The following is a 72089-nucleotide window of genomic DNA, read 5'->3' as shown; positions in this document are numbered from 1 at the left end:
CCAAACACTTTGGATCTACATGCAAAACGTGAGCTTTTGCTTATGACGTATACGTGCAGATGCAAACATCCACATGCAAGCGGCAAAAAAGTTCCTGTGTGAGTCACAGTAAACTCTGACAGATAAACATGTTGGAACGAGTTTATTTGACATTTGTGTTGGTCTCCTTCACGTTGTGGTGTCTCTCTTGGCCCATCTTTAAGCGTGACCTCCTGTTGTATTTGTTTTAGAGGTGGGACTCTGTAAAGCTGTTCAAAGAAACACAGACATGGATGGACACACAGTATGGATTCGCACAATCACACACACACACACACAGTACATGCACAAACAAAAACATTGGTTTAACAGCCTAAACTCTAGGGTCACCTGCTGTTTGACTTTATGGATAGTAATAAATTCTGTCTCGACTTGTTTAGCTTCAGATTAAGATCGGAGAGACAAGCACGTCTTTCGACACTGGGAAGTAAACAATCATAGGTAAACAAGTATACCATCGGTTCTTGCCTTTAATACTAAAAGTACATTGTGTCCATCATGAAATCCTGAAATGTAATAACAAGAAATTATAAAAACAAGCAAAACCGACAGCTGGCACACGCATCTCTGACTTTCAGGGTAAAATATCTAAGTTCTGGTCATTTATAAGAGCTAAGCCCAATATCACAGATCTGCACAGGTCTGGTTCAGATCTTATTATGGCTGCTGCTTAACAGATTCAGAGGCATAAAAAGATCTACACTGTTTTAAGAACTGTCTGTTGGTTAGAGAGAGATACCTAAACAGAACACTGAAAACATGCCATATGTTCAAACTGAGAAAATGGACCATTATAAGCATTAGTCATAAGCATAAGTCATTTTGAATTTGATGGCAGGGACACGTCTACAGAAGGTTTGGGCAGGGCCATGTTTGCCTCTGTGTAGCATCCTCTCTTTTTTAAGCAACAGTCTGTAAACCTGTGGGGACTAACTAGACCAGCCGCTGGACCTTTGGAGAGGAATGGCGTTTAATTCTTGTTGGATACACGATTCTAGCTGTTCAACAGTCCTGGGTCTTCATTGGTGTATTTTTCATTTTTATGATGCAGGACCCTTCTACTATGAAGCCATGCTGTGGTAATGAATGCAGGATCTGGTTTAGCATTGCCTTGCAGAAATATTCAAGACCTGGATGGGAGCCCATATAAAACCTGTTTATACCTTTAAGTTTTTTAAGATGCTTTTCCAGATGTGCAAGATACCAACTCCATATGCATCAACACACCCCCATACTCTGATAACTAGCTGGATGGTCCTTGTTGTTCTCACCACAGAACAGTTTTCCACTTTGCTTCAGTCCATTTTAAATGAGCTTTGGCCGAGAGGATCCTGTTCATGACTGGGGCCTTTTATTAAATGTTAGAGCTTTAACATGCCTTTATGGACTGCATGATGATTTCTGGATGTTTTACTAAGCGTATGCACTGATTCCCATGACAGAACCATGCCTGTTTTTAACAGAGTGCTGCCGGAGGGCACAAAAATCACAGGTATCCAATTTTGATATTCAGCCTTATCCCTTGCGATTTCTCCACATTCTCTGAATCTTTTGCTGATGTTACGTACTGTAGATGATGAGATATTCTATAAGTCTTCACAATATTATGTTGAGCAACATTATTGTGAAATTGTTCCCTAATTTTAAGATGTGAAGATGCAGGTTTTGCAGTTTGGTGACCAATCTTTACTTCTGAGAAACTCTGCCTCTCTTTTATAAGTACTCATGTTACTGACCTGATGCCAGTTAACCTAATTAACTCCAAAATGTTCCTCCATCTTTTTATTTTAGTATCACTTAATTGTCCAGCCTATTTTTTGCCATCCAATTCAAAAGGAGTTTTACTTAAACTGGTCACACACTCCCAGTTTAAACATCTGATAGGTTTTCTGTATTAATTGTGAATAAAATTGAGGTCAATTAGATTTGAAAAGCACTGCATTCTATTTTCATCTTTTTCTAATTACAACTAGTTGCATTTGAAATAACCTGCGATACACTAATACAAGGATTTTATGCCTCCAGCTGCTAATTGGTTGCAAAGCGAGCAGTGATGTACTGATGATGGATGACTTTGGGGAAAGATGGATAGACTGCTCTGTAAATAAGAAAAGGGTTTATTTTATTGAGTAAAGTACATGAAAGAAAATAGAGAAACAGATGAATACAGATTGAATTTAAAAGTCAGTATTTTCTATTACTACCATCACGAAGTCATTAGTTAAGATTTGATGATGATGCACGTTCCTGGGTCTTTCATCCCATACTGCACTGATAGCAAACATACCTCTGTTGACTACATGCTAATCAGGGAACACCCACACATCAGTGCGCACACACACACTGAACACACTCATACTCCCAGCCTGATTCATGCACATGCAGGCTAATGTGTGAGAGGTAACATATCAAAAGGAACTCCACCTAGTCTGTTCAGAAACAAAGATAAAGTACCCTTACAGGGAGACACACAGACACACAAACACACACACACACACATCTGTTTCGGAAAATAATGAGGAAAAAGGCATCAGCTTTCAAGTGTGGAAAATTTGGAATAAACATCCTGAACTAATGTGAGCGAATGATGGAAAAAGTATCTGGCAGCAAATAATAAACGGTGGTCTTGCCTAATAGTTATTAGATTTTATTGATAGTCCTAACAGTGACAAACAGCTGACTGCATTCTGTAAAGCAGAGACTGGAAGTCTGGAAATATTAGCACATGAGTGTAAGCCAGTGTACAACATGACATTCTTTCTCATTATTTCATTCTTAAATGTGTTTTTAGGGCCTGGGGCTCAGCATGCTGTTCATCATATTTTGGCTGTGTCAGTCCTCATACTGTACTTCATTTCAATGATCACATACTGTGAAATATCATATTCCTGCTTTTTACACAAGTTCAAAACTGCTGTCTCAAAAATGTTTTCAACACAGTCATGCCTATCTCATTTCTAGTGCTTGGACAGGTTCGCTCATTTTGCATATCTCGAAAGAATTGTCCAAAATTTAGCAATAACACATGCTGATTATGTCTATCCTCTTTATGCCTTCATAACAGTCTGCTTGAGCCAGCACCAGAACCTTTGAGATTTGATACTGAAAAAATTAGAATAGCCGTGCATCCATGTTCGGCCTTACAATGGCTGTGTTGCATCTGACCGAGTTTGCATGCACTGACTTCACTCCATTGTTGTGCATTGTTGGAGGTTTGGAAGAATAAAGCAGGCTTGACAGTTTAATTCCTCTGACTCTAAAAGTGTTATTAAAAGACAAGTGTAACAATGTTGGTCAAGAATTATCTTAAGGCCAACAAGAATCGATTGTGTCTTTGGGTTCAGCCTGTCACCAGAACACTGGAGAAAAATCCGTCTCGATGCATATTTTATCAGGCAGCAAGACAAACCACACTCAAAATCAAATGGACCACTTTCTGCTAGAACAATATTTCTCTTCTTGGGAAAGACTCCAAAGGCAGGGGAAAAAAATTAAAGGTTTTCAGGCTTCTTAGCCTTGTAAGGTGCAGAGTTACATGCATTAACTCGGTTCTATCAGGATATCTCAAAAAACTCATTAGACCTGCTGCAAGTAACATATCAAAGCTGGAACACCATGTCTGCTGGTTAGGCTTGTATCTCTTTGTCTCTATCAGTGTCTATTTTTTGGACTCAGTGTTTTTAACTACTCAGACTGTTCCTCACCAGAGAAACAAACAGCTGAAGTGTGACATTAAAACAGACAAGTAGACAAATAGACAAGCTGTCAATCAGCGCTCTTAGGTGGAAAATGCTCCTTATTTGAGAATTTTAAAACTTCAATTTATACATGTGTGTGCCACAAAATATGTGCATGTTTATATCTTTATATGCACACATACTAAGTGAAAACATACAGATTAAGGGGCCTCGAGCGTAAACAGTAATGGGACACATACCAATAACAATAACCAGAGGACAGCAGGGAACAAACAGTTACAGATATCAAAGCAAGTAGGAGATTAATGGGCTGGAGAGGCCAGAGAGTTAGGTTTTGAGCCTGGACTTAAAAGCAGAGATGGAGGGTGCTCTTTTTATGTGAAGCTATAACCGATTCCACAAACATGAAGCAACAACTGTCACCTTTCTGTTTGAGATGTGACCTTTTGAGAGTTTTGCCAGTAGGTCTAACAGCACAGGGAGCTGAATGTGAACAAATGGGATATGCTGGGACATACGTACTAAGAGCCTTGAAAAAAACTGACTAAAATCTTAAAGTGATACATATATTTTTAAAGCACCGGTCAGGAATTTTGCTGCTGAATTCTGGACCATCTGCAAACATGTCAAAAGAGACAGAAATTATTTGAGTTTATGTATGTTTACTGTATTTAAGACAACAATAAAAATTTGTTTGTCATGCATAAGGCTTAAGATATAAAGTGAGATATAATAATAATATGAGTGATTACTTAACTGGCTGTTGATGGAGATTTGGAAGAACCAAAGATGAAAATCTCAGTTTTATCACTGGGAATTGTGAAATTTTTGGTGGGACATATCGATAAATAAGTAACCAGCATAGTAATTAAGAGCAGACGTATATCTCCTAATAATAATAATAAGTGGAAAGGCAAGTGGAAACAATCAAAAACAAGACTGCTGACAAGTGTTAGTGCAACTTCAAAAAGTGTGAGAGAAACGGAAAATGGAAAAAGGAGATTTTTGGTGCACCACCGTACACCTCTTTGGAACCAGTGACTGCCAACAACTACTCGCCAAATGCTTGGAGAATTAACATTTTTCCCTCTGGTTGCCACTGGATTACTGATCAGGCCTCCATGAATCTGGCTTTAACATCTGATTTCACCCAGCAACCACTTACCAGCCAGTAAAGCAATACACCGTTTCCTTAGCAAACAGTTGTTGTCTCTAGGCCTGTGTGAATGGAGCTTCACATTGTGTGCTCTGTCGACAATCATTTTACCCAAAACGAGAGTTCTAACTACAGTCATTTTTTTTATTTAACCTGCTGGACTGAAATTTAACTGATTAAACAGAAAACTGACCAAAAGAGAAAACTCAGCTGAACAGAACATAGTTGGGACCATAAGTAGGAAACAACTAAAGGATGAGTGTAATTAGGCATAGTAAAATAAACAAGCTCTATTCTTCTGTTCATTTGTACAGTTTAGCGCTGCTCTGCTGTTTCTCATGCACCCTGCAACAGCTGAGGAACATCTCATTCAGATGCTGTAACATTCACACACGCACACAAAATCCTAAGACACGCAAATGCATTTACACAAATACAATCCGGCACACACTTTCAAACATGCTCACATGCACGGACACACACAGTCAGGTCACGGCCTCTTATTAATATTTCCTATTCTGGAGTGTTTTTTTGGCAGACTGAGCTGTACTGCTGCAGTGTGTGGCCTGGCTGCACAAACACATCAGAGTTTCACAAAAAAAGCTCACTAGATTAAGTTTTATTGCCATCCTGGGAGTTGACTCATTGCACTGTCACACTAATGAGGGGTTCCCCTACTTCAATACCATTTTTCTCCCTTTCTGTTTATTTATGCATGCCAGTGTGTCTGTTTTTGTGCCTTCCTTTACCCTAGTCATCATTATCATCATCAACATCTTTGCCACACAGCGCAATGTGATAATTTGTTTCAAAAGCATGGTGCAACTGCAACAACAGCAGTTGCTAGGAAATACAACAACGTCAAAACAGCTGCAAAAGTTGGGGAGGTAGCTCAGCATACAAAATTTCTGACTTCCTAGGAGACTTCAGACTCCCTGTCTGTTACATTTAGATTAATTTATGTGCAGACACATTCAACCAAAAAGGGCATTAAACTACAATTGCAAGTGCTTTAGACTACAAATGAGTATAAAAATGACAGAATATGACTAATATGTACATTAGTTCTTCACAGCTTCACGGGACAGCTAAATAGAAATTGATAGGCATTGCTAATTTTACAGTAAAACCTCTATTTTTACTATCAGTAAAGGTACAGTGTTCACAAGGAGGGGCTAGCCATGAGTTTTTAGGTATTCTAACATCACAGAAAAGACAGCGGTGTTGGCCTGTTAATCCACTACCTAGCTTAAAACTGAATTATCTCAAGATGAGACCAGATCCATCGATGACAGCTCTCTATGGAGGAAGAGATGGGCTAAATCCTCTTCTGACATGGTTCAGATTTACTGAAACATCTGCTGGTCTGAGAGAAATTGGCATCAGTGCATCCGTTCTCTACATGTACTCACACAAATAATAAAAGCGGAGAGGATGAACGAGACGGCCCAACAGTGCTGGATCCTATGAACGTTTTGGAAACATTTAACAGAGCACAGCATCTTTTTGTTTTGTTGTCTGGCACCATGCAACCGCAGCACTTTTTACTCGCAGTCTGTCATATATTACTCGTGTCTGCTTCGCTGACAGGGTGTTGATTGCTTTGTATTAATGCTGTCTGTTTGCAGTCAGCCTACACCGTCAAAGAAAACGTATGACCCACCGAGCAAATATCCTCTCTCTGTTGCCACCATGCAGAGCGAGAATTAATGTCACATCAAATGAAGGCTCATCTCTTCTCCCAATCAGCAGTCAAATGCAGAGCTGTTACATTATTGTTTCCAGTAGAAGGTATAATAAAATTGTTTTTTTTAATACAATACAAATGGCTGTTAATCAAAACTTTGCAGGGAGAGTTCACGTACTAAACAACCTTCCTGCCAAATTATAATCTCTTTAGTTTTTCTGGCATTGGGCTCATGGAGGCAATATTTGCCGTCAGCACTTTCTAAAATTCTCACTTCACACGATTAATCCCAGATGATAATTATGTTTAAAATATGTGAAGGCATTTGTAGAATGGAAACAACTGAGACTTCTATAAACTGAGGCACTTGCTAATGCGCTAACCAGTGTTTTATTAAAACAATTACCTTCTGCATGTGATTACTTTACCAAAACAATCAAATCAGTAAAAATACACAGACAGGGAACAAAGGAGAGTGCAAGTGGGCTGTGTGTGTGTGTGTGTGCGTGCGTGCGTGCTTTCTCAATTTTTTCCTAATTTCACTTAGAGGTTTAGAAAACTTTTAGTTGATAAGAAAAAAGCCTATTAAAGCAGATTTTACTAGTTTAAATAAAAATTAAACGTGCTGATAGTTACGTAGTACTTTTCTACTCCAAGCATTCAAAGGATGTTTTACTACTAGTATTAAGAGGCAAGCAACAGTTGATTATATATAATTTAAGTTACGTTACATTCACTAATTACAGTAGGCTAAATCATTCATGTCAACCCTGTGCTGAGTAAGCTATGAATATGAAAAGCCCACAAGCACCACGAGTAACCTTTAAACACCATTAAACTCCCCCCCATTTTAGTTGCCATTATTTGAAATTATGTGTAACACCAATATGAGCTAAAAAATACCAGCAAGCCAGCACATGGGGTCTCTTCCTTGCTAACATAGAGGTTTCATCAGATATCCACTCAGACTGGGATGATCAAACATTTCATGTGAGCCACTGATAAATGAATAGGCCACCATACAGCTGGAGAGCATTCAAAGAGAGTCTGCAAGGTAGGCAAGTAAAGTATGCTGGCTGCTTCTGTTTCTCTCTCACCCAACTAACTGAGCAGACATGCAAATAAACCACATAGGGGACTCAGGTGTTTTTGGCTTTGTAGTCTTAAAAAGGAGACAGAAAGTGACTGGGAAAAAAACGAGACGGGGAGGGAAAAGATACAATGTTTTCCTTTTTCTGCCTCGGCTGTGAAACCCCATCTAGCTTTCGTTCCCTCTTCCATTGTGTCAGCCTCTCTTGTGTGCATTGCTGATGAGGCCCTTTGACATTGAAGAGGTTACCCGACTCCCATTGAAGAGGTTTTTCCTCTCAAACATGTGCACACTTACATGCACACATCCACAATGTTCTTTTCTTTAGTCTTCCTCCACACAAGCCTTTGTCTCAACTTATTCCTTTATTCTTTGTTCCAAGTCTTTTAGTCACCTCTTTGCAGTCACCAACAAAGCTAAGCTGAAGCCGATACCAAGAAGAAGTGTCAGAAGACACATCACTGTCAAGAGGGGGTAAAGGTGAGGAAGTAGAGGGGTGTACAGAGGGAGATATCCTCTTTTTAGGTCCCAGTTATATGTTCTTTTTCTCCAGTCTTACTTGTTGTGTCTATCTCTCTAACAAACCACCAATGAAAGCTTCAGACCTCCCAAACACTCAACTTATTTTTTTCTTTCATTTCTTGGAACATCTCATAATGAAAACTCTAAAATTCCCCTTCTAGTTAAAGCCATCTTAGATGACAGACACCTTTTTGGAAAAAAAAAAACCATTAGTGACATGTTAAATCAATAACCACAATATGCAACAAGACATTTAGGCGCACATAAGAATGATCATGATAGTAATTCATGCATACATGGAATTCCTTACAACAAAATTATAAAAATATTGCTTCAATTATGCCAAAAAGTGGAAAACATGAAAACCATGTTTTATATTATGAGATGGGACGGGATTGTTCAGAAACAGGCTTAAGGGCCTCGTTATGACAGGAATTTCTGGAACAAGTATCTACAGAGGCTTTTAAGCCAGTTACAGCTCAAACCTTGATTGTCTTTCTCCTGATGATTACACATCTGCCACTCTGATTTTTCTGCAGCTACAGCTACAACTGATTTTATTACCAGTGTCTTATGACTCAGATCGCAGACAAACTGCTATACATCAAAGACACCTTAACGAAAGTGTTAGTAATAGAGCCAGTTTTAATAGTAAATGGTAAATGGCCTGTATTTATATAGCGCTTTACTAGTCCCTAAGGACCCCAAAGCGCTTTACATATCCAGTCATCCACCCATTCACACACACATTCACACAATAGTAGTACTACTAATTGTGGTAATAACCATTAACTTTCTGGAAGAATGATTCAAACAGTAACAATGGTTCAGACATTAATGATTGATTTTGTTTTAACAATTAAGCAATGCTTTATAATCAAGTTCTATGTTAGTTTCCAGAAAAGGTCTCAATTTTCTTTGAAAATTGAGAAAGAGAGACTTAAAACCCCTTGAAAACTGAACTTCTGGGAACTATTTTACTTCAAGGTGCACTGTTCTGGATTGTGAGGCAAATATAAAAGATTTTTATTGCCAAATCCATGTACATTTGTATTATTGTAGTAAATAAAATTGAATAGATTAATAAAGCTGAAGATTTGAATTAATCAACAGGCAGTAAAAAGCCCCAAAATGACCTTGAAGCAGACATGAAGTAAACTGTCTTCTTAAAGTGTCAAAGAAGACATCTGCAAGACACTTACATGTGAATAGTTTCTGTACACCTTTCTGTGCAGACGGGTGGGGAACTCTAGGCCTCAAGGGCCGGTGTCCTGCAGGTTTTAGATCTCACCCTGGGTCAACACACTTGAATCAAATGATTAGTTCATTGCCAGGCCTCTGGAGAACTTCAAGACATGTTGAGGGGGTAATTTAGCCATTAAAATCAGCTGTGTTGGATCAAGGAAAAATCTAAAACCTGAAGGAGCGTTTCCGCAGGTCCTTCCTCCCTGCAGCTGTCAGACTGTACAATCTGAACTGCTCCCAACAAACAGATGTTTACATCAATGCTGTAACTGCAATAAGTTAGTTAATTAACCAATTCGCACTACAACCTGGTTTGCCTCTTACCTGTAATTATTTTTATTTAATTTAATAACTGTACAGTACTCTGTTTATAGTAACCATTGTCCTTAATGTAAATATGTAAGAAAAATTGTGTATGTTTCTGTTCCGTGTCCTGTGTACTGTTTGTTTGTATATTTGTCTTTTTTGGCTGCTGTTACAACCAAATTTCCCCTTGTGGGACAATTAAAGGATTATTCTATTCTATTCTATTGTGCTTTGCTTTGGTGTCAGATCAGTAAAAACTCAAAGACAGATGAGATGGGCTGTTTCAAAAATGAATAAAACAGAGAGGACTGACTAAAGCAGCATTCACTAAATCTCTCACACACAAGCCTCCACATACCTTTGCAGAGGCAGATCACCTCATTGCAATGCGAGGTTTCCCCAGGACATCTTGGGTCCTAGCCTTGTTGTGGGCACCATCTTGACATGAACCACCCATGTGAATATTGCCACCAAGCAAGAGCAAGAGAGAGTTTGTGCTGGGTTGAGTCTTGTGTATGCAGAGTTGAAAAGAAAATTAAAAGTACCCCTATTTTTTACGCTGTTGTGAAAACCTTCACATCACTCAAGCTTATCGTATTGAGTTAGCTAGCTAGCTAACCATGCAGTAAAGCCTGTGCAAAATTGTTGACTTGTTCCTCAACCCCAAAATGTCAAATGACTGTGAGGCAGGATAGTTAAGTACAATAAATGCATAAGTAGATTTTAAAAATTGAAGAAAAGGAGGAATGTGCTTAATAAAATGTCGCTCAGCTAGGGCCTGTACTAGGATGCGTTTAGCATAAACATAACTTACTATTTTGCGCACGGTTTTTGCCAATCTAGCTTTGATCATATATACATAAGTGGACATGGCAGCAGAGTGGTTGTCAGTATTTGTAGGACAAAAGGACCCAATTGAGGGGACACCAAAGCAGACAATATAACTCAAAACACAGCTTGTTGGTAAAAAAAAAAAAAAAAAAAAAAAAGGTTCGGTCCATGGGACACAACAACAAAGAAACGCCAACAAATGACAAACAAGAGACAAAGGCAACCTGGGGCTCTGTATACATACATGATGTAATCAAGGAAAATGGAAACATCAGTTTAACAAGATGCAGCTGAAACTAATTTAGACTAAAACAAAGGAAGTTGAACCAATGGCAAGACTCAAGAGACAAATTACAAACAAAATAAACAGGAAGTAACTAAATGGAGAATCAGTTAAAAAATAATGGGGATGCAAGAATAAGCTGAACATAATTAGTCAAATATCAAACCCCAACAACTGAATATAAAATCACAACTATATTTATTAGTACACTTTTTAGTAACAGTCTTATTATTCAGACAATGAAAAATATGACTTCAATCAATTATAAGTGCATTTTATTAACTCTCTGCTTTTTGTAGTTTATGCGGCTTCATTTAACGAGGACCTCCAGGTTACACTGGGACAGTTTGTAGCCAAGTGTGAAGTAGCTGGAATGAGAATTAGCACCTCGAAGTCTGAGGCCATGGCTCTCTGCTGGAAAAGGGTGGAGTGACCACTCTGGGTTGGGAATGTGTTGTTGTTCCAAGGGGAAAAGTTCAAGTATCTCAGAGTCTTGTTCACAAGCGAGGGGAGAAGAGAACATATGATTGGCACACAGAGTACTCCTGTCGATTTACCGGCTGATCTTTCCACCCTGACTTTTGCTCTGGGTAATGACCAAAAGAATGAGTTCGCAGACACAAACGCCAGAAAAAAGTTTTCTTTGAAGAGTGCCTGGGCTCTCCTTTAAAGATAGGGTGAGGAGCTTGTAGCTTGGAGGGAATCAGAGTAGAACCAGTACTTTTCCACATGAAAAGCAGACAGTTGAGGTGGTTCAGAGATGTGATCAGGATGCCTTCTGGGTGAGGTGTTTCAGGCATGCTTAGAGAACAGGCCCCAAGGTAGACCCAGGACACATTGAAGAGATTATGTCTCTTAGTTGGTCTGCGAGCAGTTTAGTGTCCCCCCCCCCCCCCCCCCCGGAAGAACTGGAGTAGGTGGCAGAAGAGAGAAAAGTCTGCAGTAAAAAAAATGGATAGTTGGATAAATATCATGGTGAAAAATACCAAAGTTGCATAGCAGACATACTTTCCAACTCAGTGAGGCTACCTCAGCAAAGCTTTTTTTTTTTCAGTAAATTCCTGCTTAATTTGCAAAGGTTGGGTTTCCTTCACCATTCACTGTAAATACAATTTGTTTCTTTTTGAATTTCTTTTTTGCTCCTGCAACTCTCCACTAGCCACAAGACCATAACAAACTGAAGCTAAGCGGTCTGGGAAGATGTTTCAATAAACAATTTGTTTCTCTGAACTCTGTGATGCTTTAATGGCTCATATGCACACACATACAGATGCACAGACACACACAAAGAGAGACACACACACACCAATCTAAATGAATACTGTCGTACTTATGAGAAAATCCCCTCTTTCTTTGCCACTACAGTAACCAGTTCGAACCTCTTTTCACTCCCACCTTATTTTCCTCTTCTCTCATCCCTCCATCCCAACCTCTCAACAATTTACATCCAGAAGTTGAGAAGCAGCTGGACAATAAAAGCAGCTTAAAAGGACACACTCCCACAGTGTTTATGTTAACCAGCCCTGAACAGCAATCAAACTGAAGAGTAAAGAGGCCAGTTGTTCTGGTCGCTAGCCAGATTTGTGCGTGTAGATCCATCTCTGGCTGCCACAGTCAAAGCGACTTTAGGACATTCTGGGGCAGACACGGCGTATGTTTGTGTAAGTTCATGAGGCGATGTATCCAAGAGGCCTGGGTTTGGGGGCTTTTAAAACACAGCTCAATAGCGCAGTTTCTCCAAACAAGCTGTTAGGACGATCAGATTAGACATTAGAAGAGGGAACATGCCCAAGATCAAGGATGAAAGAGCTTCCTCTGGTACATCTTACCAGCAACTGATGACACGTTATCATTTCTATCTGTAAATATAAGAAGACTGGTGCTGCATAGTGTAGCATTGTGCACCTCCTTTTTGATTTAGCTTATAGCCTGTACTGGACAGATAGTGGCTTATCTCATTTGAAAATAAAAATAAAAGCTTCTGAAGAATATATTTTATGAAACCTTTTTTAATTCTACAAGGACACCTTAGCGAGAGAGGGCCACTTAAAGTGTAAGGAGTGCTAAGATGGTAGATAACTTTGTCTTTCATCTACTATATCTACTGTTTTTGTTTTGTTTTGTCTGTTTGAATTTACAAGCAACCATTCACTTCACAATGCCTTGTTTTTGCTCTAACACACACACACACACACACACACACACACACACTTTCTTTGGCTGCAAACTCTTCTCAGACCATCAAGACGTGGCCAACCAAATGTCTCACACAGGTACATCTTAGGCCCCTGAAGGTTCTTATCTAAATCAGACATTATGGGGTCAGCATGCCTAGCAACCACCTAGCAACGTGCTAAAATAACCTGATTTTAGCCTTTATGCACCTAAAACATGACAGCATCCTATTGTTTTAATTTAATGAAAAAGAACATCACATTTACAGACACAAAAATTTGAAATTACATAATCTAAAAGGACTTGAGCATGGGCATGTATGAGTAGCTTTAATTTAATGTTGGATTTTTCCCATTGACATTTTTAATTAGTTTGCTCTATTTTTGGAGTTTCTTTTTTGGTACATTTATTACAGTGCTGTTGGAGTTTATTCATCTATAGGATAACACTGGTAGAAACTACCACTTGAAGTGTTAATAAAAGCTTTAACACAATTAGCTTTGTGTCATAGCTTTCAAAGGTAGTTGTATGTGAGCTCATTTTTTTCTCCTGTAGCAAAGTTGTAATATTAATGAGCCAGTTAGGACATATTGCTCTGATTTGGGATTCCAGTTAAAAATGTTTAATAATTCTGTCTGTGGTGAGCTTAGAGTGAGGACAAGTGACACATTTGTCCTTATTTGCACATCAGTAGATTACCACATTGCGAGACATGTCAAACACACTTTCTGGAAAGGTTTCATGACACAGCCCAACTTTATGCTGGAGGACCCATCTACATAACCCTTCAGTCACACAGTTACATTTACGTGCCTTTCAACAAGATTGCCTCATTTACTCAAGAGAATATCTGTCTATTGCACAGAGGAAAGTAAACACACAGACACACACGCTAACTCAGATCTGTGTGCAGCATAAGCTTCCTTTTCACTGCGAGAACTTTTGCCGGGCATGAGGCAGTGTGCCTTTCGTTTCCATTGTGCAGTAAGATCAGCCAGATTCACCATGTGATATAATCATTTCACTTTGAATGTGATGCCAGAATATTGTACGTTATGTGACTATTGATATACCCCATGATTTAAAGAAGTTTTTGAAATAAAAACTGGACTTTATAAAAATGAGAACTAACTGAAACAATATTTTCCAGCTAGTTCAAATAAAGATAAACACGGGAGATGTTGTTAGTCGTAGTTTTTGTCACTTGGGTTAAACAACCTGCCTCAAGAGACTTTTTTCATAATAACTCACACAGTTAAGAAATAAAGTAAAAACTAAAAAGAAAAACAGAAATAAAACAGTATTTGAACATTGCTGCTCACGTATAAGCACTTCTACACACGCATGGACATATTTACAAGCATCTATACACAATCAGTCTAATCTATATGCATTCATAATTATATACAGACAATTCAATACTTACACTACATTTGGCTCATGGAGCATCTTGTTTTCTTGAGACTCAGGATGTTTGACTGTGAGTCAGCCGCTTTCAAAAGTGCTATGTGATTGTGGTATCCATCTGAAATCATGCCTCTGACAAATATTCTTCATATTATAGCAATGAAAAAGGCTTAAACTGAAGCTAATAAACATTAAACTGAAATACAAACAAAAGTTTAAAACTATAAATTGGGGGCAGAGGGGGCTGTGGCTCAGGAAGTAATCTGTGATTCCTCCAGTCTGCATGTTGAAGTATCCTTGGGCAACCCTGAGTTGCCCCTGATGTATCCATCAAAGTGTTAGATAAGGTGGAAACATGCGCTTGTATGAATACATATGTAATGAATGAGCGTTGGACTAAAAAAAACAAAATAAAACAATGAGTGTTGAGGGACAAGCTTTATAATGACTGCTTTTATCTAATTTTATTTTCATCTCAGCTGCATGCCATATTTTAAATGTTTTTGAGATTCACATTGTGATATTTATACTTATCTGCGATTTCTCTCAGATAAAAGATTTAAAAGTATTCTCTCATCAAAACACACTCCTGTCATAAATAATTAAATACCTTCCACATCAAATCGCATGCAAGGCCAAGAAAAACAAATTAAGCAAATTGTCTGTGTGTGTGAGTATTTTTTTCCAAGGAGGGCAGACTATCCCTGCTGGGAGGAAGGATGGAGGTTTATTGTGTCTGGAACATGCTGCGCTCTGATTAAATACTGGCAGCGTGTCCCTACTTCAGCTGATGAGACTGTCACCTCTGCAGTGATCTTCCCTCTCTCACACACTCTCACACACGCACACCTTTACAATGACCTGAAGTCCTCCTGGTGCATGTTGCAGACATACTTTCTATTTGCATTCAAGAAGAAAACAAACAAACAAACATAAACATGCAGGAATTCCCTGACAGTGATTTCCAAACCTGTTCTTTTATAATTATCACAGCAGTTAGCCTGTGCTCTGGGAGTGACAGCTCTCCTTAGATCTCCTCAAGCATGCAACCAGATAACAGCCTGTCTGAGTGGCACTTGTTACAGGATGAAACCACCCTCATCACGCTCACATGCAATCCCCATGTCCATAAATCTATCTACAGTTTAATCAACTCAATCTATGTGGGTACCACTCCCCTTCTAAGTGCCTCTAGTTTACTCTTTGCTGATGAATAACAATCAAGTGCCGCTTGTAGGTGAAAATATCACACAGCCTGATATTTACATTTCAGTCATTGTAAAAACCCTCATCACAGACTCATGCAATCCCATTCTGCAAAAGAGGGACACCTTGTAGTTAGAGTTACAGTGGCTTTCCTACCCATTGTGCTCATCTTCTACCCGCTGCCATTCAGAGAACCAGGACTATTTTTTGTTTATACCTTAATTTTTAAAGGAAAACAAAAATTTGAATCATGTTTGTGGCCGGAGTTACGTCACTTCCCAGCTGTGTTTCAGTGTTTTATTTTTATGGCTGTCTTCCTTTTAGTATCATCACGAAATGTATCATATCTTATCGTGAACCCTACCATCTTATCATCTGAAGCGATCAGTGCGCTGCCTTAAGCATGTATTTGTCTTTATAGTTTCCTTTCATGCTTTAAAAATCCAAGCAAAAATGCTGCTAAATTTTTCATGCTGTTTTTATTATCTATAACACAAAAATGTTAGTTATGTTTTTCACTGCTTTGAGCTGTTTGCTAATGTGCAGCATTCAGACGTGTGTTAACACAAAGTTAAGAAAGATATCTTCAGTGATCTTAGAGAAGAAAATGTTGCTGCCCATCAATCTGGGAAGGGTTAGAAGGCCAATCCCAAACAATTTGACGGCCATCATTCTACGGTGAGAAATATTATCCACAAACATTCAAGACAGCTGCTGATCTTCCCAGGAGAAGACATCCGAACAGGATAAGACTTCTAAGTAAATGTCCAAACAAATTTTGACAGATCAGTCCGAACTGAATATATTTGGTGAAAAACAAAGCATATCAGCACAAACATCTCATACAATCTGTGAAGCACAGGGGTGACGATTTGGGGACCCTGACACTTTGCTATCAATTGGGCAATTTGCAATTTGTTCACGCAGTCCTACCACAGGATTCTAGAGTCAGATGTGAGGCCATCTGTCCAACAACCAAATCTTGGTCAGTGTCACACAGGGTCACACTACAGACTCCAAGCACAGCAGCAAATCTACAACAGAAAGGCTGAAAAACAAAAAAACAAGGTGTTACAAAAACCCAGTGAAGGTTGAAATGCTCTGATGGGGCCTTAAGAGAGTTGCACATTATTTAATGTTAATGCAAGAGTGATAAAATTCTCTCACATTGTTGATTACTTTAATTTTTATTCTAAAGGTGGTTCTAACAGCTACCGAATCATCACATGTACTTAGTTCTGCACAGGACTTTTATCTAGTCAAGGGAAAACAGATTAAAAACCAAAAAACAAGAGCATGCATTGATTAATATGTCACCCAACAGAAGTTTGAACTTTTCCAAGATGACATATTTGTTTACTCTAATTACACTCTGAGCTTCAAAATGCAGCGTTTCCTTGTTTTGTTCACAAATGGAATATCAAAGGTGATGTAATCCCATGAACATGTGCTGTAAGTGTAAAAGTGATAACAGCATGGTAGGAGTGAGCTGGAGTAACTCTGAATGACTCACAGATCAGAATCTAAAAAAATGGCTGGTGTTACTGTATGTGAAACCAGCCATTTTAACATTATAAGACTTTGCTACCTGATTGGCTGCCCCTCACAAACCGAAGTTTGTTCAGAGCCATTAAGGAATTAGGGATAAACTTGAATTTTCTCCATGTTTAATGAGTATCCGGCGTTGTGGCGGTCATCGGTGGATCGTCTTGTTTAGTCTCTATAAAGCTCCACTGGGGAAATGATGCATGTGTGGAAGTGTGGATAAAACTCCTTCCTCCAGCTTGTGATCCTTCATTTAGTTAATTGCTGCAAATATTTTAGTTTTCAACTCTGCCATAGAAGATTGGGCTGGTACCATTAGCCTCACAGCTGTGGCGGACCTCAGGGAAATCCTTGCAGATCAGCATGTTTACTTTAAGGGAATTCAACTGCACCTTTCACCTTTAAGTGTACGTCAGGGAAGAAATTACGCTTTCAGGAAACTTTTGTGTAAATACAGATTTATTAGGGATGAAAATGTTCCATGACAAACAAAAGAGGGGAAAAAAACAAGTTCACAGTACATTTCATCAGTTTGTCTCCATAACATGGTGCACTGAAACGTTGTACAACTTTAAAACCTCATTGTTGCCCTGCCTCTTTACAAAAATACTTTCCTTAAAAAGAAGAAGAAACGCAACAGGCATGGGGGGGGGAGAGATAGCAGAATTATCAAGATTTTCCATCACTTTTAATTTGCTCGATATCAAACAAAGAATGCATTTCCTTGTGGAAGCTAAGACGTGAGAACGAGAGGCCCTCATGAGCACTAGTGACATGTGCAGCTCTACACTTGCACAACAAAGCAAACATGCTGGCAGCAAACTGAGGTCAGGTGGTTAAAAAAAATGCAACATGAACACAAAACAGAAGGCTATTGGTCCTGTGTTTGGTTGGAATTTGTCTGTCCTGATCCTGTGCTTGATTATGTAATAGATGACTGGTCAGGTGAAGGTCCCCTGGAAAGGTATTGGCCATTTCATGGAGAGGTAGGACAGTTGTCAACATATCAGGTCCCAGGATGATACTATAACAACTAAAGCATACAGTACTTGTAGATTACAAAGTGATGAAGACTGCTCACATGTTACCTCATGACTATTGTTCAAATTACGCCACAATATACATTCTTGCCAATTGATCTGCTGCAGCAGTGCAAGCGCAGCAGAAAATAAATGGAGCACATTCAAACGTGACTCAGTTGTGACACAACAGGTAGAAAGTGGAAGCTGCCATCTTTTTTCGGTCTGTGATCTACTCAAGTGTTTTTTCATAACGCAAATCTTTCCGAATTCGATGGGCCATTTGGCCCTTTTTTTGTGTTTTGGACTTTAATAAAAGAAAGGAAGAAATTAAGATTTTAGAAGTACTTCATGATAACGGACACCTCATATCTGCTGGATCGTGGCAACAATTTTAATTAAATAACTGCTTAGTTGCTTAGACTCGACGCAACAAGGCCGACTGACATATGGCCCTACTTTACAAACCTTCATTTCACCGTAGAGCAATAATGAGGGCACGCATTGGAGTGGATGAGCCACATTCACTTAAAAGAAAAAAAACGAAACCTTCTTTACCATTAAGGCCAGCAGGATAGCATTTAGTGTACTGTAATATCTGAACCACACAGAAAGAAGAAACACATCTGGCTCAAGCACATCATAAAAATCCAGTCGGCTATCAGAGTGTTTGTAAGAGTGAGACGGGCTTCACTAGCATTCAGCACAGCTGTGGTGGCACACATAACGTTCAGATCCTTTTGGTTTATTGCATTGCTCATCTGACGGAAGAAGTCTGAATGGATTTTTTCTCAGCTGTTTTCTTGAACCAAAGTGTGGTTGCTGAACACGAGGCGTTGATGGAAGGTCACGAGATACACTCAAGTGAAAAGAGAAAAAGCAAAACAGCACTAAATACAGACATTTTCTAAAATAATTATTAGACCAAATACAAAAAAATCTCCCAATACAGTATAAAACTGGAACTGAAATGTTGCACTATTCTGCCTTTTTTCCTTTTACTTGTACAGGGGAGAAAAAGAGCAGATCTATTAAAGGGAACACATGACTAAAACAAAACCAAAGTGGGAGAAAAAAGGGGCGAGGAATCTTTACAGGGTGGTAAAATGTTAGCGCTTAAGTCTGTCATACCTCCTCTGGTGATTCACCATCATATTTTTTTAAATTCCAATCCAAGTCTAATATTTCTTTTAGCTATTGGCTATTTTCTAAAACACCTTAACAGTGAAATGCATCATCTCTAACATCTTATCTACATTTGTGTTTTACATTAATATACGTCTCTATAATGAAGATGACTTGCTGTCAGCTGCTCCCCTTAAACAGAAGACATGCAGAAAGTTGACAAACCCTTTCTTTAAGATCTAGAAATAAAAGAGTTGTGCATTACCTCATTAGGAAATGATAAATCTACAATATCTGCATTATTCAGCTCTGATTGCAAAAGCACATTTGCTTTTATTTATAGATCACAGAAAGGGTTTGCAGAAAAGCTTTCACCCTATTAATCATCTTTGTTCACTTGGCTGCGTTGCAATTGGACAAAGATGAACTGAATGCTGGAATACTTTTGGAAAAACTAAGCCTTATTGTTGTCGTCCTTTCTCTCTCCATGTGTGTGCTCTCAGCGGAGGTGCCTGGTTGAGGCAGGGGGCACGTTACTGGGACTCGCGGACCTTGGCTTGTAGGGCATCGCAAGTCTTCTTAGCATCGCCTAACAACATTGCAGTGTTGGGTTTGTAGAAGATGGGGTTGTCAACAGCTGCGTAACCCACACCCAGGGAGCGTTTCATCACAATCACCTATGGAAGGAGACAAATTCACACAGGCTGGTAAGCTTCTGATTGGACAACAAACAGATGACAAAACAGAAGAAAAAGTTTTTAAGGACCATCTGCAAAAAGTGTTTTCCTCATCTTTACCATTCAATCCCTCCATTAACAATGGTTGAGGCACTGCCGCACGACTTATAGCGCATAAATCTGCACCGTGCATGGATCACATTCACTGGATCAAAATGGTAAAGGTTCAACTTATATTTCTTGGAACGTCACAGTGAATCAAATCTGGCAACTAGGGAAGTTGCCAGATTTAAGTCTGGAACTAGGGATCAAAAAACGTCTCATCTAACCATTAGAGATTACATCACACAGAAAGCAACTTTAATCTTTTTCAGGGTAAATCTATGGCACTATGGCTCTGGACTCAAAGGATTGTAGCTCCAATTAACACAGAATTATGGATGCTTAAATCTCTGAAATATTTGAATCCCCAACCTCTGACAGCAGATTTGGACGTCTGCAGAAAGCAAACTTTTGCAGGCATTGGGATGATATTTTATTTACAGCCTCTCATATACAAGGCACATAATATCGTTTAAAACAGTCCAAATTAGGAGAATGGTTTGACAGATATTAAAGCTTGAATATGGCAACAAAACAACAAACAAAACACATTTTCATTCAACCTCACTCTCATATTTCTCAGGTGTCAAATCCAAATTAATCTAAGGAAACTGAAACTTCTGTTGATACTGATATTTAAAAGTGGTGATGGTGTTCTCTCTTATTTTCCAACCACTATGAATTTTATGACAAAGAAAGAAATTGGAGGACTAAGCTGAAGTAGTTTTCTAGACAATGAAATTTCAAAATGGTCCATTAAGGAATGATTGTTGAAAAACGCTAAAAACACTCCAACTTTTACCCTTAAAAGTTTCTTAGTAGGAAATTCCTAGTAAGAATGAGTCTCTGAGTCAAAGCCAAAGATTATTTAAATTATAAAAGTGGTGTGTGATGAAAGTGTAATTGAGCACTTAAAAAATAATGATTTAAAATCTGTATGTGTGTCTCTGCATGTGCGGTTAGGTAGAATGTCCCGTTTTATTTCCTGTGTGGAAACTAGTGGGAGCACTGTATAAATCACAGATCTCTGATCAGTGCCAGTGGGATGCTCCAAATGTTGATATTCCACACGGACACAGTCTCAGTAATGAGATCAGGATGGGACTGCACCTGGAACTGCAACTGTCTGTGAGAGCCTGGGTTTATACGTCTATACATGTGTGTTTTTGTCTTCTTTTCTTTAGGTTTGTGTGCATCTTTAAATGAAGCAGGTCTGCAGGTGCAGACAGTCGAATTGTTGTAAACGCTTCCATTTGTTCCTCTTTGTGTTTTTGTGCTTCAGGATAAATCTTATTATCACTCATGCATGTGCCAGATTTCTCACCTGCTTCGCCTTCCAGACTTCCAGCACGGGCATACCAGCGATGATGGAGTTGGGGTCTTCTTGGGCCGCTGAGTTAACTGTGTCATTGGCGCCGATCACCAGGACCAGGTCAGTTTCTGATAGGATGTACGAACACATCTCCATTATTCCATATCAATTTTTTTATTTTTAGGTAAAATACCAAACACTTTACCCACTCATTTTTGTTTGTTCATTTAATACTGAAACATGGGGGTGGGACTATTATGCTCTGGGGATGCTTTAATGTGCCTGGAACTGTGAATCTCATCAGTGTGGAAGGAATCTGTGGGATAAACTGGAGGTCAAGGCCCAATCCTGAAGATCATCGCGTTTAAAGGTGTTTGAGAGATTCACTAAAGAAAAATGGGCTGGAATTGCTCAGAAGACATTTGTGAGACTTGTTAAAAATGAAAACAAGCGATTGCGGGCTGTTACCCACCAAAAAAGGACACACAGCTGACCAACAGCATCAGCTAATAATACTTTTAGCCCTGGTAGTTTTTGTGAAATAACTTTGTTTCTGTGTGCAAACTAAAACTAATGTAAGCATCCAAAATAAAACTGGGATGTTTAGAAAGCTGTGTTAAAAATTCCTTGCTCTGTTGTAACAACACGTGGGCAATACTTTTAATTTTCATGAGAGGGCCAATAATTCTGTTCTCACCTATATAAGGCCTTTGAAGGTTTTCCAATAGAAGTCAAACTATCCTTTTAACCCTACATCGTAAATATAAATGTGTCTGATTGTAAACTCTGTAAAAAGGCAGCAGCATTTACGGATGAATTAATGACAATGTACAGATTTTAAATGACAGAAATAACTAGTTCTCACCAGGGAAATCCTCATTGATCTCCTCCATTTCCAGGACAATGTCATACGGGACACCAGCTTCAGCCAAGAGCACATTTAGCTGACCAGGCATACGGCCAGCAACCGGGTGAATACCAAACCTGACGGTGAAAAAAATACATTAAAATGAATACTTCAAATCAGTCCTACTTGTACAAACTTAGTTCGTAGTTTTTCTTGATTGACATCAACTTCCTTAAATCAAAGAGAATTGGACAAATGGAGTTGAGAGATGAGTGTGATTACAGTCTGGTTCCACAAAAACACACCTACTGCACTCCCCCACCAGTGTTGTTTGTGTGTGTGTGTGTGTCTGGGCATACACAGCTCTCAAACTCAATTAGCCATGTAATGTAATCACGGTAGGAAATTAGCACCAGCCACTGAATACTGGTGGCTGGTTCTCCTTTTCTGAAACCTTCCAATCACTTTGGCCACTATTTGGAGGTTTGATCTTTTATTTTTGTTTGACGAGCTTCGGTGGATACAGACAGCAGATGGCCTGCTGATTCTGGGGTGAATTAGCAAGTCAGTTTATGCCTTTTGTGTATTTCCATACGGTCTGCAAGCACAGGACGACAGTGGGGAAAACAGTAGTTTTGGTCTGGATGAGCAGAAGTTGTGGCCAAGTGTTATATTGCTAGTTCCCTGTAAAAAGGAGGAGGCTGGATGAAAAAGACAAGCGGAAGAGGTGACAAAAGCAGGTACAAAGAGTAAGAAAATGAGTGACAAAAAAGAGTTTTAATAATACAGAACAAAGTAAAAAAAATGAAAGAAAGAGATCAGAGTGAAGGAGGTTTTTTCTGTTTTTCTCTGACCACCCACTTTCCTCTAATCAAGTACAAATGCTCTAAGCAATAGCAGCTGCAAGAGCCACGATCAAACGACAGAGGTAGGACAATTACACATGCTTCCACTGTACCTTGTCCTTCGCATCCTCTCTTTCGCATTTCCTTTTTTACCACACACACATGCCCACTACGTGTTGTTGCCCTTGTCAGTCTCCGCTTGTTGGTCATGTCCTTCGTAGTATAACTTTTACATTGTATGTATCGATATACCCAAACAGCTTCCAGTGCAGCTACCATTTTTAGATGGCTCATATGAAGTCCAAATCTGACCACTTACACTCACCACCACACACGCACGCACTGCCCGTTATGTGATATCACCACAGACCTTAAACTTGTGCACAGCGAACATCGGCTTTAGCTCGAAACGGACCCAAATTTCCCATAGAGGATCATCACTGGGACTGAGCCTCCAGCAGCTTTCGGTTAAAAAGTTCTTTGTTTCCAATGCCAAAGGCAGCACATCAGGTGAGGAGTTAGACCAGGTGGTGTCTGAAGAAACTGGACTGTGGTGTGTGTCATCATGTGGTGGCACAGAGTGCACTCAAAACAAAGGAGGGTTTTGGGGGGGGTGAGGTTGCTACAAATATAATTTTCGCTCATTTGATTTGCCTCAATGGAACTTCCAAAAATAGAAATCACTTAGAAGGATGGGACATTTGGATTTTGATGCACTAAAAGAGGTTCGGTGCCTCTCACTGAGGCACAAGTGAAAGGGGGAATTGATCTAAAAGTAGCAGCCATGTTGAAAATGACCCAGAGATGCTCAAGATTTACAACCCATAAAAATCCTGTTCAGAAACAAAATTGATGGTATTTTTTGCAGCACTTTTACTAAACATGGACTCGTTTGGCATCAGTTTATTTTGACAAATTAAATCTAAAAAAGTCAACTTTATCATTCCTTTACCTGACACTCTTGCCCGCCTCTTTGAGCATCTTCACCAAGTCCGCAATGGGGTACTGGGCCTTTGCAGCACAGAGACCGTAACCTGAAATAGATTTCAAAGCAGTAACAGACAACAAGAATTAGATGATTATATATACCCAGCACAAACAAACCCTTTAAATTTAGTCAAAACATATTTGTGGTTACAGCTATATACCTTACAAAAGCACATGCAGGAAAGGAGCGTAGCTAGAGTGAGGCAGCCAACACAGTGCCTGAATGTTTATTTGTAAAATCCCTTTCATCTCACTCAGTCTCTGTGACTGAAACAATCTTCTAATCTTCAAATCTAATTTCTGCAGTCTAATTACGCTGCTTTAGTGACTCACCAATAATATAAATATTCTGAAAATGAACTGAATGACCAAAGAGTAAAAGTAGAGTATTTTTTAACCCACTTTATTTCCTTGTAATATCCTGCTTTTATCATTTTAAGATTTCTTACATAAATTCATGTTGACATTTATTGTCAATGTAGCATAAAACTCAATACACAGAGAGTACTTCTGCCTTCCAGAATTTATCTCATGTTTGATAATAATTCTGGAGTATGCTACTTGATTTTTTTCTTGTTTTTTTTAACTCACGCTGTTGCTCACACACACAAACACATGTCAAACGGCCCGGTGATGTTTACTAACCTTGTCACAACAACCAGTCAAAAACTTTCATGTTACAGCACACCAATCAAAATGACAGTTCTACTGAAGACAAACAGAGACCCCACCCCCCAAAAAATATCCAGAAAATTGGTTGACCCACTGCCACCCAGCTCAAAAATGAAAAATGTAGCGCTTTTCACTTCTCTGCCTCTCTCTGTCAAAATTACTGTATCCCTCTGCACTTCCAAAATTCTCAGTGGAGCTTCTCGTATAAGAACAACAAGTGGACCCAGACCATGAAGACACGAGCCGGATGAATGCCAAGAACGCACCGTGTTTATTGGGGCAGTGTCTTAATCATTTCCACAGATGTCAGGCAAACTGACTGTGACAGCTTCAATTTAGAGGGAATTGGTGAAATGAAAACAAGGGCACTGACTGAAAGCTGGTGCAGAGAAACGACATTAAACTACTGCTGCCTCACACAGCTCAACAAACCATGCATCTGGCTGATGTGAGTTATGCAGGCATAGCCATAAAAAAATATTACTTCTATACTCTGGCTATTGTCATGTTTTAGCAATTAAATTTCCGATTGTTCTGCACATTTGTACTGGGTTCTGTACAGTGACATATGAAGTGTTGTATATATTCAAATTTCAGCTGAACATTTAGAAAGTCTTATCACGAATGACGCACAAATTTATACACAATGACAGAAAATTCTTATGAGTCTCCAGTGGAAACAGTCTGGCTGTGTAAGTTTTACATTTACCTGTCATTACAGGTGACAAATGGCACATGTGCAGTGAAAAGACCTTAAAACTACAGAGTTGTAAACAAATCTAAGATTAAGAATGTTTGAATGTTTAACACTAAGTGGAATTTTAGAAGCTTGCTGACATCCAGACTTTGCAACAAAGTCTGGATAACTGATTGATGTTGTTTAAAACGGCCAATTATTCAACAGATTGTATTATAATTTGTTTTAATGGATTTCAGTTCCCAGGACTGGGATCTTATTCACAAGTGATAGGAACATGGAGCACATGGAGTTGGACCAGAAGATCGGCGACGGTTTTAGCAGTAATTTAGGAGATGTACCAGAGTGTCACAGTGAAGAGAGAGTCAAACCAAAAGGCAAAGCTTTCATTTAACAGTCAATCTACGTCCCAACCCTCACCCATGATCATGAGATCTTTGTAATGACCAGAACACAAGCAGCCGAAATGCATTTCCCCCACTGGGTGGTTAGAATCAGCCTTAAAGAGAGAGTAAGGAGCCAAGACATCTGGATGTCACAGTGCCTCCAATTGGAGATTTTCTGGGCATGACAAACTTGAAGAAGATCCCAAAGTAGTACCAGATCACTGGTGAGATTATATTATCATATGGCCTGGGTAGAGTTTGAGATGGAGAACTGTGAGAGGGAGAAGAACATCTGGAATACCCTTGACTCACCTCGCCTGCTTTCAAGGTGAGTCAACTTCAGATAAGCGAACGATAATGATTTTAATCATCGTATTTGCGCTGGAATCTTTTCAAGTAGACTAATTCTGCTTAACTTCTGTCTTACACATATACTGCTACTTATTAAAAGTTCATACTGTCCAGCATGTGTCCCTACTAGCTGGAAGCTACCCAAAATGCCTGGTTTCAGCCATTTTTTTCTACTCTTGGATCTGTATGATGTCAAAGAGAGGAGATATCCTCCATATGATAATTTCAAGCACACAGCTCTGGCCATTAGCCCCATCCACTTGTTGGTCAAACCTTCTGCTTGTGAGGGGAAGCCAATCAGAAGAAAGCTGGTTTAAACAAGATAGCAATGAATGACCCGAGAAGCTGCTCCAAGTACAACATAAACGATTATTAATGTAAATCATTCAAAACCTTTCAAAATATGGAGCAGGAAATAAGTAATAACAGACCAACTGAAGAAATGTCTGGTATTTTATTATTTATCCTGTCTTGGTGTTGATTTGTTTGTGAAACATTTTTGAGAAAAGGCTAAGAAAATATATCTGTTTTGGGGGGCTGGTTTTGGTTTTAGCTGTCAGGCGTGTTCCTGTTCATCTGCCATTATTCCCAGAAAAGAAGCGGGGGTGGGATGGTTTAACCTAAATTGGATGCCACTCTCTCCATGGATCACCTCTTTTTCACTTGACCACGTGACCACTTTAATTTTGCAATTCTTGTAAATTGCAGTGGTTTCCTCTGAAGACTTCATTTTTGTATACAGGCACTCAGCGCTGTGACTGGAATCACCAGTTTGTAGATTGGATGCCTTTGGTCTGTGTTTACATGTACCCACGTGAGCGAAACAACCCTTTGGAACTGCGAATGGTTAACAACAGTCTAGACGAGGGGACCGAAATGTCAGTGGGCCACACAATAATGAGTTTAGAGCAGCAGCTCCAAGGACAATCGTTATAGTCCAGGTGGGAGGTTCAGGCACATATCTAGACAAATATTGAAAACACGTGAAACAAAGAAAATCATATAGCTGGAACAAAGACTGGAACCCACTCTTTAACCCTGAAAAAGGAACTAGAAGCCAATTTGGAGTGTGGTATTTGAGTTGTCAACAAAAAAACCAACATAGCCTCATTCCATCTAATTTCCCCCTTTGACCTTGCATACATAAGCTGCACTGCAGAATGTCTATTTACGAGCACTGACGACCACACAGAAACCTAACAGCGGGTTTACGTGTGTGTGTATGTGTTTTTGTGTGTGTTCGTGCGCGTGTGCTCCACCAGGACTTGTCAATTAACCCAGCAAAATGATGTAACACGGGTTAACAAAAGGTTAAATAAACAGAACACACTGTGCTAATGATGGCAAAAAAGAGACTGGCAAAGTCAAAGTACTGTATTTTTCCACTCACATAAAATCCTCAGTGTGAGTATAGGGTTGTGTGTGTATGTCTTACCTGGAGTGATGATTATGTTTTGGGCCTCTTTAATCATCTCGACAGTCTGATCCACATTGACTTCTGTGTGTGTCCCTGTGATCTCCATGGGCTTTCCTGTGCCGGTGGAAGATGTGCCGTAGCCTCCCAAGATCACATTAGCCAGTGAGCGATTCATGGCCTGGAGGAGGGGGGGAAATTAAGATGCTTTATTTCATATTTACTTTACACTAAACGCTGTTGTCTAAAACAAAACATGGCTATGAATTTCACACATTTGTGGCCGGAATATTTAGAAAAGCAACTCCACACTCTTGCTATAATGGAAAAGTTAAGAGTCCCTCCTGGTGGACAGATAAGGAACAACCACATTAAACTATCTGCCACATGAGATGCTGAGTCTGTGCTCCACTCACCACACACATAATATATGACAAAATGGCTCCAGATGACCCGATGAGAGCTCCGACGATGGTCAGCAGGTTGTTGTTGAGAAGGAAGCCCTCGGCACACAGGGCCCAGCCTGAGTAACTGTTGAGTACGGTGATTACCACCGGCATGTCAGCACCTCCAATAGCTGCTGTCAGTGTTACACCCTGGAAGAAAGAAGTAGGAAATGTGTGGTTAAACCCACTCCTGTGATCATCTTAAGCATTCATTAGAGCAGCAAAATTGAGAGCAGCTATGAGCTCAACTGACAGACACGTTTGCTGACGTTGTCGAATGCTACTGGCCGCGATTTTTGCATATATGTCATCCAGTATGTGCCAATATTAGAATTTTGTGCTGCGAACATACAGCAGCTCAGCAGCGGAGTTCTTAAATCATCACTGCAAACTCCTCCAACACAATCAGGAGTTGAGTAGCTAAAACTGGCACAAAGGCCCCTGACGCTTCTTGTCTATATCAGATATTATGAGGCCAGTGCAGCAGATCAGTAATGTAGTGGTTTACACATTTACCTAACAAACAAAACATCTTGGGTTTGACTCTGGGAGGAGACACAAATCCCTTTGGGACTGCATTAAGAAGAGCATCTGGTATAAAAAAAAAAAAAAAAAAAAAACCCCCCCCAAAACAGATATGGACCTACCCACCGAGGTGACAAAGTAGCAGCTAAAAGTAGCTTTAATGGGTTGCTCAGCAACCACATACCAACAGGCTACAATGACCCATTTGTGGTATGTACACACCTGTAACACCTTGAAAAAAGCATTGTGTCATTTTAATTCCACGACAATAACATCTAATTTCTAACCACAAAACTTTCATTATGCATGACATATTATGACATCATAAGCCGCCACCGAACAACAAACCAAACAATCCTGTAGCATGTGCGCGTGCCAAAACTTGGGCTCTGTCGTGTCAACTCTACACTTAGTCCTCGCTCTGTGTAGAGCCGAGCCCTGCTCATTCCTGCTCCGTGATACTGCACATGAACCTGGTGCTTTATTGAAACAGAGCAGAGCAGGATCCAGTGTGACTTTCACAGTTTTACACAGAGATTGGTACACAATGAAAACATCTCTGTCCTTCCTCAGCAGTGTGCACACAGAGCAAGACTAATGTTTCTTTCTTTCTTTTACTTCCCTTGGTAGGTGCTATTCCATAAAATCCGACTTTCAAAATACAACTAATAATTTGTTAGGTTAATGTCTGAATGTTACAATGTTAGGATTAAGGTTAAGTAATCACTCACATTAAAAAAAAAACCTTACAAACTTTTAAATATACTAGAATGAAATTCCTGTCCACTTAGTGTTTTGTAATAATTAAATAAACAACATTTATTTTCAAAGGATAAAAACAACATCCTAGTTTTAGACATATTTTTCACAATCAAATTTTTCTTGTCCTCCATTCCCGCTATCATCTGAACAGCTTTCGTTTAATAACAGCCAACTGTAGCTACGAAAGCCTCAGCAGGATCCAGACGTGTTAAGAAACGCACACGTGTACAGTAGATGATGCATTATACTGTATTTTAACGACGGATTGGAGGACAGAAATATAAAACAAACTGTGAAATGATATCCATCAACCTTCTCCGGGGACATGCTGATGTTTTTAGGGGGATTGGCACGTGCGGCTGTGCATAAAATTTCTTCCGTTTTTAACATGTACTGCCCGCCTTCACTTAATGTATAAAGTACTCAGCATCAGTAAATGAAACTTTGGCCTAAAGACTCTCTAAAGAGAACAATTATCACTTTCCGTTATTTTTTTACACTGTAAACACTGTAAAATGCTTCTCTATAGATCCTAAGTCTAACTTCATAGAATATAACTATTGCTAATTGTAAATCTAAAGACTATCAGTAAAAAAATAGATTTAAAAGTAGGTGGGGTTGTTGTTTATTATTATTGTTCACTGTCACATGCTTAACATTTGACACTGCTATGGAGAAATGCCTGCATTGAAGATGTCTGTCTCTGATTTCTACAAAATTTCAAACGTTAAGCTTAACGACAGTGGAGAAAATTAACCCAGCAGTTTGGCCACTGCCAACTCTGCTCCATTCTGAATTTCTGGGCAGCTACTGTTTCCTGTGCAAAAAGCCTCCTGACATTTATGAGCAAATCCCTTCGTTTTGTCTCTTTTCTACACCTCTCTGGCATCATTTCTCTTGACTTCTTTATGCCCTCTCACCACTCGTGAAATTTTTTACCATCATGTCCAGTCTGTCGGTATGAAATAACTTCTCAATCTGTGATTTTTAAGAGCGAAAAAACAGACTTCATACATAAACACAGCATACCATGACAGCAGAGAGAGCAGACACTGATCCGAGACAGGTGATGCCTGTGGTGTAACTTGGATCCAGCATGTAGGGAATCATCCCACCGACACTTGCTGCCATAAGAGTGGCATTCAGGGCATGACGACCGGGGAGCATCAGAGGAGCGCTGTTCAACATACCTGCATGTGGAGAAAAGTGGTGAGAACAAAAAAAAAATCTGTTAGGTGTACACTCAAACTCCTAGCAGTAGCTTTTTTTTGTATGTGTGACATTTATCATTTTAGATTTCTTCCTTCGCAACCACCACTTGAGACTTATCATTAACTGAATGCCATGTTGATGCATAATTTGTCCTTATGAAACACTTTCAGTCAACATAGAAATTACAGTGTGATTACAAGGACTGGAGCCAGCACATGAACCTGATGAACTGGGCTTCTTTTTTTAACACTTCACAGCGAGCAGCGGTGACATGAAGCAGCAGACTTCCTTATGTGGATAAACACAGTATGATCAAGCTGGCAGCAAAGTGTGCATATGTGTGTCGATGCAGGTTAGAGTTAAGTTTGTTAATCAATAAAGAAAACATTTTTTTCTTTGATCATTTTTCACCTCCAAATGTCAAAAAATAATTGCAGGTCAGTTAATTGGTCATGTTTAGGAAAAACAATCGCAAATAAAACTTAACCATACACATATATGAAATATCATCTCAATTATAACAAAAACAAGAAGTGAGTTAAATGAATTGCAGTATTCAGACAGGAACTGGAAACTAAAGATGGATGGAGCTGCTGTGATGGTACCCGGTCTCAACAGTAACACTTTTATAGTCAGAAGGTACCTGAAGAAAACAGTTCCAAGTTCTCTTATCTAGCAAGTATGGTTAGTAAGTTGCAATGCACAGATGTCTGCTTATCAATCTGAAACAACACAGCAATAACAAAATACACAAAAACACATAAAACACAAACTGGTCTGTACCACACTGTAATCCACATCACTTGTCCCTACCAAACAGCAAAAGCATGGCTGAGAAGTCTAGTTCAGTAAATCTGAGTAGCAGGTGGGAAACCTAGCTTCAAGCTATCTGCATCTACACTCTGTGTTGGCACATCTGCCAAAGAAACCACATCCCTAACTTTTGGCCTTAACAGTATCTAAACGGATTCACTCAGTACAAAGTTGTTATGAAGCGGGAAACTATCCATAATAGACCAAACTGTTGTAAGCTGGGCATTTTAACATGGAAGTCTCTGGAGACTGAGGTGGTTTAGGAGCAGCCTCAAGTGGCCAGTAAGGGAGCTGCACTTTTTGGCTCTTCCATACCAGCTTCATTTTTCAGGCATTGAGGTTGCCACCCATAATTAAGACTTCTTATTAACTTAAACAAGGAGTTTACTTTTGCTTATATGGTGTTTATGCTAAGCAAGGCTCAATGACTCCCAGCTCCAGTTGAAGAATTAATGCAGAGACTCGAGATTGGCAGTGATCTTCTAATCTGGCTCTTGGAAAGAAAGTAAAGAAAGAGCACATCTGAGCTTAAAAAATGTTTTTCTAAAAAGAGCTTTGCAAAATTAACATTAACTGTAGCTTTACAGTTGACCCAGATCCATGGTTTTCCTAACATGTATCGTGCACCTAGAAGTAGCATCTCATAATGGACTGCATCTGCCTCCTCTCTGGCAACCAGGATGATCAAAAGTGTAATAAATATGCTTTATAATAACATGTCAGCATTATTCCAAAGTGTGCCTGTACATCAGCAAGTGTAAATGTTTCTTTTCCATTCAATATTTAGTATATGCAACTGCAGCTCTCACCTTGCAGTTTGCCATATGCTACCAAAGAGCCGCTAAAAGTGACTCCACCGATGTAGGCTCCAAGATAAGCAACTATCTTGGTGAGGTTGGCTGCAGGGTCTGTGGCGAAGTGTGGGTACTCAATCATGTATTCAGCCACACAGGTGAGCACAGCAGCCAAGCCAACCAAACTGTGGAAAGCAGCCACCAGCTGGGGCAAGTCACTGATCTGGATCTTCTTAGCAATGGCCAGGCCTAGAGAGAAGGAGAGATAAGAAGTAAATAAAGTTTAGTGGCCCTGAAAGACCCACACACAAATAACATGCAAATCACAAGCACATGCACATGCACTCAGGACTGCTGGGAAGTGGGCCCATCTAAAGAGCCAGGTGTTACTGATGAGGCTTGCTTGGGGAAATTCCGTGTGTGTGAGTTGGTCTACACTTTCTGTACATGTGCGTGTGTGAAATACATTCCCGTATCTGGGGTTAAAAATAAAAACAGCATTATTGTCTGTGTGGATAGTTTAGTCTGGGTTTCGGCTTTGTGGCTGGAACAATTAGCATTTAAATGATCAAACAATCCTCAAAGAGAGAGAAAGTGAGTAATGTGTGATGCTGACCATTCTGACAGATCTGCTTTGTCTGGCAGAGATTTAGTCATGATGTAAATATCACTGCTCTTAACACACCTGCTAACCTAATGTAGCCAAGGCCAGAATACATGCAAACAATGCAAAAGCCACGTTCAATATATTTGAGTCAGGAGACATTCCTACTTCTGTGTAGGGGAGAAGGACAAGTTGACCTTTTAAAATCTATGCACAGCTGCAAGGAGGGAGTTTGTGAATCATTTGGAGTTACGATGATTTCAATCAACTTGAATACAACCTGACTAAGCTAATTAACACACAAATCGTTGTGCTTTTCATTGCTTAATTGAACACATTAAGTAGTTATGGTGGAAGCTGGAAAGAGTTAAACATTAACTCTTGAATTCAGTAACTTGTGGAACATCCTTTAACAATCAAGTATGTCCAGTAAGTGCTTTTGCAACATGCAGAATGCTGAGGAGAAACAGTGGAGCCTTCCTTCATACAAAACTCCCGGGATGTCAAGATCAAAAAAATCCCTCTAAAGGTCATATCTCATGATCTTAGCTGGATTAGAGTCAAACCTAATCAAAACCTGAATCTTGTTTCACCGTCTTCCAGCTCTTCTGGTGCTAATTAACTTGTGTGCTTATTGCTTCGCATCAATACTGCTGCAACACCCAACCTCTCCCAATCTCAAGGTTATGGACTGCTGCCTTGACAAAATTACTTCATACAATTTAGCTTCATTATTTCATTCATTATATATATTCATTATATTGTTGCAAGGTGGTGGGGGGGGGGGGGGGGGTGGGGGGGGGGGGTAGTGGTTTCGTTACTGTTTTTACTATTTTCATCCAGTTGTGAAGATGTCTGCAGGTGTTTTGCTGCTACCCTTGTGCTTACCTCTTTTCGGACTGAGACCTTGGGATGATCTTTGCAGTACGTCTAAAACAATTTGGCTCAATGTCGACTGATGAACATTCAAGTCCCTGTAGTTTTCTAGCCTTTCCCACTTCCTTTTACCTCAGTAATGCTTCTAAGATCTTGTGAAAGCTGTCGCAATCAAGGCATGTTAAATGCCAAGCAGGTTTTCCTTAAGAGGAGCAGGAATGGCACCTCCTGCAGCCCACGCATCAAATCTCATGTCTTAAACCTGAACACCAGACATTAGTAGCTTTTAAGCTTGCAGTGTAATTTATTACTCACCATGTTAAATAAAGACAAATGTTTGTGTGTCATTGCTTTACTCAGACTGTTTTTATCTCCATTTGTGACTTAGATGAATATCAGACTGCATGTCATCAGTAATCAGTACTGAGATCCTGGTAATTTTAAAGTTTTTATTTGCAACTCTAAATGCAAACAGACTCACCAGCAGTGCCACCCACAGCCATGGCTGCACTCATTTGTGCCAGGAGCTCAGGACTTGGTTTGAGGGCACCCAGAGTGGCTGCAATCCCGCCTGCGACTCCCATCATACCTAAAGTGTTACCCAGACGGGCTGTGGTCTGGTTAGAAAGGCCAGCCAGGGCACCGACGCAGCACAAGCCTGAGCCTAAGTACATCATCTGGTCAGAGAAAGAGAGAGAATGGAAAAGAAGGGTTGTGGACAAGGATTAAGGAACCACAGGATGGGAAAAAAAAAAAAAAAGAGAAAAGTCCAAATGATTTTACTTAGAGTTCCTGCACAACATCTGTGGAATCAAAGAATACATTTTGGAGGTCTCAAGGACTTTTATATAGTCATGAGCTGTTTTGCATCAATGCACATGGATAAAGAAAATAGCTTCAATGAGAAAACATGAAAACACTTTAACTAACGGACACAACTTAAATGTCCTCTTTCACCTGTTCAATGTTATATCCAGACTGCAGGGCAGCAGCGTAGCCTCCGACGAAGACACCACCAGGAAGTAAATAGAGGTAGTTGTACTCTGGGGGATCAGTGGGACGTTTGAACATGTCCAACATCTTCTTAGTCACCAGAAAACCACCTGATGAGGAAATGAAGACACTTATATTGACAACTGCTAAGTCAATTAAAATTAACAAAATAATCATTTATACAGAAAAACACAAAAAACTTTAACTAAAAACAACAAGATGAGGAGAAGAAAAAGAGTAAAAATAGTTGACGCACCTGAAAAACAGTTTCTACATTTTTAGACTAACAGGTGTTTTAAAGGACATAGCTAAAATTTGTTGCCAAGCCCAATAACCAATGTTAGGAATTTAATGAGTCTACTTTATGTCAGGGTAAATATTTCAAGTAGAAAACCTCAAAAGTGTCAAACCGGGAGCAGACAGTGTCTTACTGCTTTACAGGACAAGATCACATTACTGCATGTATGCCTCCCTTTTCCCCTCTGGCATGACTGTAGCCACGTGCATACGCATGCACTAAAACACAGAGGGGTGAATCGGAGGTTAGCATCTGTTTCTGTCCCGTACATGTAATTTTAGTCACATAATGTCCCATTTAAAACATGTACTAATAATCGACCATTATTCCAGACCAGACTGGGTCAATACAGTTACATATTTGGACAGAGACAACTTTCTTTTTTCTAATTTTGGGTTCTGTACGTTACCACAATGAATTTTAAATGAAACAACTCAGATGCAGTTTGAGTGTAGACTTTAAGCTTGAATTCAGTGGGTTGAACAAAAAGATTGCATAAAAATGTGAGGAACTAAAGTATTTTTAAGCATAATCCCTTCATTTTAGGCGCTCAAATGTAATTGGACAAATTAAATAACTGAAAATAAAATGTTCGTTTCTAATACTTGGTTGAAAACCTTTTGCTGGCAATAACAGCCTGAAGTCTTGAACTCATGGACATCACCAGATGCTGGGTTTCCTCCTTTTTAATGCTCTTCCAGGCCTTTACTGCTGTTTGTTTGTGGGCCTCTATCCAACGTTTAGTCTTCAACAAGTGAAATGCATGCTCAACTGGGTTAAGATCAGGTGACTGAATTGGTCAATCAAAAATATTCCACTTCTTGCTCAAATAAACTCTTGGATTGATTTGGCTGTATGTTTTAGTCACTGTCCATCTGTATTATGGAACGCTGCCCAATCAATTTTAATGCATTTAGCGGGATTTGAACAGACAGTATGCCTCTGAACACATCAGAATTCATTCGGCTGCTTCCGTCCTGTGTCACATCATCACTAAACACTAGTGTCCCAGGGCCACTGGCAGCCATGCACGCCCAAGACATCACACTGCCTCTGCTTGTTAGGATGCCTGGGTCGTTGACCCAGGGTTTTTGAGTTTATTATATTATTTATCATTTCTAGTCTTTGAGTTCTGTCTTATGGTTTATGTCTCTGTCTTCTCTAGTTGCTCTGACTCCCCTGTCAGCTGTATCCCCTTGTCAAGTTCGCGTCTCTGTGTATCCTTAGTTGCTATATCCCCGTGTCCAGTCAGTGTCTGTTTGCCCTGGTCCCATGTCTCTGTTCCCTCTGTTGCAGTGCCTGCATATGAGTCTGTGGCTGTGTCCCATTTCAGGGTCTGCACGCTTGAAGTACGCGCACTACGCGCACTACGTACGGTGCGTAATATAAGTACGAGAAGTGCGGAAGTGAGAGGTGTGTGAAATGGGACTGTATATGCTTCGTCGCGCTGTTCAGGTTGCCTAGCAACCATGATACTAACCGCGAAACACGTTACATACAGCTTTGTTTGACATAAATGAAGGAGAAATTTGTTTTGTTGGTCAATCATTTTTGTCATGACATCACTTTGATTAGTTGAGTATCTGAGGCTGAGACCACAGGACTGTAAAACATGATTGTTGGGCTGCATTTCTGTACTGAACAGTCATTTGAAGATTAGCTAGTAAATAATAATTAGTTAATGCTGTTCATGAGACTAAAGTCATCTCACTATGGTAATGTAAATATAATATGGCCAATATTATAGTATTGTCAGATTATTATGATATATATATATATATATATATATATATATATATATATATATATATATATATATATATATATATATATATATATATATATATATATATATATATATATATATATATATATATATATATATATATATATATATAAATCACTGACTTTCAGCTTTTTGTGTTTGTGGATATATGACTGACTTTAATTATCCATAAAATCATCAGATTCTCTGTAAGATTAAGGTCGACTATATATACATTTAGAAGTAGAGGCTTTAAAACCAAGTTAATGCTGAAAGTACAAACATCACTAGTGTCACATAACTTTGCCGTCATGTGGCCAACAGCAATGTTTTAATGTTCTTCATTATTAAACATTCGCACATGAATAAGTGACGTCATGTTCAGTACTTTTGACAGTTCACTCTTGGCCGCTCCCTTCTGCCGTATTTTGCTGCAAAATTATCCACACCCACCACCGCGCTATGAATTGTGGGATATATGGGACCACGAAGCGTGCACCGGACCACGCTTGATATTTGGGGAAATCGACGGCGCATTTGGAGTATGCATTTGAAGTACACTTCGAATTGGGACAGCCGTCGTCGCGTGGCGGTGACGTAACCACACTTAAAATCCGTACTTCAAGCGTGCAGACCCTGAATTGGGACACAGCATGTGTCTTTAGTTCAGTCTGTGTTATGTTTCCTGTTTTACTTTGAAAGTCCGTGTCTCATGTATATGCGTCTGGTTTTGCTTCCTTTGTCTCGTTAGGCCTGATTTGCCCCAGCTGTGTTTCCCTCCTGTTACCCATTCCCTGATTGCTCCCCCTGTGTATTTAAGCCCTGTGTTTCTCTGTGTCAGTGTCGTGGTCTACCTTCATTTGTGCTGTGTGTTCTGTCTGCCTGCTCATGTAAGTTTATTTGGATTTTTGTTACGTTTGCCAGCAATAAAAGCTGAGTTTTGAAATACACTTTTGCCTCCGAGCGTCTGCACTTTGGGTCCTCCTTACCACCACTCTTGCCTGCACACAGCCCTAACCTGACACTGCTGTGTTTTACAGACAATGTGGTTGCTTTGGATCATGAGCTGTTCCACACCTTCTCCATACTTTCTTCTTGCCATCGTTCTGGTAGAGGTTGATCTTGGTTTCATCCTTCCAAAGAATGTTTTTCCAGTTTTTTTTAAGCATCGTCCAGTCAAGCTTCTCTATTCTTGAGACTTGTGAGTGGCTTGCACCTTGCAGTGAACCCTCTGTATTTACTTTCATGCAGTCTTCTCTTTATTGTAGACTTAGATATCAATACGCCTACCTCCTGGAGAGTGTCGTTCATTTTTTTGTCCTGCACCTCTTGAACGTAGATACCCTCAAATGAAAACTGAGAGTGTACACATCATATCCATGTCCATTATATAACTATAATTGGAATGTTTCAGTAAACAGGTTTTTTAAAAAAAAAAAAAACAAAACAAAAAAAACAAATGTGTATTTAAACAACTCTAACCCAGTATCAGTCTCTTTTGGAGGTATTTTCTTAACCAAAAATGGGGCTAGTGGCACTATATTTGGAAAGCTTGCAAGAAAAACAGCCTATAAAGATTAACTCATGCTGGAAGAGTTGTGCTTGAACTCATTCAGACAGCATAATATTGATTTACTGTGTCAGATTAAGCAATAACAGAGTTATGAAATTCTGATAAACACTGCTTATCTTACTTCATTTAGCACCTCACCATGATAACATCTGCTAAATACTGTGCTGGGAATGCTGCCGGTAACCAAAGAATGTACATACAACATTTTTAGCCTGTTATTTTCAGTAAAAGATGAGGTATTTCACAAGACCAGTAAAAACTTTGACCCGTTAATAAAGTTAAGAAAAAGGCAACTAGCTGTTAAAAAAGCTCATCGTGCTATCACGTGATAACAAACAAATTAAATACTCAAAATGTTAAAACATGAATTATACAATCTTTAAAATGTCAAAATGCTTTTGCTTCGCTTACATGAATACATTTAATGGCCACTTTGTTAGGTACATCTTGCTAATAGTTGGTTGGTCCTTAATTCTTTATGGCGCAGATTCAACGAGCTACTGGAAAGATTCCTCAGAGATTTTAGTCCATGTTGACATGACATCATCACACAGTTGCTCACTATGGAGGCCATTTGAGTACAGTGAACCAATTTTCTTGTTCAGGAAACCAGTTTAAGCTTTTTTAGACTCACTAGACCAGGCAATGTTTTTCCAGTTGTCAGTTGTCCAATTTTGATTAGCCTGTGTTAAGTGTGGCCTCAGCTTCCTGTTTCTTAGCAGACAGAAGTGACACCTGGTGTGGTCTTCTGCTGCTATAGCCCATATGTTTCAAGATATGACGTGCTGTTCATTTGGTGATACTTTTCTGCGTACTTTGGTTGTAACAAGTAGTTATTTACTACTACTACTTACTTGCTACTTGCTTCTATTACTGTAATTTGCTTTTAGTGAGCAGTAAAACAAATATACCTAATAAAGTGGCCAATTAGTTGATATTAGCTTTAAACAGGCATTTGAACCTTTGACTTATCAGCAATAAAGTGCCTGTTCCACGTGCAAATATCAGAATCCCAGTTTTGCATGTTTTTGGTTTTATTGAAAGGTCTGAAAGGCTCATGTTTTCAGTTCGGTAGCTTAGAAAAACGTAGCTCTGGGTTTTTTACCCTTCTTGCAGTGCAACCACCCCACTGGAGCTTTCAGGCATTTTTCAGATTTTTGCTAACAGATGGAATTGATAAGGCAGCATGTTCACATTTTACATAGACCTAATTGTGCTCTGTCTTTATTGTGTTTGTCCGTTTCCATGGCGTGTTAAGTTTGTTCCCATGGGGTTATGGTAATGTGGTATACTGCTATGAAATATGTCTGAGGAACCCAACTCAAAGAGAACATTAAAAAAATAACTGGTAGGTATGTCAATGAAGGCTGTGGTATTTCAGAAGAAAGAGCAAAGTTAAGTGAAAGCGCTGAAAAGTGGTTTGTACAGTGATGCATTTGAAATCAATGATTGATCTGTGGTAAGATTCCACTTAATGCCCTCTGCATCTCTAACACTCCACTGATGCATCAGTATATTTTAACAAACAAGCCAAATGTATCTGTTACGCAAGTCAACTATTTATTTGCTTGCATCAAAGTCTGTCCTGGTGTCTAGCAGTGAGCTAATAGGAGAAATTAAAACTAAATCATGGCTCAGCCCTGGAGGAACACTCTGTTTTTCCCAGGACTATTACAGAGCGATGAGTATTATAATGACTCCAGGAACAGTTTGTCATTATAATGGAAATTATTGAGGCTAATAGCAGGAATGGATGTGTGTGGTCCGAGCGAGAGCCACCGACTCTGGGCTGAGCAGGTGGGCAGAGAGGGCAGCTGCAAAACTTGGGTTTGAAATGATGTTATTGCACAATCAATATTAAACACCTCAATCTTCAGCCCAAGATGATATTTCATTGGCTCTGGGTTGCTGTAACTGGCAGGGGTTACCGTGAGGTGTCTGTGTTAGGGTGACTCACCAGCAATGTTGACCGAAGAGATGAAGGCAGCGAGCACAGCCAGTGTCTCAGCACTCGAAGTTGGGACGTAGCCCCCTCCCATCAGGGACAGACCACCCACAGCCGTCAGACCTGCAGACCGCAGACATTTCAGTATTCATGAACCTACGCTTTCATAATACAGTGGGGGGGTTCAAAAATTTGGTGAAGATGTTACAAAAACAGCACAGAACTTCAAAACATGAATTCAGTTGTCGAAAAAATAAAACGTTAATCTTGACACTTATTAGATTTGGTTTAATCAAACAGTTTCCTCGGAATTGTGTTTGTTTCCCAGATAGGAAAAAGATACGGAGATAAAAAAAAAAAATGGATGGAAAGGAAAAGAGTGTGTGTGCTTTTACCAAAAGAGACTCAGGAAACCTCGATAAGATCAGTCCTGTAATGATTTACAGGCAGTAGGATGCAATGCACAACTACCATTGGAGCCTGCATTCACATGGGCTTGTGACTGTGTGCTATTTTGGTTGACTAACAGGTAGTGTGTGTGTTTGTGTGTTTGAAGTCAACAGTGTTAGATTGGACTTTCAAATGAGGAAAAAAGGAAGTCTGACCTCCTTTTTTCTCAGACAAAATGCAACTTTATAAACACGCCTGTATGACGGCTTCAACTTTTAAAGCTGCCAAACACTCTTTCGCCACTTGTATTTATGTAAATACAACCTCATTTTAAATTAGCTGTCACAAATAGAAACCACTGCTGCAGGATAACCTGGTGCATTAATACTTTAAAGTTGGTTTTTAATCACCCCACAGAAACCAGCAAAAAAAGAGTCAGGGTGCCACTAATCAATCTTCGTTTAATAATGATTAATGTTACACTCTCATGAACGAAGTGACCGTATGCTATATGTATCTATATACATCTCACACAAACTGAATCCGTGTTGTGTATTTACGTATGTAAACTAGTGATGATCCCTGTAACTGTCCACATTTTCCAACCACGCTGATCCAGTCAGTTTTCCATTAATTTGCTTACTACAGCATTCTGCAAACAGCCAGCCTCGACACTGGTCGTTGATAACAATCATCTGTCAAGTCAGCAGTCTTCTGCATGTTGCGTGTGCTGAACTAGATCCTATACGAATACAATATAAGCAAGTCAAATTTGAATACTGAGGTTTTAACAAGCAACAGTTAGATAATACATTGAAGTTGGTACTATTTAAATTTAAAAACTTTTTTATACCACATGCAAATTTTTTGAGATGCGAGTATATACGTCCAGTAGGTGTGTTACGTTTTTATTTGGCTTTCACCTCTTTTAACCAACAGCCTTTTTTAACTGTATTTTCTGTATTTTAAATATCTAAAAATGTCCTTAGAATTCCAACTTTGCTTTAAATTTGATAACAAACAAACTTTTAGCTTTTAAGTTGCAGCGTATTAAGCATGGCCTTGGTTATTTCGAGCTTATTCTTCAAGTTTCCTTCCCTCTTTCTATTTTATTTTTTTTAGGTCACATACTCATTTTAATGTTTATTGTCCTTTTGTTTGCCATATAGATGGGTATCTGTTATGTTACGGTTAAATGGTTAAATAAAATAAAATTACCAGGTGGGCCCACTTCCTAAATGTAATCTGAATGGGATTTTTTTTTTTTTTTTTTTTTTTTGCATTTTCTCGGGGTTTTTTTGTGTGTGTTGTTTTTGTTTTACCTACAGCTAATGTCAACATGTATATGTTGATGTTAGAAGCCTTGAAGTCTCAACAAAGAGTTACATTAGGGCACTACAGTCTTTACTTCTTTCTGCTTCTGATCAATGACTAATGTGTGCAAATGCAACCTGACTGAAAAAAAACAAACAAAAGCAATGTTGCCACTTGTCAACAGGAACTGAGCTGCACAATTTAAAAAAAAAAAAAAAAAAAAAAAAAAAAAAAGTCCATGCTATAATTAGTCATGGCAAGAATGTGCCCCTCCTTAAGACTCCAGTATACCCACCATGTTGGTCGCCTTATGTGCCACTGTTATGATAAAACCGACGTCTCTTTATGCTCGCCAATGACACACAAGCCGCTGCTGCAGTATTCACAGGAGAAACGAACACGATGGGGTTAACAGCGAGGATAAAAGTGCCATTAGGCCTGTTTTGGGTGGAGATTTCCTATTAAAAGGGAGTTCTTCATTCCCACCATCTCCAAGGGCTTGTGCATGTGACTGTTGGGGTTTTCTCTCTAATATAGAAAGCACCTTGAGCTAATTGTTCTGCAATACTTCTAAATAAATAAAACTAAACCGGACCTACAGAATAAACTGATCAGTCACTAGGAGGACAGCAAATAACTAGTTAACTCCTTGCAACTAGTCACTAACAATGGAAAAAGGGGGAAAAATGAGAATTTGATTTTTTCTTTTTTAAAGAAAAGAAAACAGATGCAGTTACATCTTGTAGGTGGAGATCAAAGACATTCCTGTCCAACTTAATGAACGGATAAGCCCAAAAGCAAGCCAATAGGCATCAGTGGACACATGCAAACTGTAAGGTATCAACAGATGTCTGCACTGGGTGGCCTAACGCCCTGTGTGTGTGTCTATGTATCAAACATTAGGTTTCAGGCAGTAAATCAGGGCTCTCAAGTAGATTAAAGCCTTATTATAAGTCACCAGATATGAAGATACATTTCAATGAGCCACTGGATGTGAAACCAGTATCTGAAGAATCTAAGATGACCCACCAGTCGGAGTCACTACTGGCTGTAACACAATAATGTCCTGAAAAGAATAAAACTGTCCCTCATTGCAACCCTAAATTCCAACATGATTCCCTAATGTCTGTAAGTTATTGTGTGTGTGTGTCTTTATGATGCCTGGCACAACAACAACAATTCTGCAGGTTTCACTGTTTCCATAACCACAGTCAGTGACAGAGGTTTTTAAAAAAAGCCAATGAGTCCCTGCCAAATATGAGAGGGAAAAAATACCTGGACAAAGAGGAAGGTGAGAGGGGAAAGGAGGTGAAGGGAGCAGACAAGATGGAAAGAAAAACAAAAAACAAAAAAACGTTTCGGGAAATCTACCAAGTTCTACCAATATTAAGCGACGAACCCCGTGAACCCCATGTGCCTTTTCGAGCCATCTCATTTAAGACAGCACTGGACAAACTTCACAGAAGGGTAAATGATATATAGGTGTCGCTAATAAAATTTCAAAGAAAGTGAAATCTATCTCTTAGTTATTACACTGCTTGGCTCTGCAGGCGAGCTCTGATGTCCGGCTGTGCACACGAGTAAACGAGCAAAAGACTTCCCTGACCCTCAGAGATCACCAACGGCGTGTTACTTCCTACCTCAGTGTGTAGCTGTGGAGTGATCAAAGCTGTGAGAACACACACGTACCATTTACCTCTCTAACCTCTTAACCCTTCTGTGTTAAGCAGCAGCCGCAATAAGAACTCGATCCTGAAGGTTTTAGAACGAAGGGCAAAAAGGCAACAGCAGGGTTACAGCAGCCAGCTGGGTGTGATCGATCAAAGATTAAGGTTAAGGCTTTTATATATATATATATATATATATTTTTTTTAAATTAATGTATTGCTATTCTATATCTGTATACCACGAGGTAGATGATGTGGTGTTTCAGTAAATTCTACTCTGCTGGACAGTAAAGCTGTACGGGTGTCAGTGGGGATTAATGACACTTGTGAGTACATATGATTAATAATTTTGGTTAAACAGCTTAAAAGTCAAACTTTCAAAAAAGTTATTTTTGATTAGTTAAAACATCCAGCGTCCAGTCAAGAAGTGCATAAAATTACCAGTTCGTGTGATTCAGACTGAATAAGGAAACATCAATATTCATGTCTGTAATTACAATTATTCTTAGAAATGTAAACGTGATAAATGTGTATCGTGCAGCTATAAATCAGGCACTGTGTGGATCTGTGATTTGTGCTTACACAGATGGGAGAAACTATGACTTCATTCATACTAGACAGAAAAATGACTTCCGTTATGGGAAGTTTAACTCACAAACTGTAATGAGACACATTGCAAATAACTGACCTGAGATGGCGTTGGTGACAGACATGAGAGGAGAGTGCAAAGCAGGAGTGACTCCCCACACTGTGTGGTATCCCACGATGCCAGCCAGACCAAAGGTGGTGACTATCTGAGTGAAGGCAGCGTTGGGAGCTGCCAGGCCCAGACCAAGCAGGGTGGCGATGCCTGGCACAGAGAGAAGAGAAGTTAAGGAAATAAAAGAAGTAGAGTAGCTCTGACTGCACAACTGAAGGACACATTAAGAGTGAAATACAAAATGCATGCCTACTGAGGAGCTCCTATTTATTACTCACAGAATTAGGTGGAGAAAGTGTTTTAAATGCGCTGGTTCTTTTTCCTGGAATATTCTATAGAAGAAGCTGAAACTGTCAGGACTGGTTTATGTTGGAGCTGGAGTCTAAGAAAACAGTTCTGTCTTCATTTTAATCTCAAATATACGTAACTGGAAAAATAAAGGACGCATATGTGGTGGGCACTTGACCACCCATGTTGTCCTAATTCCCTTCACTTTAGCAGACAAGTTTATTTTATTACTTTGGCGACTATTCTTTTACAGACTGAACGCGCATCCATCATGATCTAAATGGCTGCAGATAAATGGGCATTTACAGGCAGTCCACACTGATTAAGAGGAGCTAACATCAGTAGTTGTGTGTTGGTGTTAAGTAGGAAACTACTCAAGCACCTAAACAATGTGTGAACCGCATCCACTACATGTGCTGCACTGACACAGAGGCACCATGCGAACACCTCACCACAGCTCGACTTCAAACCAACACTCAGCGTGATGCTGTTTTTACAATGCACACTTCCTGACACTAACAGGGTGCCGGTGTGTGTATCTGTAACCTGCCTCTGTCACTTCTCGCCTTCTGTACTGTTAACAAAAAGCTGAAAGACCTCGACCTCCCCTAAGACCCTTTGATGACAGTTAAAATATATGAGAGTAAACTGTGTTAACGAACACTTTAGTTGAATTACTCCACCCTAAATCTAAATTTATTGGTACACCCACAGTTATCTGCAACAACCAACCTCCAGTGTAAGCCCCAGCGCTGGTGAGTGTGGCCCTGAAAGGGGAAATCTGTGCAGCCTTCTCTGCCTCCAGTTCCTGGACGCTCTTCGTTTTAGGAGGCGCTGCGACGGGAACGTTGAGAGGCTGAGGAGCGGGGAACAGGTTCTTTCCTTTCTGGAGGTGACAAATAGAGAAACAAAAAGAGCAAACCATTTTTATGGCTCAGCTGGTAATGATCTTTGTCTGATTAAAAAAAAAAACACACACACACACACACAGTGCAAAGTTATGAATTTAATATATGACACTTATCATGAAAGCAGTCCAAGCAAAGACCTCACTAATGATGATAACAGAAGGCATCCCAGTAAGATGCCCAAGGCCAGCTTAACTGACTCCTTTCGATGTGGAGGGATAGAGGCTCTACCCTGACCCCCCTCACGAATGGTCAATCTCTTACCCTTTTAACTGTTCAGATCAATGAGGAAAGCTAATGGACAGGTACAATAAAAAATTGCTGTGTTTCAGCAGCATTTATAAGACCATTACTATATGAGTTAATTAATCTCTGAAATCTGCTCTTTTGAAGAAGTGAATAAGATTACAGACTAATATAAGCAAAATAATCTCTCTTATCTCTCTTTTCCTGTGCTAAAAAACATGGATTGAAGAAATCTGCAGCAGCTGTAGTGTGGTTTGCATATGGATATCCATATTGTAGTCAATATTTCAGCTGATTATTGCATTAACTTTGCTTAACCTAAAATTCTTAGAAGAATTCCATAAACAGGAGGTGAAAAATAAACTTGCTTGTAAATCATTAGACAAAGCAAAAATGAGAACCTCTGACTGCAATATTTAAATAACATAGAAATTAGAGTATATCACATGGCATAAAGATTTAATTTGCCTTGGGGTTTGGTGTAATGAGAGGACACTGCTTCATTTGCAGCTCTATAGAGACTATGATGCAAGAAGAATGCATGCTAAGAGTGACATCTAGTGACTGAGACATGATCCTACAACATGTGCAGATGGATGGATGGATGGAAGGACCAGTAAAGAACAGCTAGAAAATATTAGGTAAGGCCAGCCAGAGAAAAGGCAGAAAATGTCCACCCAGCCAAAGATCACATTGGCGATACCAGCACGTTTGGCTTTGGACTGCACAAGACCTCATACCTCCATGACAACAGATCCTCTGACAACGTGATCCATGGTCCCATAGTCAAACTCGTCCTTGACATCAAAGTAAAAGTTCTCCTTGTCAGGGCTGATCGCCCGGATCAACTTGGTGATGTTGTTGGAATACAAAGTGCTGGACTGAGTTGGTAAACGGCTGGGTAGGTCTGTGTAGCCAACATGGGTCACACCCTGTAACAAAAAAATTAATATTTTAAAAAATTAAACTAAGCCAATCAATTAAAGAAAACCAAACAAAAACTTCCTTTTGTTTAAGTGTGAGAACGTCTGAAGAGTGTGTGCACTGACCTTGTATACAGACAGCTCTCCAGGTACTGTGGTTTCAATGTTTCCACCTGCCTCAGCAGCCAGATCCACCACCACTGAGCCATCTTTCATACTTTCTACCATTGGCTTGGTGATTAGGATGGGTGCCCGCCTACCTGCATTGTTAAAACAGAAAGACTAGGCTATTAATGCATCACTGGAAAGATGATTCAAAATTGCCCACATTTACAAAGTATCATATCACATCAGCCTCAATGGAGCCTCAATCTCAAAGTATAACCCATCAAGTAACTCATTGTCACTGCAGTTAAGCTTACTGTGCCCACACTACATTTAAAAATTGTTAAAACCAAAAGATTATTGGAACTAATGGGCACTTTTCTAAGAGTTGAGACGAGAATACACATCTCAAATCCTATTTCAAAAAGAGAGAAATCTCTTTATGCAACCTTGATGTTGAGGACAGGGCTCGCGGCCACAGCCAACATTCTTATTCTGCCTGACACTGCGCTTCTCTGCATACCAGGGATAAGAGCAGTGCTGATGACAATGTCCACGTCCTGACACTGCTTAGCAAACAGCTTCATCTCTGCCTCTATAAACTCCTTAGACATTTCCTTGGCGTAGCCTCCCTGGCCTTCTCCTGACTCCTCAATGTCCACCTCCAGTGGTTCTGCACCCAGAGATTTAAACTGTTCCAAAGCTGCAGCTCTAGGAGAGAGGAAAATGAGAGGTTACTGGTAATTTCAAAATCTCAGATGAGAGCACATTACACGTGTGATAAAAACTGCAAAGATTAGCAAGTTAATATATTATTTAATGGAAAACTATTTGGTAACCATTTACTGAAGGAAACAACATCCTTCCTGTGCTCTGTTGAAGGAAAAAGTCCCAAACATTTAGCAGTTCTGCCTTCTGAAATCAGAGAACTTTATTTTCTACTTTGTACATGAAAATAAAGTAACTGTCACCCAAATCAAGATATCAAGTTGGGATATGAGAGATAACAAGCACTACATTCAATAAAGAAAAACAATAATCATGAAAATATCAGAAGAATAATCACTTCTAAAAATGATTATGTGGTACAATATGAGAAACACTGTATGTCCATAAAACTTGAAGAGAAACACACTGTGAATTCTGTGTTACAGCAATAACACGTGTTAATGTCTCAGTCACACTAGAGTAAAAATAGGAAGCCAACCTCCTTGTGACTAGGAAAAACAAAATTGGTGGTTGTCTAGTGATTGCACTGAATTTTGTGCAGTAGCTGTGGCGACAAGCTGGTCAACCAGACCTTAAGCATACAACACCCTTAATGAGCACAACTCAGCCATCTCATATGCAATTGTTGGCATGTTTTTGCAGTAGGGAACGTGACTCAGATGGTTACCAACTGCACCAACTTCGTCCCCATTATTGATGAGGTTCTGACTGAATTTATCACAGCTAATCACTATATTATCACAAACAGAGTATGCCAGCTGGACCCCAATCAATCGCAGACAGATTGCAGACTGAATCTGGCATAATAGTGGCTTTAATTTTGACTTTATCTGTTAGGTCTACAAAGTCTGCAAATAGTCAGAGATCTGTCTGCAAAGGTTTTCAGTCATCCAGGTCATCGTAGTCTAAGGAGCTTGGAATGAAAAGCGTCTGGACTTCTTTCTCTTCAAGCAACTCAAAGAAGTCCAGACACTTTTCTTTCCAAGCTCCTTAGACAAGTCCGAGATCTGGTTGCTGACTTTAACTGCTGTAAAAAAAAATTAAATCTATAAGACGGCAAGTTCACTGAACACAGAAAATTAGCATGACTGTAGAATTAACTATATAAAACTGAACGGTATAGTATATGAAGGGATGAAGGCCCTTCCATTTACAAAGCCCCTGTTTTCTTTGAATTTTTCCATGTACAGCAGGTATAAGGAACTCAAAGGAAAGAAGGTATGCATCATAATTTTGTCCCATTTTTACATCATTACTGCACATTTCCTTCATTTAGCATTTTACTGCTGCTGCTTCAAAGTGTTCAACTGCCAAAGACAGCTTTTATTGTGAAAAAGCCAAAGGAGACACAACGCCTTTGTCGCTGTGATTAACTGCGATATTAGATGTTGCCATTGTAGCCGCTAGTTCTACACTAAATTAATAATACTGACTACATTAGCTGGTGAACAATAACAAATAATATTTTACAGTCAATAACTTTTCTAACCTCGTATCAAATCCTCTGACAATGGCTCCCATGGCTCTGGCGGTGCCCGCTGCTGCCAACCCAGCCACGCCACCTCCAATGATGAGCACCTATTAAAGAAGGCGTACAAATACTAGTTAAGGATGACCAGAGTTATGACCCGTGCTTAAAGTTAAAACTGGCAGAGTCACATTCATAGACGCATACCTTCTAAATAAAAGAAATGCTACCTCCAAAAGTACACGGACTCAGACTACACACCTTTGCAGGAGGCACTTTCCCGGCTGCTGTGATTTGTCCAGTGAAAAACCGTCCAAAGCTGTTAGCTGCCAGCACCACTGCCTTGTACCTGAAAAGACAGGGAATTTATATTTTATATTTTAAAATTGAGCAGTTGCTAAAACATCTGAAGAAATGTTTTCCTTTTTCTGGTCTGGGTCCGTAATCCAACATTTTGTTTATAAGACAAGAGTACAGGAAGACAGGAGCAGATCATTCAACTGGACGCAAGCAGTCAACAATACATGCCTTGAAGGCACCGTGAACATACCCTGCGATGTTTGCCATGGAGCTCAGTGCATCGTAACCCTGGGCAATGGTGACTCTGGGCACCTGGTCCATAGCCAGGACAGTTGCTTTCTTCTTGGACAGCATGTCCATCAGCTCAGGGTTCTGAGCTGGATAGATGAAGCTGATCAAAGTAGATGCATCCTTCATCATATCCACCTCATGCACACCCAGAGCAGGGTTGAAAATAGGAGCACGGACCTGGAAGCAGACAAATTTAGCTCAGATAGTTCAAAACGAACGTAGTGTGACCAGAAATAACTGATCAGATCTTATCGAGATCAGTTCATCCCAGAGTATATATCAAAGCTACTATAGAGTACTGCAAGTGTTTCCTATATTTGTATAGATATGTATATTTCTACCTTTTCTTCAACATCAGCCAACTACAGTGCAGTGTTTTAGCGTTTTTTAGTTCTGACTTTTTTTATGCTATAAAGTTAACGCCATCAGTTCCCGTCCAGACTCACCCACTGGTTTCATCAGTAGTATATTACAGTTACCAAGGCTCTTTCATGAGTGACCAATGCACTAAAACTCAGGTCCATACTGGTACGTATAGTATCCAAGGAAGTAAGGATCCAGTGGGTTGTGTAAGTCATCCACAGCAACCTTCACTTCTCTCTGACATTTTTCCACTTTCATATTAGTTTAGATTATAAAATAACAAACCTTTAATTATAAATGATTATTAAATAAGAACCTGTAAAAGCATGAAGCTGCTTCTCATTTTCTTAGAATCGCTGCCTTTTTCTCATCCTCAACCACCATGTCTGACGTGAAGACAGACAGTTTAATTGTTTTGGGATAGTGACATGTTTTTTTCCCTGCATTCACATACTCTGTCATTCCTCCACATCCTCCAACACTTACACCACAAGACACACATCACGCCAAAAGCTGCTGTCATCATCAAAACTCTGACTTCCTTCCTTTCCCCCACTTCCTTCTATTATCCCTCATTACCTCTTCTTAACCAGTCAGTCAGATAGTGATACATTTCTGGCACAGGTTTCCTGGGTTCTTTCCTCTTCCCTCTCTACAACACACCCTCTCTTTATTTAAGACTTACCTTAACCACCACATCAGATGCTAAGACGTCTTTGAGGTCTTTAATTGTTGCTCCGGCCTGGGCGTACTGTTCATCACCGAACTTGGAAGACTCTCCAGCTCCGGACTCCACAACAACATTGAAACCCTGTTTGATGAGTGCCTGGACGCCGGCAGGCGATAGCGCCACTCTGCGTTCATTCTGGAAAATTTCTTTGGGAACGCCGACTGTGAGTTGTTTGTATGGAATACCTAGAGAGGGAAAAATGATCTGGTGAAACTCACAAACTGAAGGAAATTTTTTAATGAGCTACAAAAGCTAAGGTGATATAAATAAATATTGAATCCTTAATGAAGAAAGATGGTAGAAATGTGCAGTGTGTTTCTGGGTCTGAACGACTGAAGATGCCATGTTCCAAAACAGCAGAAAGATATAGTGACAATAAACAAGCCACAACATTTTGTTTATGTTATGGATCTTTGCTACTACTACATGAAAGGACAACTTAGCTGAGTTTACCATAAACATATGAATAACGGCCTTTGTTTGCATTCCTGATAAGATTTTTCTCTTCATGTGACATTTGCAAATTAGCAGTAAACACAAACTACAGCTTGGACTGCTGGTAAATTCATCAGTTTTGCAGGTATTTTGAGTCTCTCATTTACTAATCAAAGCTGACCTGATTCAAATGGTGACATAAAAAGGGGAGTGTGATATGAGAGAATAACAAGGGATAAATTAGTAGCAAAAGAGAAACTGAAAAGAAAACAACAGAAAGAACAAACTGAAAACGTCAGAGTCTTTTTATAGTACTTTCTTTTTCAAGTGACAGGCAGGCACATGCTTTAATGGCTCCTATGGGAAATTCCACTGCAGTTCCTTCCTGCTGCCTCCTCAACCCATACACATGAACCTTTACTCTTTTCTGCTCCTGCTGCTGCAGTGACCCATCCTATGGCCACTTTTACAGGAAGCGTCGCAGCACAAGACGTCTCAGAATTTTTCTTCTGAGCCAACGATGTGAATATGGTCTATAAATCAAAGGTCAGTACTGATATAAGAACCCAGTCTACCAAAAAAAAATGCTCTCAGGTAGCCTTCCGGCAAAAATTAGGATTAGTGAATAAACACGCTGAGTAGACAAAAGCAGATAAACCCATTCACCACTAAAAGCAGTGACCAAGGGCTGTTGATTACCTTTTTTTTGCTAAAGACCTAATCAATTACCGCATATGTAACGTGATATTTTCAACAAACTAACGTAGTCCGATTGCAAACATACGGATAGATCGATGATGATCAAAGTGATCCGTGTTAATCCCTTCACATATCAACAACACTTGCAACACAGACATGCTCGGAAGACCCGGTGCAGACACAAGAGACAAGTGAAGATAGTCTTATGAGTTGAAGATAACTTATTACGTTACTGTGAGTGCAATGAAAGCTTCCACGACTGAAACCCTGAGCCTGCAGCCTCGACACCTTCCCCTATGAATGAAACATTGAAAAGGGCAGACCCTCAGCGGCACGTGATTGTTGTTTTTAAATTAACATGTTTACACTGTGCCGATTTTCTTGGAAATGAGGACAAGAGGAAATGCTGAGAGGCTGACAGGCCTGGGTTGTTTCAAAGGAGGGGATGCTTAGACGTACGGCAAACCAGCCTTTTATTATACAGGGATATTATAATCATTGATTGGGCTGAGATAAAAACTTACAAATAAGATTACAGTGATTTTTTTTTTTTTAGAATAGTGCTGAAGCAGCTCTGACAATTTTACAAAATAAGTCAGAAGCATCATGCTGTGCTCATTTGCTAACTCTACTCCCACAGTCATTTATGTCTGTAAGCTTGCTTGCAAGTTATACCAACACCATACACAACATGCAGCAAAGTCTGATCTTGTCCACTTTAAAGAACAAAACCCGTCTCACGTAAACACATGCTTTCAGGTTATGCTGTGAGTCTATAAGTTCTCTGGAGGTCAAAGCATAATCACACGTAAGCATGTGTGCCCCTCCTACATGAGATCATAATCTGACACTTGTGTGTCCAGAATAAACGCTGCCAGCTGTTACTGGAGCGAGCTGAACTGCAGAAATGTCAACCCATGTCACCATGAAGCAAAGGAAACCAGCACACGCAGACATAAAGCTCCTCGAACCAGCTGGTTCACAGTCATCACACCTGCTGCCTCAGAAACTTCAAATTGAGAATGTCTCTGAAACTGGGTTATGCACTATATGATATTTAAACAGAAAGCAACACCGACTCTAAACCAAAACTCCAAACTGAAAAACTGCTGTGTGAGACTGAAGTTTGTCCACTGGATTAACTATTTCATAACACTGACCTTCAAAACAAGCATGCAAGAATGAATGAATAGAATGCTACAACAGAGATTAAGGTGAACTGAATAATCCTCTGTTTTATATAATGCGTAGCAGACACCTGTAACACTCATGCTGTACACCTGACACTGAGAAAAGACATGGACGCTACAGGTGGTGTTGCTCCTGTGGCTATCAGCGGTTAAATATCTACCTATATCTCAATAAAGATATGTGTCAATGAAACAGTAGAAAAACCCAGCCTGCTATCCAAGAATGCCCAATCATACATAATTGTGAATTTTAATAGCATTGTTCTTATATAGGAACATTAGGTCACAAAAGCTTACACCTAGCAATAAAACACTGTTCCAGGCCTGGGTCACCTTGCCCATTTTATGGATTACAAAGACAGTCAATAAAACAAAGAGTCACACCACACTGATTATAGCATTAATGATTCTTTAACTTACGCTCCTCACTGTGCAGTGCCTTACCTGGACTAGCACATCGCCCGAGAGCTTGATGGGTCCTAAAAAAACGCAGACATGTTGACTTGATGGTACGGCCACTCTGCAGCTTTACAGCAGAAACCCCGCTGAACACAGGCGCTGAGCAGCTGGCCGCCACAACTCGGAGGAGGCTAGCCATGGTGCACGCACACACACCTGACACTCACACTGCAGGAGGAGCTATAGAGGACAGACAACAGCCCTCCTGGGGAGGAGACATGAAAAGAGAGAGAGAGGGGAGGGTGGTTAGAGGTTAAGAAGAACTGCAGGATGAAACTATGTTGAAGTGAGAGGAAAAAATAAGCATGTTGAATATTTTTCTCGATCCCAGAACTAGAATCCAACTACACACAAGTCAAATCCTTTCACAGAAAACTGTCCTTCCCTTGCACATCAAGGACATGCAAGTGACCGCTGTTTATGCAACAGGTCACATAGCTGCACTAAAATTCAACACCTTATTATGAGTGTGTTGTTTGACTTTGCACTAATAAAGCCACAGAGAACTACAATCACTTATTTTAATTGCAACAAACCAAATGATTCAAAGGCAGTAAACAGCATATGTGGCGTAGTGTGTTTGCTTTAAAAGAAGATAATATGACTGGGATAAACTAGGAGAGGAGGCTGGTGCAGAAGGGTTCAAACTAGACCGCACAGGCTGCAAGCTCTACTGTGCCACTTTTTATGTCTTGAGTAAAGGTTAAAAACATGCACCAATCATTAGTGCAGAGAGTGGCGTTCAAGGGACTCAATGAACTGAGGAATCCTCAATATTTCAAGTAATTTGTCAAGCAAAAAAAATCATATTATTTGCTGGTACACCTTTGTGAGTGGAAAATATAGTTACTGTGTAAACTGCAATCAATACTATTAATTGAGCTGTCCGTAATTTTTTTGTAAAAAGTCTAAAGAGCTAATAACAATTAATGTCTTAGTACACAAAAAACACAAGTGATAAATTATAAACAGCAATCAATACATCATTAAATCTAAATAGAGTCATACAATCATAGCGTAGGCACATTAATGAATATGCCTGCAAACATTTTAAATTAAGTTATTTATTGTTATTTCGTTATTGAATTAGGCTCTCAATCTAGAGTTAAACAGTAGTCAAAATGTAACAGGCCACATATGACCAACAATATTCAAAAACTACCCAAGAAAACCAAACTGTACAACTTCATAAACAAAAAACAGTCATTTGATGTTTACTGATAATTAAGAAGCTCATTAACAATGGGATCTCTCAGTGTTCAGCCTTGGATGTGCATACACTGTTTGGATAATTCATGCTAGACATTTTTTAGTAGTATTATCATTATTATTAGCATTATTGATTTTTCAGGCATTCAGTTGGAGCACAAAAGCTGAGCTGTCCTCAGTAAACCAAGACTGAAGTTAAACAGGCCTGAATGAAACGTGGCAACATAAACGCAAAATGAACTACGTGTATGAATGAATAAATAAACAACAAAGCGTATAAAGGTCGATAAAAGTTAATTGTGGATCATTTAAAGGCAGTAGTTGAGGGTTTGTTTGTTTTTTTAATCTGTAACTACCACGTCATTGAGTTTCAGCTAACATGCAGCTAACAGTTAGCTAAAGATACATAAAAATAACCACCAAGATCGTCATCAAGCTGCTTGGGTCTGCTGCTCTGTGTTCTATGCTTAACCCGCTCTGAGCACCGTTAACCTTTCCACCACCTCGAGAGTCACCAGTAAAACAAAGCCACATATCAATGGCTTCCTTACAATAACAACAACACAGCGGTGTCATTCAACGAATCTGGAGAATAAAAGCTGGTGCATTAGACGCATTTCAGGCGGGCCAGCTCTCACACAGATTCCCCTGCGACTCAAGAGACAACACGGTCACAATCCAGGCTGGCAGCTCGCTTCTCTTTTTGTCTATACGCGTGACAAAATATATAAGGGGGGGGGGGGGGGGGGGGGGGGGGGGGGAAGGAAGCTAACCTGAGCTAACATAAAGCGCGCTAGCTTGCATACAAAGTCATATGGTTCTGATTCATACGTGTAGGCGACGTGTGAGTCAAAAAGGCCCCCTGCACACTCGCAGAAATGCAAACCGAAACAAATGCATGGTGGAAAGCGAGAGTGGAGAGGTTAACGATTGATAACTCGACTGACCTTTGAAGACAGTCCCCGGCTCTGTGCAGCACAGGCGAACTTTGCGACGACCCGGAAGGAGTGAGGAGAAGCGGCCGGCACAGAGACGTGATTGGACCACGGGAGATGCGTCAGAGGATATCAGGCGGCGCATGTTGCGCTGTAACTGTCAGTGTCGTTTCCCTTTCTTTTGTCTTGTCACCGTTTCCTTTTATGCTTTATGATAACTTTTCCACATATTATATGTCATCAGATTTACCGAAAACAGCCTTAATTCAAACGAAAAGTTTCCATATGCTGGAAAAGACTAATGAGCACATTTCGGTAATGTACCTGAAAAATGCATAAAAAAAACGTTGAAGGTGCAACTCTGCATGGCCCCACTGAGGCGCGCTCTACTACAGTTTACTAAATCTGAGGCTCTGCTTGATTCATAGAGTTTATTGTACTGTTTATGTGTTGCTATTCGCATTTGCTTTCACTTCGTGGATAAAGCAGCTCTCAGCCAATACTCTTTCTTTTTGTTCCTCACAGAGGAATTGTTGGTCTCCCCAAAGTAGCACTGAGCCAAAGAGATAGGCTATTGCCAGCTGTGTTTCATTAATGCATGCTCAGTGCTGTGAAAAAGTATATACCCCTTCCTTTCTGCAAATAAAAAGCAGGAAGAGGGCGGATATTTTTTCAAAGCACTGAAAAATGCAATGTATGAGGACCCACTTGTGCTTATATCTCAGGTTACCCCAGAAAGATTCATTCTGAGCTATGAGAAGCCCCATCTACATTTGGAGTAAACATTACAAAATTCACTTTTGCATGGATCTACAGATGCTTACTTGGGGACCTGGATTAAAAAAAAAATACTTAGGGCCAACTTTCAGGGCTGAGACTTGCACTGAGGTTGTTTTAATTGTGTGCGATTCATGTGCATTAATTTGTGCACATGTAACAGTCTCACATAGTCACAAAGCCAGCTATGCAATTTGCATACTTGGCATGCCCACTCTTAATAACTAGGATGTCCTTGCTTTGACCCTCTCTGTGGCCCTACTAGGCATCATATAAGCAGAACAAAAAATTCACGATGTCACAAAGGTAGACATTTGACACAGAGGTCCAATTCATAGGATTTGGTCAATATTAGCGAGGGGCTTTTTTAAGGTGTTTACCTTGAGTTGTTTATCTTTTCAGTAAACCTAGCTGACAATGTTTTTCACAATCCAGACTCCAAAATACTCTTCTATTAGAACAATTTTTTTGTGGACACCAGAAGGTTGGGGGTCCCTGGAGTTTTTTTGTTCATCATGGCAGATCAGTTATCTCAATTTACTATGCATACAAATATATTTGTACAAATTTAAATCTTAAATCTTTTCTCAGTGTTGAGACTGATGTTATATGTGTCCTCCCCCTTGTGATGTCATCATGTGCGACCTCATACTGACCTGAGGCTGTTGTGCATTTGATTATGTTAGCATGTCATTGTAATCTTACATATAAAGCACTAAACTCAACACCTGGGCTTCATTTGGTATGTTGGAGACTGCACAGCTGTATGAAATTCAGCATTCTCGTGCAAAGTGTAATATGAATGGTGCTGTGAAGTCAGCGGAAGGAGGCTTTCACTCTGTTATTCTTGGTCTTAACCCAAAGATATCTCATCATGGTAAATGTAAGCTGGTACACTGTCTGAAATGAAATCTGACATCATGATCGTCTCTTAAATGATGTATTTCCTATGAAAAATCCCATTGTTGTGCTAACGGGGAGGTAAATTCTTACTGTTTTTACCTTTTAACTGTGTATCATTATTACAAAAACTGATACACGACCTGTATTGACACTTAAACAACAAGATAGCAGCTTCTTTATGTGTCTTTGTTTATGCTATTCTTAGCTTCTTTTCTCTCACATTCATTCACTTAAAGCACAGCACATGTAAACAGAACAAATCCTCTATTTCTCATACACAGTGATCATCTGGTTCTCTTTATCAGGACCACAGAGCGGGATGCATTGTGGCTGCACCTGGTTCTCATTGTATTTCATTTCACCCTACAGACAGCTCTTCTAATTGCACTGACAGCCTGCATTCTTCCATTGTCTTTATTTTGTCTCTATTCTCACTAAATTCCATTTTTGAAGTCAAGAAACATGTGCAAGAATATTTAGAATGTCATAATTCTTCAAAACATGTGTTTTTCAGTTCATCTGACAAAAAAATTCTACCTGTTGCACTTCCTCGCTATATGCAGTAGATCCACTAATGATTTGTTACAAATGAAATTACATATAAAATACTAACAATGTGCAGTTTTCATACTTATGTGGATACTTTATTTATATAATATAAAAAATTGCATTTGATTTATCGTACAAAACATTACATATTTGCTTGTTTTGTAGAATAAGGGCAATAATTCTAGAGTAGGCCATTTATAGTCACTAGCCATTTTATTAGGGAAACCTGTTCAACCTCTTTTAATGCAAATATCTAATCGGCCAGTCACATCACATGGTTATCACTGTATTTAGGCAACAGAAGACTCCATTTCTACTGGAACATTCATATGGCAGGATCTGAATCTGGCATAAACAGCCTGAAATGCATGGATCCACCGTGTCAGTTTGAGCTGTTGGCCATGTAATAGCATGCCAGTCATGTCAATGTGGACAAAAAAAAAACTTCAACGCCTTGTTGAATCTACACCACAAAGAATTAAAAGGTGTTCAACCCAGTAGTAGCAATGTTTACCTAATAAAAAGTGCCCAGTAAGTGAACATAACAATAATTACTAAGATCACTACTAAGAATGCTCTAAATATTCTGCAAAACAGAAGATCTGGGGGTTTATAGGTTAAAATTGCAGATATTTCAAGTCAGATTTGTAGGTTTTAATGAGAGGAAGGAGGTTGTAAGCTATCAAGCTTTGTTGTTTTTAAGCTTTGTGAGGTTGGAGAAAGATGAGTGCTTTTACCTGACAGAAGGCTATTGCCCCGTGAGGACATTTGTCTCAGATTGACAATTTTGAACTGGTGTGACCTTTTCTAGACATCGGCATCTGCAGTGTGGTCTTAGTTATTTATGGTAATTGCCTTTTCCCATCACTTAAAAGCTTTGACAATCCTGAACAAATGGCTTTGGTCTGAACTGCCTGAACTTCCCAAAGTTCATGACCTTCACTGTCCTTGCACTTTTTCTGGGAAAACCCCATCTCTCACAAATCATGTGTGCGGTAACAAAGTTTGTGATTAAAGTTCATTCTTTTGTCTGACAGATAGTGACATATGTGTAAATCAAACATGCTGAATACAATGAAATTTCATCTGGTGAAGAGATTCAAACCAAAGACAATGTGTGGCACCAATTATGCAACAATGACTATTTTTTGTGGCGTGTGTGTGTAATAGTATGGTAGTGTGTGGGACAGAGAGGGAGAGAGAGTTTTCTGGGAGAAAATGCTTTGAAGTTGCAGAAAATTCCAGGAGTTTCCTGTTAAAGGGGTCTGGGATTTAATTCGATCCAGGAGTGTGTATCTGTGTGTAAGGAGAGGAGTGTCTCTCGAGTCAGTTTCTCTGCTGCAGAGAGGCGTTAACAACACGATAGTCTTTGCTTTTCTCTTTCCTTTACAGATTCACCATTTTTCACCATAAAGCCTTCAGTGGAGCGTTGAACTGGGATTCAAGCTATTGTTTTATTAACTGGATACTTTTTTTTCCTTTTTTAAAATAACTGCACATCACTTCTAAACAAGTGGCAAATCCTAGTCTGTTACAGAGGCAACACTGCTGACTAAGACCTAGCGGTGGTGAAAGCAACACTGCACATATGTATTTTTTCTTCAGATGAGGATTTATGAGCTGCTAAGCAGTTCCAGCTGATCGCCAGACCAATTTATTTGCAACATCAGTGAGGATGTCTCAGTTTTTTACCTCACGCTATCTGTTGCTGATTGCAGCTTTGTGGAGCCTCAACAACCTGGGTTTGCTGGCTGCATGGCAGGGCTTCGGTGACGGTAGGCCAAAGGAACTGTTGGACCCAAATGTACGAGACTGGGGAGACTACTCAGACCTTCCTCCTGGAATTGAACATGGATTAGGGCTGGAAGAAAGCAGAGAAGATGGATATGACAGAAAAGTTGGAGAGTCATCATCAAGCTTGGCTCCAGAGATGGATTTCCTGGCTGACTTTGCAGGTAAGAGCAACTCATTGACCAGCAGATGTTCCTGTTCTTATGTCCCCACAGTCACCGATTTTTCCCTTGCAGGTAAAAAGCGTCTGTGGGTGATAACAGCTCCATCCCACAGTGACCAATATCTTCGTATGATGGAGAAACAGCTAGAAGAAATGGAGCAAGTACTTCTCTGCAATTTATTCTGATACATACACATTATTTACTCTTTTTTCAGATTTAAAAAAAATTAAAACTAGCTGCTTATCCATCAATTTTTACTTGTTTTATTTGATTGTTTCTTTCTCTGCCTTACTCAGAAAGGCCTGAACTGCCATTTAGCAGAAAGAGATACGTACATTGTAACTATCATTCAAAATGCTATGATGGAGGGACGGATCCAGAAAACAACTTTTCAAGGAGATGCCACAGTCGAGAACCTGGACCCTGACACGGTTACCAAACTGCTACACTACCTGGAGCTTACCAGCCAAGTAACCAGTGTGCCATAAACTGTGTGATTCATTTCAAACTCTTGGCAACATATAAAAAAGTTATTGCCTTTTTAATTCTTTTTTAAACTGAAATGGTTCTTGGTGGTTTACTAGTTGATGTGCTTCTGATTTGTGTTGAACACCAATCATGTCAGGAGCAAAAGTTCACCATGCTGGTTATAAAGAAGAACCTACAGGTCAGCGAGCGCTTCCCTTATCCGGTCCGTGTCGAGGCCGTTTTGGAGGTCATCGATCAGTTCCCCATGAGGAAGCTGGAGAAGATGACCAGAAAAGGATCTCATCTCAGGTTTCACTACCTTACTTTTATTTTTATGTGATGACTAATTTTAAAGGTGCTATATATGATGATCATGCTTCCTTTTCAGCTGTACACCGTGAAATGTTTGTCCTGTTTAGCATCAATAATCCATTTTCTTCCACTTACACAGTTCAGGGTCATAGAGGTGTGGAGCCTATCCCAGCGGTCATGGAGTGACAGCCAGGATATACCCTGGACATATTGCCAGTATATTGCAGGGCTAGCAGAGAGAGTGAGACAACAATTTACTCTGACATGCACACCTATGGTCAAGTCAACATCACAAATTAAATTAATGTAATATTTCTGAGCTTTGAGAGGAACGTGTCAGAAAGTTTGCCAAACAGTCCTAGAGAGGCTCCTGCAGTGAATTCAGAAACAATAAGTACAGAAGAGTCACAAAATGTGCAAGGATATTTGTACCCAGTGCAAAACAATTATATACAAGAGTTTCAGAGATTTTTAGACCATTATATGGCGTATGCACACAAATAAGACTAGCAGTTACAGAGACTGAGTAACAGTTGTCCTCCTTCCACCTGGAGGCTGCTGAGTAGTTGATGCAGGAAAAGAAAAGTCTCATTAGTTTATCTGGTCACTTAAGTGTATGACCGCCTTGCATTCCCTGTCTGATGATGAAATTGACGTCACTCAGATCAGAGTAGTCTCTAGCAGACTCAAGAACACAGAAACTATAACTCACCTACAAGCAGTTGGGAACTAGCTTAAGTCAAACTCACTTCTGAGAGACTGAATTAACTACCAATGGGAAAGAAGGATACTATGGACTAATAAGGTTGGAAAATATGCAAGACTAATCTACACAACCAGAATATGGGATGTCAAATGCAGCAACTGACAAAGCGATCGGGAACAAGTGAAGCGATTCATTGGTGAGCAGGACGTTATTCCATGGGCAGTATCTGCTCACCAGACTTCCTGCTAAATAACTCCCCCTCATTTTATTTTATTGTATTTTTTTTTTTTTTTTTTTACAATGGCCGACACTTACGTTCATCAGTTTAAAAAAAAACGATGATTAAAAACAGATAAAGATTTCATAGTTTTCCAAGTGAACACACATGTGAATTTTTTTGTTTTCTATGCCATGTTTTAGATGTAAAACCACCAAAAAGAAGATTGTGAAAAAAAGAAAAAAGATGACACTTAGTCCTCAGAGGAGAGGAAATGTGACTTCTGTGGTGCCATTACAAAGAAGACCACCTTTGGACAAAAAAGCTGCTCTGAGGAGTAAGATCCAGGATATACTGAGTGGTCGGTCAAGGTTTGTAATTCGTAAGCCGTCTACAATGAGAAAGCCTTCGAGCAACAATGATCCCATTAATTCTAAAGTACAGGAGAAAACAAGGGTGACAAGTCCTCCATCTGTTTCAAGGAGCAATGAGGAAGTAAAGAAAAACAGGTAATGTCTTTTTAAGTTTGTATGTTTTGTTAGACTTTGAAACAGAGTGAAGAGTATGCCTTTGAATGTTTTGATTTGTGTTCACATCTGGTATTTCTTGCCTCCTCTTCTGCTTACAGCACATAAATACTGTTTTTAGTGCTGGATGGACATCAAAGTGACTTTTTTATATATTGTATTGCAGCACTCATCCATCTGTGGAAGAAGGAAAGAAAAGAAATGTAGAGAAAAATAATGGAGATAAAACTGGGCAGAGTGGAAAGGAGAACAAAAAGGAAAAACAGGGGTCTAAGAAAAAAGGCAAAGGGAAAAAAGGAAAGAAAAGAAAAGGAAGGGGGAAAAAGTCCAACAGAGAGGCAAGTGAGAAGGATAAAACAGCGCTGAAGGAGTTTTTGGACAGTTTAAAGGGGACAAGAAGGTTGATGGTAAGACCTTTTGTCTAATCGTTGCACTTCTCTTTGCCTCCAGATTGTTAATGAATTTAAATCATGTATTTTCACGGCTGTACCTGAACCAGTCTTCATGTTTTTGTTTTGCCTCATACAAGGTGATCTCAACACCCAACAGAGAGGCAACACTGTACATCCAGCAGACTGAGGAGAATGAGAAGTATCGCTGTGAACTCGCTATGAGGAAGATCACAGTGGCAACCATTACTGGACAGGGAAGTGATGGCACACTTATAATTCAGCACTACCACCTAGGTAGGAAGGGTTTTTACCTTTTTTGGCGGCTGTGTGATGTTGCCAGTTATGTATTCGCATTTCAACATTTGTTTAGGTTCTCTTCATGAATGCTGTTAAAACTACAAATCCTCTCAGGGTTCACTGAACCAACACACATTTGGTTTTGTTTTGTTTTTTACTAACATGCAACCAAAGGCAAATATGGTGCTTCCTAGAAACTGAACAGTAACAAAATTGTCCGTGAGTAAGGTATTGACCTATTGCCAGCTATTTTAGCATGCTAACAATAGCTAATGGTAAAATACACAGACTGTTTATAAGCCTTAAGGTTGTTAGTAAAGAGATAGCCATCTTGGTATACGCCTTATGCGTGTACAGACATGAATTATTAATTAATTAATTTTAACCTTTGGTCTGAAGTCTGTTTTTAGACACACTAACCCTGCGCATGAATGTCATAGTCAATCTGATATTTCAGTTTTTTGTTTTTTTGTTTTCAGTTATTGAGGGTGACAGTTTGGGTCTTCTTCCACATAGTGATAACACATCTGAATGACACATACTTACAGTCATTTAAGTTAATTATCTTGGAATCTGCAGTTGTTTAGAATTGGCTTCAAAAGGTCTTCTTAATCTAAGTTTCCTATTGTCTTTATTTGATCTTGACTGAGTTTGTTGGACTTTCTCATTGTTCTGAATATTGGTCAATCTGATTAGTGGCATCAAACAAATTCTTTTTATTCTGGAAAAGAGAAACTACTAGTTGTAGTCAATCAAGAACCTAATAGGTCTTGGCCTTGTCAAGTTAAGACAATGTAGAACCTTCAGCACCAGTTACGCTGAAAAGCCCTCAACTGCCATGACATTCATGGCCATGATGAATGTATGTAAACTTTTGAACACAATTGTTTGTGGACTTGCTTTTGAAGAACTGCTGTTTTGAGCCTTGGATTAATATTTTAGCCCAACTCCCATATGTCACCATATTGGTACATCATTTATTAATAACATATGGTTGAAGGTAAAGTAAGGCAGTTCAACTTCAGACGGACATAAATTATCCCTCAGTCACATAGGCCTAGAGATGTGGCATAGCAACCTCCCATCCTCCCGAAAAAAATGTGTATTCCATGATTGGGTCGAGAGTGGTTGCTAGAAGTTGTACAGAATGCGCTGAAACTAAAACCTCCTTGTGATCACTGTGGTAGTAGAGTTGCTGCAATGACAACATCTTCAATGCAAACTGTTATCAACCAAAGGAATCATAAGGAGAGTTTTGGTGCAGCACCATATTCCTCTTTGCCACCAACGTCACCAAGCGATTGCAAAAACTTACCAACCATCAGGGCATATATATTTTCCCCAGGAAAAATATATATGCTAGAGGGTTGCCAGAGGGTCCCCAGAGGGTTGCCAGAGGGTTGCCAGAGGGTCACCGTCAATCTATAGACCTGCAGGACTGGATATTTAAACATGCATTAAGTGATTAGAGAATGCACATTTTTATCTGGAGACTGGTCTGTAGACCTGTGTGAGTGGGGGCCTTACTGAACCAAATTTAATGCTAACCTAATCCAGTCAATGTGCGTTGAGACATTTAACTCAAAACTACAAAGTTCAGCCTCAGTATGACGCTGAATACAAAATCAAGAGCACAACAAAGTCAGTGAAATTCATCATCAGGGAACTAACCCATACAATACACAGTTCCCATCAGCCATAAAAAAGCAGATAGTATCTAATAAAGTGAAGTGGTTTAGTCAGTATAACATAAACAGCTCAGGTTTACTGCTAAGCAAAACGTAGTAGTTCTCTGAACTTGTGTACCAGGAAGTAACAGTTTAATTTTGCACTGCGGAATGTAGTAAATGTTTAGTTTAACTTTTACACTGTGATACTGCAGTAGTTACATTTTAACAGTTAACACAGTAGTCCCTTTCCACAAGAGGACTTGGTGAATATACACAGCCAAACAAAAGCCCTGTGTAATTACTGTCTTCAAGTTCACACATCGTTCAGAGACACTGATTTAACACTGTGGGATATAGTGGTTATAATTACTGTTTTTGTTGCATGCACTGTAATGTGTACTTGGTATTTTCTCTAACATCTGTGTGTGCACACATTGATTTATATCCTTTGTATGTATGTTCTCCAGATTCAGAGCCTCCACTTAGTGGCCAAGCAGAGCACTTCTTGGATTTAGGGGCCATCTCTCTGCTGAGGGCAGAGCTCAGCCTGTCGTCGCCCGACCTCTTTTCAATGACTGTCACAGATTATGACATCAAGGCCAGTGTAAGAAAATCTCACCTGAGCTTTCCAAGTTTGGCCTTTTCTTGCTTATTTGGCTTTCTGATAGCAGATAAGTTTAGAGATTAAAAGGACAGCACACTCATATTTCAAAACCATTGCAATATTTGAACTTCAAGTAACCCATCGAGGAACCCATTATTTAACCAGGCAAAGATGGGACTTTGATGTTCATAGCAACAAATATTTCTGGCACAACTTCACCTACTTCCAGGGTGCATGGAGAAGACAAAGTTCTGATGACTCCAGCAACACTTAAAGTGATCGGGAACAACTTTATTATGTGACCAAGTGTTGGTCACTTAATAACTTTGACATTCACCAAAAATGAAAAAAAAATGTAAATAATACAGTTGTATCGCAATACATTTTCCTTGTTGTTTAGTTGCTTATGTATGCCCATAAAGACTAAAGATCTAATCCCTCACCTGCTCTTATCCTTCCCCCCCAGAGAGTCTTTGAGGCTCCACCATCAAGCCAGGCTTTGTTTGACTACATTGACAACTTTCCCTCGAGGAACCGAGAAAAAGAGAAGGAAAGAAAGAATCCACCAGCGTGCTCTAAAGACATGGGACAGCCTGCAGTAGAAAACCCACTGCTCAGGTAATATAATTAATGTGTTTTTATTGCAGTGAGCACCATCCACTAAGACCAAAACAAGCTCTAAATAAATTTGAAGATTGCTGTAAACAGGGTCAGCATATTTTGGTCTCTCCGTCACCTTAAATTATCAACAGTGAAAAAACCCATGTGGTTACAGCAACCTTTTTTTAGTGGAGCGTGGATCTCTGAAGCTTTCACAGTCCAATCTCCTATCTTTATCTTAAATCATGTAATTATTCTTCATATTTGTCTTTATTGATTCCTGTGTGAGTTTATGTTTGTTTCTATTTTTTTTAACACAAATCATGATATAAAGTGTAGCATAATTCAAATTTGAAAACTGAGTAAAAGTATGATTGAATCTATGGTCTTCCATTTTATAGAAGGTGGTCTAATGATTGAATGAAACTGACAGGCATCCAAGTTTAAATCTATATTTTTCATTTCTAGGTTCATTTCTAAAAGGAGACTGCTGCTCATCTCTGCTCCCTCTGAGGATGACTATTTGTTTCAGCAGCAGCTCTCTGCTGTCAGAGGACAGGAATGTCCCCTGGGTACGTGTTTTAAAAGACCTGCGGTAACAAGGAAGTGTTACAAGGAAGCCAGAAGTCAGACATGGGTAGATTTGTCATTGTTGTGAAATTTGGACCTGAAAAGGCATACCATTAAACAAAACTGTACGGATCATGACAGAATCAAACAATGAATATTATAATATGAAATTAGTGTATTAAAAATGTTATACATTTATAAAATTGTGCGGTACGAGAGCCATATTATTTGAAATATATAACCATAGCTAGACAGGCGCTTAGCTAAATAGGTTCATCGACACAAAAGCATTTCTTTGTCTTTATAAAAAAGGATCGTTTTGATTATCTGTGCTGAATGTGTCCCTTTTAATGAGTCTAAATGTGTTTCTCAGGTATTCGTCACTTTGCCATGCTAAAGCTGATAGGAGCGGAAGAAAAAGCATCAGGAACTGTTGAGTTATTTCCCTTAAATGGTATGTCATGGTTCCAGGTGTATGAGATGTAATGGAGCATACACGTTTGAAATCATTAGTAATATTGTATATTTTAAGGTAGGTAGTTTAATAAACATTTTGGGTTAAGAGCAGATTCTTTGTTAAAAAAAAAAAAAAGATGGATGTGGCTTGCGTGATCTCACCTGTTTTGTGGACTCCAAAAGGCTACATCTGTCAACCAAAGGAAGCGTGTAGCTGAGGAAGACACATTCAGTATTTATATTCTATCATGCTGTCACTACTGCTAACCTTTTGCCACATGTAGATATGTGGTTTGGCCTGAACAGAGATGCAGTTGGCAGGTGTAGTTTGTAAGTAGTAAGTAAGTAAGTAAACTTTATTTATATAGCACCTTTCACAGACATATGTCACAAAGTGCTTTACAAGGTAAAAACATAATACAGTCATAAAATACACCATGAAAACCCTGGTCTAATTAAAAGCTTTTTGAAATAAAAATGTCTTTAGCTGCTTTTTGAAGGTCTCCACTGAGTCCAAACCCCGTAGAAATAGGGGAAGTGCATTCCACAATCTGGGTGCAACAGCTTGGAAAGATCGGTCCCCTCGGGTTTTAAAACGAGTGTGGGGGACCACTAAAAGATTTTGGTTTGCTGACCTCAGGTTACAAGTGGAGGTATGTGTATGAATCAGATCAGCAATGTAGGGGGGTGCCTGTCTCTGTAATGCTCTAAAAGTTAAAACTAGAATTTTAAAATGGAACCTGAATCTGATTGGTAGCCAGTGCAGCGACTTTAACACAGGGGTCATATGAGCACCCTTGTTCGAGCGGGTCAGTAGCCTCGCTGCAGAGTTTTGAACAACCTGTAGGCAGGATAGCCCTTTCATGTTTAGACAAGTAAACAGGCTGTTACAGTAGTCAAGTCTTGTAGAGATAAAAGCATGTATTATCATCTCGAGTTCACTTGTTGACACGATGGATCTAAGTTTAGAAATGTTCCTCAGGTGAAAAAAGCAGGTTCTTACTGTCTGATTTAGATGTCCCTCCAAAGAAAAAGCTTCATCAAAAATGACACCCAAGTTTCTAAGGTTATGTTTCTGGGAGGAACCTAGGTCACCCAGTCGCCGTTTAATATCAGGTATTGCACTGCCTGGTGCAATAATCAAAGTTTCTGTTTTGTCTGGGTTTAGCTGTAAGCAGTTATTGTTCAACCATTGTTTAATGTTGGTTAAACAGTCAATCAGATTGGAGAGCTTATGAGCTTCAGCAGGCTTAAATGAATAATATAGCTGAATATTGTCAGCAAAAAGATGGTAAGATACTTCAGGAAACTGCTGTATTATCTGACTTAAAGGAAGAATGTATATTAAAAACAGAATAGGTCCCAGCACAGAGCACTGAAGAACTCCACACAACAACTCTGTAGATTCCGACATGATCTGGTTTGCAGACACACTAAAACTCCTTTCAGATATATAAGATGAAAACCAGTCTAAAACAGAGCCAGACATCCCAACCAGGTCTCTCAGTCTGTTTATCAGGATGGTATGGTTGACTGTATCAAAGGCTGAGGTAAGGTCTAACAAGACTAGGACTGTGTATTCTCCGGAGTCTGCTGACATCATAATATCATTAGTTACTTTCAGTAGTGCTGTCTCAGTGGAATGCAATTTACGGAACCCAGATTGAAAACGGTCATGGATGTTATATTTCTCCAAGTATGCCGTAAGGTGGACAGCTACTGCCTTCTCAAGGAGTTTTGACATAAATGGGAGTTTGGAGATAGGTCTTAAATTTTGAAGTAGTGTTGGGTCCAGGTTGGGTTTTTTGAGCCTTAGTTCCACAATGGCATGTTTAAAAATGCTGGGGAACACCCCAGTCTGAAGAGAAACATTAAAAAGGTTCACAACCCAAGGACCAATGGTGTCAAAGGCATTAATAAAAAGCTTAGTGGGGATAATGTCTGAGGGGCTTGAGGATGGCTTCATTTTGTCAACCAGGGCTGCTATTTCCTCATATGTTACAGTTGTAAAAGTTGACCAGGAGTACAAAGGGAGTGCCTGACTCGGAGAACAAGAAAGCTTTGGGGAAATTTTAGCATTGACGTCGTTAATCTTATCAACAAAAAATCGGAGGAGTTTATTACTATCTACTTTAGAGTGTACATCTAAAGGTACCACATCTGGGGAGACAATAGCACTAACTTTGTCAAAAAGAAACTTGGGATTTCTCTTGTTTTTTGTTATGAGCCCAGAAAAATTTTCAGATCTAACAGTTTTCACTGTGTCATTTAAGGAGAGCATGAGATCTCGAAGATGGAGCCTATGTACGTCAAGTTTGGTTTTCTTCCATAGTCGTTCTATTTTGCGGCATATTCTCCTTAAGTTTAAGATAGTCTCATTTATCTTCTTTTGTAAAGCCGAGCTTGTTTTAATAGGTGCCACTTGATCCAAAATGGATGTGCATTCCCTATTAAAAGACTGAATAAGAACATTTACATCGTTTCCGGTAAAAAGTGGAGACCTGTCAAACATAATGGAGAACCTCTCAGCAGTAGTCTCAGTTATTATGCGTCTATGAGTTTTTAACTTCACAGGCATCTGTTTAGAGCTAAAATTAAGTTCAACAAAGATACAGTTATGGTCACTCAAATGTACATCCTCAGCAAACACATTGCCAATGCTGAGGCCCAAGGAAAAAGCAAGGTCCAAGGTATGGCCTTTTAAATGGGTTGGACCAGAGACATGTTGGACAAAGTTAAAAGACTCAGATATAGATAGAAGTTCAGCTGCAGAGTTAGATGAGGCATCATCAATATGAATGTTAAAATCCCCAAGAATTAAAACTTTCTCCAGCTTGATAATAGAAGATAAGAAGTCCATAAAATCCTTTAAGAACTCAGTAGCAGGGCCAGGAGGGCGATAGACTAAGACACAATAAAAGATGTTCGTAGAGCCCACCTTAATTGTTTGCGACTCAAAGGAAGAATAGTTTTCAGTTTGCATACCTCTGCAGATGAAACTGTCCTTAAAGACAACGGCAAGACCTCCACCACGGCGACCTAAACGGGGGGGCGCCCAAGTAAGAGCAGTCTGCAGGACGCAGTTCGTTTAGGTGAACAAATTCGCCATCCCTCTGCCATGTTTCGGTGAGAAACAGAAAGTCCAGGCTTTTCCTTGTGAAGAGCTCATTCAGAGAGAAGGATTTGTTTGCGATGGAGCGGGCGTTCAAGAGCGCAATCCGATTAAAAGCTGGTAGCGCAGGTTTCCCATCAGCTTGTCGGAGTGGAATTGACAGCAAACACCGTGTCCGCACGCGAGGTCTCCAGCAGCGCCACGGAACCGGCGGGGCCAACCACCGGTTGTGCGATGCGGGCTGTGAGGGCGCAGTGGTGGGGGGATAATCGGCAAAATCCAGAGCATCAGATGGGCAGGATCCACGCTGTAGTGGCTGCAAGTACGTGTTTCCAATCAAATCCGGAAGGGTAACTGGTAGCAGAAACCGGGGACGCCTCCAGACGAGTCGGGAGATCTCCGATCTGTAGGCTCGTCTGATGTGTACCTGGATGCCGGCCCTACAGCCTTTGGCAGAGAGAAAACAGTTTCTACATCAGTGGTGGGGAACTCTAGGCCTGAAGTGCCGGTGTCCTGCAGGTTTTAGATCTCACCCTGGGTCAACACACTTGAATCAAATGATTGGTTAATTACCAGGCCTCTGGAGAACTTCAAGCCATGTTAAGGAAGAAATGTAGCCATTTTAATCAGCTGTGTTGGATCAAGGACACATCTAAAACCTGCAGGACAAAGTTTATTTTTGCTGAAAAGTCGAGCATTTTAACATAGAAGTAAATGGACTGATTCTTATATAGCGCTTTTCTACTCTCCCGGAGTACTCAAAGCGCTCTATACAACATGCCTCATTCACCCAATCACATTCTCACAAGCACTTTATCTATACTTAGTGCTTTCTAACGACATTCATACACATTCATACTCCGATGGATGCATCGGAGAGCAAGTTGGGGTTAGTATCTTGCCCAAGGATACTTGACATGCAGACTGGAGGAGCCAGTGATCGAACCACCGACCTTCCGATCAGTAGGTGACCTGCTCTACCTCCTGAGCTACAGCCACCCCACAAGTATATGGGACTCTCTCCCTTTTGGAGCCTAGAGGAAATGCTTTTGAAAGTTTTGTTTTGACTGTGGTTTTAAGGTTGAGCTGTCATAAGATTTTATCTAATCTAAACGAATCTGGGTTATCCTAGTTTTCGTTTCTTTCGCTTTTCACTGTTTTGTGTAATTTAAATGACTTCCATTCTGTCATCCTTCCCCCAGGTCGCAGTCAGACTGAGGTTGAGTCATTGACACCTCACTTGGTCAACAGTATGAGGGAACAGCTAAAGATCGATAAGGACTATTTCAGCATGGTGGTTGTGGGGAAGGATGGTGACCCCAAAACATGGTTTCCATCACCTATGTGGTCCCTGGATAACATCTACGACCTGGTGGACTCTATGGAGCTCCGCCTCCAGGAGGAGAAGCTGCAGAAGAGGCTGGGGATTCACTGCCAGGAGGACAGAGGAAGAGGCGGCAACGAGCAGGAACACTCCCACGGATACAATGTAGAGAGGGCAGAGATAATGCACTTCTACAGCCAATCGGAGGAATAATGACAAAAAAAGAGGAAGAAGCGATTATCTACCTAAATTTTTTAATATGAAACAAAAAGTATCAACATGTGGATTTGACTTGAGCCAATAATTGGCTTATGAGTCCAAAACTGGACTCATAAGAATCAATAAAGTTGATGTATAGATGATGATCTGCTGGATCTTACAATAATAAGCTGGATATTTTACAAGAAATAAATACAATTGAAAAGATAAGCAGACAACAATGGCGTGGTCTTATTCAAGCATTTCAACTGCCCTTTAAAAAAGCAGTTTTCTCTTTGACTTCATATGTAAAAAGGGAAGAAAGTAATTTCAAGACAGAGCAGACGGTGCTTTTTACTAATATGTCTGTCTAGACCTTTCAAACACATCCACTGTGCAAGTACAAAAAAGGAAATGTTCTCTACTGAAATATGCCGATACTAAAACGAACAAAGTATTGAAATAGAAGAAAGTTCTTTTATTTAAGCCATGACTTTTTAAAGAGCTGCATAAACCTCATGGTCAGTAATACAGATGTTAACAAAGGTTTTACATGAGCTCTTCACTTGTCTGCATGGACTGATTTCTTGAATTCAGAAGTCCTAACACAGAAAGTTTAACATCGAATTGTGACCAGAACGTGATATGACTCATTCATCCAAATACTAACAAACAAAGCCATCGGTCTTAACCAAACCGGGATCCAGCAAGGGGAATAGCAAATGTTTACAATGAAACTCATGTCAGATATATCCTGAAGCAATGTTTAGTAAAATCAACACAAGAAGAAGATATGCAGGCGTATCTCAGAGCAAAAGCAAGTGTCCAAAATAGCAAACACCTCACATGCAATAATATGGCTCTGCAATATTG

General features: G+C 39.7%; 2 protein-coding genes across 2 annotated transcripts; one reads left to right on the top strand and one right to left on the bottom strand.

Moving 5' to 3' along the window:
* Window positions 1-18589: 18589 nt before the first annotated feature.
* On the bottom strand, window positions 18590-55642 carry nnt (nicotinamide nucleotide transhydrogenase). The gene is made up of 22 exons (XM_006788786.3): window positions 55592-55642; window positions 53421-53640; window positions 50608-50837; window positions 49519-49736; window positions 49230-49317; window positions 48990-49078; window positions 47295-47482; window positions 46793-46926; window positions 46484-46675; window positions 45322-45475; window positions 44290-44451; window positions 40243-40353; window positions 34614-34759; window positions 34138-34333; window positions 32192-32425; window positions 30387-30547; window positions 28041-28220; window positions 27646-27805; window positions 24070-24151; window positions 22291-22409; window positions 21438-21553; window positions 18590-20011 (listed from the first exon to the last, which is right to left on the bottom strand). Exons 2-22 carry the CDS (start codon window positions 53572-53574, stop codon window positions 19868-19870), a joined length of 3258 nt encoding a protein of 1085 aa, XP_006788849.2. The 5' UTR covers window positions 53575-53640; window positions 55592-55642; the 3' UTR covers window positions 18590-19867.
* Window positions 55643-59067: 3425 nt separating this feature from the next.
* ccdc80l2 (coiled-coil domain containing 80 like 2) lies at window positions 59068-71414 on the top strand. The gene is made up of 12 exons (XM_006788785.3): window positions 59068-59763; window positions 59836-59924; window positions 60060-60233; window positions 60389-60540; window positions 61670-61975; window positions 62160-62400; window positions 62523-62679; window positions 64820-64956; window positions 65423-65574; window positions 66025-66128; window positions 66500-66580; window positions 70897-71414. The coding sequence occupies exons 1-12, from the start codon at window positions 59484-59486 to the stop codon at window positions 71229-71231; spliced, it is 2208 nt and encodes a 735-aa protein (XP_006788848.2). The 5' UTR covers window positions 59068-59483; the 3' UTR covers window positions 71232-71414.
* The last annotated feature ends 675 nt before the right edge of the window (window positions 71415-72089 follow it).

This window comes from Neolamprologus brichardi, chromosome 7 (genome assembly GCF_056152115.1).
Source record: "Neolamprologus brichardi isolate AB-2024 chromosome 7, ASM5615211v1, whole genome shotgun sequence".
NCBI lineage: Eukaryota > Metazoa > Chordata > Actinopteri > Cichliformes > Cichlidae > Neolamprologus > Neolamprologus brichardi.
This window is presented reverse-complemented; position numbering and strand designations above follow the sequence as displayed.

Excerpts from the sequence above, each read along its gene's own strand:
- nnt (XM_006788786.3), bottom strand. The coding sequence starts at position 53,574 with ATGGCTAGCCTCCTCCGAGTTGTGGCGGCCAGCTGCTCAGCGCCTGTG. Across the intron at positions 46,927-47,294 it reads CAGCACTGCTCTTATCCCTG|GTAGGCGGGCACCCATCCTA; the intron begins GTATGCAGAGAA and ends TTAACAATGCAG. Across the intron at positions 44,452-45,321 it reads CGCTGGGGCTTACACTGGAG|GCATCGCCACCCTGCTTGGT; the intron begins GTTGGTTGTTGC and ends TCTCTGTGCCAG.
- ccdc80l2 (XM_006788785.3), top strand. The coding sequence starts at position 59,484 with ATGTCTCAGTTTTTTACCTCACGCTATCTGTTGCTGATTGCAGCTTTG. Across the intron at positions 59,764-59,835 it reads TTTCCTGGCTGACTTTGCAG|GTAAAAAGCGTCTGTGGGTG; the intron begins GTAAGAGCAACT and ends TTTCCCTTGCAG. Across the intron at positions 66,129-66,499 it reads AGGACAGGAATGTCCCCTGG|GTATTCGTCACTTTGCCATG; the intron begins GTACGTGTTTTA and ends TGTGTTTCTCAG.